This window comes from Choloepus didactylus, chromosome 6 (genome assembly GCF_015220235.1).
Source record: "Choloepus didactylus isolate mChoDid1 chromosome 6, mChoDid1.pri, whole genome shotgun sequence".
Lineage (NCBI taxonomy): Eukaryota > Metazoa > Chordata > Mammalia > Pilosa > Megalonychidae > Choloepus > Choloepus didactylus.
The window spans coordinates 127,331,602-127,392,934 of record NC_051312.1 but is presented as its reverse complement, the minus strand read 5'-3'; the positions used below and the strand labels follow the sequence as shown (position 1 = coordinate 127,392,934).

General features: G+C 43.5%; 1 protein-coding gene and 1 pseudogene across 1 annotated transcript; both read left to right on the top strand.

Moving 5' to 3' along the window:
* Positions 1–23,566: 23,566 nt before the first annotated feature.
* On the top strand, positions 23,567–48,053 carry POU2AF1 (POU class 2 homeobox associating factor 1). Its single transcript, XM_037841384.1, has 5 exons — positions 23,567–23,716; positions 43,359–43,489; positions 43,997–44,039; positions 44,125–44,390; positions 47,090–48,053. Exons 1-5 carry the CDS (start codon positions 23,701–23,703, stop codon positions 47,402–47,404), a joined length of 771 nt encoding a protein of 256 aa, XP_037697312.1. The 5' UTR covers positions 23,567–23,700; the 3' UTR covers positions 47,405–48,053.
* An 8,464-nt stretch (positions 48,054–56,517) lies between these two features.
* LOC119537300 overlaps positions 56,518–61,333 on the top strand; it is a 4,843-nt pseudogene continuing 27 nt past the window's right edge.

Genomic DNA, 61,333 nt, shown 5'->3' with positions numbered 1-61,333 from the left:
GTCAAGGTAATTGGTATCTCACCAACCCAGCGACAGAAGGAAGTGGAAGAGTGTAAGGGAGTCAGATAAGAAGAGCGGGGACTGCTGTTCCCAGCTGCGATGACTCAGAACAACAATTTGCATTTGTCTGCTGGGCCTCCCATCTGGTCTACAGCAAGAGCCTGGAGGCTAGGACAGGGGAAGCTAAGTATTACATGGCCTGGTGATAATCCTAGGGAATACTGTGCAGTGTGGAGGAGGTCTTTAGCGTTCTTACATAGATCCCCTTCACCCCCGTGCCGTTCCTGACTATAAAGACCTCGGTGCCCTTCCCATCCTAATTCCCACACGCTACACTTTTCATACACTCCTGATTCACATTGACAGTCACATCCTGAGGTTAAGGTCTTGCACTCTGGAGACAGTTTGGCTTGTTGCAAATTCTGGCTCTACGTTGTACCGCTGCGCAGGTTACTTAACCTTTCATTATTTACCCAGTTTTTGGATTATTCTCATCCCAAAAATGCGGCAACTGTGTTCTCATGGGTTTTTGTGGGAATTGTATTAGATAAGGCTTACAAAGGGCTTAGCATATTTTGAGCCCTCAACAATTAGGGACTATTATACTGTTTTTAAATTACATCTTTCTCCAACCCATCTTGTCAGAAATAATCACTCTTTCCTTGGTGCCACTATAGAATATTGTGATAGTAGTATATAATAAAAATACTCTCTCTATATATGTTATGTATACTATATACTATGTGTAAGATAGTATTTGTACTATAGCATACTATATTATATACTATACATGTACTATATAGAGTCACTTAAGTCTTCTGACTTTAAATTCCCTCTTCTTAAAAGTGAGCATGATAATAAAACCCATCTCATGGGTGTATTGGGAAAAAGCGAAGCATCATATATTGTGAAGAGTGGTAAAGATACCTATATCTGCAGAATGCTTTAATAATACAATAATAATAGGTTATAGTAATAATAATATCTAACCTATATACAGCACTTGCCAGATGCTAGCAACTCACTGAGTGCTTTTTATGTATTTAATCCTCATAACAATCTTATGAGGTAAGAAGTATTATTATACCCGTTTCACAGATGAAAGAAACCTGAAGCACACAGAGGTTAAGTGAACTGTCCAAAGTCACACAGCTAGCAAGTAGCACAGGTGGCATTCAAACCCAGGCAGTCTGCCTCTGAGTTTGTGCTCTTCGCCATCACGCTACGCTCCCTCTCTATGATGAATGTGAGCAAGTACATTTATAAACCATGCCTACAACCATCAACTCAGGTAACCCTCTCTACTCCCCAAACAGGAGAACTCCTGGGTACAGGGGAAATTGGTTCATTTTTCACACCATGAAAAATCTACCTCTTGGAGAAGTGTCTTGATCCTACTACAGATCCCAAGCCTTGGGAAAGCTTGCCAGGTGCTTACAGAAAAATATCGAGGGTCAGCTTTGTTCTCATAGGGGAGGCTCTCCCAAACTCTCTGGGTTCTAATGATTCTGACATCATAGTGTCCACCAGAGACCCATCAGCTGACCCTGACTGCAGTGGAGATGACCCAACAAAGCAGACAACACATACCATTCTACACTGACATCATGCCCAGCATGGTGCAGGGGCTTGGGGATGATGCATCAAAGAAGCAGGATTGTGGACCCAGCCACAAAGAGTTAGAGACCTACTGGGACAGGTCCAACAGATGAAACAATGGAATAATAGGATAATAACATTAGGTAATGATGTGATAACGATGAAATTGTTCAGTATTGACACCGAGATGGTAGGAGATGAGTGGAACATGTCGTTAATTGTGCCCTGTTCAACTCCTCATCTTTTTTTCCTCAAAGCTCTAGGTATTCTTAGGGACCCTGTGCCCTAACTTGCATGGCCTGTCCTTCCTTCCTAGAGAAGAAAAGAAAATCCCATGTGAAAGAACATTCTCCACTCAGCATCTCTTGCCCTGTCCATAACGTGTCTCTTTGTCTTCTCCTATGTATTTCTTCATTTGAGATGCCAGAGAAGTCAGTTTGTGGCCTAGAACCCTTTGGTAAGAACTGTAATAAAGAGGTGAGCAGAGAGGACTTGGAGCCAGTTACTAAGTCAGAAGATGCTCTGCCTCTACTGCATTCGTGGTGTGCTCCTACTTCCCGGGAGACCTAGAGACTGCATTCTAGTTCTGGAAGCCAGGCTGCCTTAGTGAGGGGTCATCTCAATTCTTTCCTGGGCTTCAGCTCTTTTTCTCCTAGTGGGTGACTTCGGGTGAGAGGCTTAATATCTTTGAGGTTTAGTTTTTCTCATCTATAAAATGGATGTATAAAAGTGGATGTGAGGAATGCTTAGCATAGTGACTGGTGCACAGTGCATTTTTTAAAATGGAATTTTTCTGTTATTATTACCTCTGCTACCAATATCTTCCCTATCACTGCCACCACCATCATCATCATCTCCACTATGAACACACCAATACCATCACCATCATCATTAAAACACCATCCTCACCATCCTCACCAGCACCATCAACGTTGTCATCTAACCAATCTATCCCATGCCTCATTCCTTTAGGATCTTCCTAAATGACTGAAGGGTTAATCTGATAAATACCAAGCTCTCCTTGTGTGACCATGGTGCAATTTGTCACCCCACCCAGATAATGTCTTTATCAACATTTTAGGCCCTGTGGTGGGGAGAAGGGAAGCCTGTTTTGGTTGGATAGACCTTTGTCTGCCTCTCAAATCTCCTATGTGCCCATTGAGTCTGTCCCAGAGATAAACGCTGCTTTCTCTGAGTTTTCTCCATTCCCCGCCCCACCCCCTCCCCGTGAGTAACCATAGTAACAGGGAGCCCTTAATCCACTAAAACTACCTCCCTTTTTCCTGCTAATTAGCATCACGGTGAAGAGAAGACTCTGCATTTCAATTTTAGTCACTGATAATGGGAGTGCCTGGAGGAGAACAACAAAAATGTGTTGAGGTTGTGATTCTGAAGCATAAAAAGCACAGAGTTAATTACCTTTGGCTTCCCAGACAGATTTCTATGTACACAATTGTGTTTCATCTTTGTAACCTGCGGCCATACTTTGAGGGTTTCTGAAGTAGAGAAATTACCGTTGCTCTGTCCGGAGTCACTCTAGTTATGAGCTCCTAGGAACCTGGGAAGAAATACCACTTGAGCAGATCTCTTCTCTAGAGAGATCTTTCTTTGGTAATTAAAAAAAAACAAAGGGAAGGGATTCATTCTGAAATTTTTGCTTGGGGGCTTTCATTTAAAGTTCCACTCCGCAAAGGAGAGTGTAGTTCCGTTGGATTTCTTCACCAAGTAAACAAAAATCACAATCTGGAAATGAGCCTGTGACAAATTTCCGATGCAGTATTGATTTTTTTGCCTTTGGATAAAAACACAGTCAGGCCTTTGTACCTTATGTGGATTCTGAAAGGCCATTGAAGGCAGAGTGGGGGAATCTTTAAGGCATCTCAGGGGAATATTTAGCAAAACACAGCACATGCCAGCTTGCCTCAAGGCTGGGCAAGACAGAGGGATCCTCTGCAGCAACCCCGCTCTTCCTACACCCTAACCCTGAAAGGTACTGGAAGGCACATCCCCTTGGCCTGCATATGAGGCTCGATCCATTCATTCATTGAACAAATACTTACTGAGTGTCTGTTAGTGCCAGGCCTCTTGTAGGTGCCAAGGATACAGCAGTGGATAAAAACTGGCAACAATCCCTAATAACATAGAACTCTCATCTCATATTGGTTTTAATATTGCTATATTCTGCTCTCTCTGATACACACACGTCTCATCTTCTAGAGCATATGCTTTTAATAAGGCCAGGGGTTATGTTTATATTTGCAATTTTCTTTGTACAAGCCCGCGATAGCATCATCCTTTCATTCACTCACTCACTCACATACTTCTGAGTGCCTACTTGGAATTAGGTGATGGGGATACAGTGGATAAATGAGACAGAAAATCTCTCATACAGATTATAGTCTAGCTAAATAAACACGGAAACAAGGATGGTGATGCCACGGTTTTTGTTGGCATTTAAATCTTAGGTTTAAAGATGTACAAATCTCAAATCTTACACTTGAAAAAATACAGCTTACGTCCAAAGAGTAACATTCATTCATTGCTAGCTGACGCATTTCAACATCAGTGATTTGCCCATCCTATGTACAGTCATTATTTAAAGTTTTTATTTTGAAGTAGCATTAGGTTTTTAGAAAAGTTACAAAAATAAAGTACAGAAAATTCCTATATACCCTTCACCCAGGTTCCAGGTTCCTCTAATTTTAACATCTTATATTATCATGAAACATTAATGAAAACTAAGAACTTAACTAGAATATGGACTATTTTGTTTGGATTTTACTAGTTTTTTTTATTAATGTGCTTTTTCTGTTCCAGGATTGAATCCAGGACACCCTGTTGCTTAGTCATCATCTCTCTTTCTTCTGCTCTGAACTGTGACAGTTTTGCAGTCTTGTTTTTTGACCTTGGAGTTTTGAAGATACTGGTCAGGTACTTTGCAGAATGTTCCTCAATTTGATTTTTCTGATGTTTTCTCATGATTAGATTGGGGCTCTGGGTTTTTAGGGAGAACAGAGAGGTGAAGTGGCCTTGTCATCACATCATATTGAGGTACCTGCCATCAACATGACTAATCATTGACGAGTGGACCTTGATCACTTGATTAAGGTGTTATCTGCCAGGTTTTTCCACTGTAAAGTTACTCTTTCCCTTTCTGAACTCTATTTGTTAGAAACTAGTTACTAAGTCCCACACACTCAAGGGGAAGGGATTAAAATCTACCTCCTGAGGGAGGTTTCCCTTTTTCTTGGGTTTTCCTCACGTCTATGTCCTGTCTTTGGGAATAAGGGCTTTAGGGATCACAGTATTCTTTCCTTGTTAAGTTATGTTATATTAAAGTTCATGAATCTAATTTATTTATATAGCATATTTTTTTTTTTTTTAGAAAATCCTTCATCATTTAATAAGAGCTTTTATCAGAGAGAGTTTTCATCTGGAGGGTTCTGAAATTCTTGTTACTTATAGATCAGCTCCAGTGTTACAGATGAAATATTTCTCCCCCTTAGTTGAATGCAATTTTAACAACTTATTTTATTTTAAGGCAAGTGACTCAATAATAGTTTGATTCACGTAACTTTGGCATCATGTGACATTGGGTGTGGGGCAGATTGAAGGATCATTTGGCCCAGCCTCCCCACTCTACAGATGAGGAAACTGAGGCCTATAAAGGAGGCACCTCTCCAAGGTCCCTCAGCTGGTCTGTGGAGGCCTGGGCCTCCTGCTTCCTGGGGTGCTTTTCCTGTAAACTCCTCTGACTTCCTCAGCTACAACCCATATCCAGCCCTCCCCACAGGCAGGCCGACCCAATCCTTTCTGCAGGTCAGGAATGAGGCTTGCATCCAGGCCATACTTAGGACAACCCCTGATTATGGGAAACACCATTCACAGACCCCCTCAGGCACTGCTCCCAAACGGGTTACAGACGCTGCCCTGGGGCTGGGGGACCTCACAGTCTCCAGCCACGGCCCTCCTTCCCAACCCCTCCCACCTCACATTTAGCCTGGATCTGTCCTGGGCTGGAGATGCAATACTTTGGAAGTGGAAGCTCCTTATTAAGTTTGGAATTTACTTTCAGAGACTGCTTTCCAGGAACAATCGAGTGATTCCCTTAGAAGACTGAGCCAGCCTAAAACCAGGAAAGGACTGAACTAACAGCTTCTACCTTCTAAGAGGCAGTAAGAATTCCCTTCTGGAAAGCTTGCATTTGGAGAAGAAGCTGGAGAAACTGCCCCCTCCTGGCTACCATCCCCCTTCAACTGGGGTTAAAAAAGCAACAGGGTAAATCCCTGACTGAATATGTTTAGCTTATAGGGTAGGTCATGTCTCCTAGTCCAATGAATGAAGCTTCAAGTCCTTCTCAACTCATATGCTCAAGGGGAGAAACAATGATCAAATTCATAGGAGAGTGGTCTCGAGTATCTTCCTGGGCAGCAACATGCACGAGAGGTCGGGGGCCAGGCCCCCACAGCCAGAGAGGAAGCAGAGACACAATATCTGACCGGTCGGATTTTTCGTGTTTCCCATTTTGGTTGCCTTGCCCCTAAGGTGAGCCTCCGAGTCAGAGCCAAAGGTAGTGGGAGCCTCCAAGGAAGTGGCTGCAACTGTAGCTTCAAGGACACCTCCTACAAAGAGCTTTGGTGAAAGGATGGCTTTCGACTTTCTCAGTTTCTCTGACCAGAATAATTTTCCTCCCCTTTGGTTTGCTCGTTCCACACTTGTCTCACGGTCTAGGGTCCTCAGTACTCCCTCCCTTTCCTTCCATTACAATCTATCAGGGAAGCTCAGGAACTCATTCATACTAGAATGTAAACCACTGATTCCATGTGAAGGCTTTAGTCCTTTATATGATAAATATAATAGAGATAAACATTTAAACGTGCTTCTCAACCTTGGCCATGCATCAATATCACCTGGGGTACATTTATAAAATACAGAAGCCCTGGCCCTACTCAAGCTGTGTAATTGTTACAAAAGCTCCACAGGTCATTCTCAAGCATAACCAAGGTTGAAAACCCTTCCTAAGACGTCCTGAATCAGAAATTGGAGGGGTGAGGCCCGGATATTTGTGTTTTAACAAGTACTCCAGGTGATTCTGATGCATGCTCCTTTAAGCTAAGGGACCGAAGTCTACCTGGGGCATTCCAGCTAGGAGCAGGGGAAATGTGGGTGGAGGGCAGGGGTGCCCTTGAAACCACACTCCATAAACAGTGGCTAATCTGTGTATGCACAGTCTCCACTTACTTGTCTATCTACTGCTTTACCTCAGATATGCAGACAATCATCAGAGTCTGAACACTGTCTTCCAGCAGGAAGGATGGTGATGTTTTACCTACGAGGGCAGCAACATAATGGATAATAGTCGTAATTGTTTGTTGGTTATGTTGATGCACATGGCTGCCCCTTCCTTCCTCATGTCCCAAAAGCCACAGACACAAGTGCGAGTGGCCGACAGGGCCAGAGGCAGGGATCAGGCTGTGGTGGGGGAAGTAAATTATTTTATTTGTTAAGCTAAATTGTACTGATTTAGAGGCCATGGACCTCTTGTTTACATTAAGTGTTTCTTTAATTGTAAATTTTACCTAAAAATAGTGATAGCAAAGCATTCAAAGGGTCATTTCATTATGGCCTGAAAAAACTGTGAGCAGAAAAGATTTCCAAAACATTTGCTGAAATGTGGTGAAATTTCAGTTCTATTTAAGTAGCACTATTCTCGGTACAGGGGATATGTTGACAAATAAGAGAGATGCTATACTTAACCTCAGGATCTAGAAGGAAAAACAAACAAGTGAGAAGTGATATGGGCATCTAGTAATTGGCTTGATCTTAGTTCTGGGGCTCAGCTAAGACCTCTCTGGGTAAATGCTGCTGAATCTGAAAACTGAAAGTTGAACAGAAATCCACCAGGTGAAGGAATGCTGGGGAGGGAAGGGAAAGCTGGTGAGAAGATTCTAGACAGAGGGAAGAGCTGAGTGAGGAGAGCCTGGCATGGGAGTTTTGAGAACTGCAGGTAGTTTGTAGAACTGCTACCATCTGGACAGAGGATGAGGTTAGAAAGGCAGCGAGTCCAGATCCTGGAGGGCTGAGGGAGTTAGATGAAGGATTTGGAGTTTAGAGCCTAAGGGCAAGTGGAAGCCACTGAGGGTTTAAAGCAGTGGAAGACGATGACAGATTTGCATGAAAAATAAATCTGTTGGCTACATTTTAGAAAATGGATTGTAGAGGGGGGGAAGAGTGTGTATTTGGACACAGTTAGGAGGTGTGTGTAATAAGGAACAAACTTATGAATGCTGGCTTAGGGAAAATATGAAACAAACAAAGAAATTAGGCAATTAAAATGTATGATCTTAAGTTCTGTCCCCCTCACCGGCCCGGTTTTGCTTCTTTGGAAGAAACAGGTCTATGACAGCTATCTCAAAAGAGCTGAGCACTTGTATGTACTTGACATATGGAGCACTCAGCCAGGGGCATGAGTAAATCAACCAATACTAACTGAACACTGTCTGTGTTAAAGTCACAAGACAGAGCATGGGACTGGATACCTTGGGGGGAGTCCAGGAAGGGATTGCTCTAGGAAGGCCCACAAGCAATTAGCAATTAAGTTATGGAAATAAACAAGGGTACTTAAATCTTAATTGAAGATTCAAGGCAGTAAGTGATTATCAAAAAGTGAGGACAGAATCATAAACACTCTGAAAGAAAGGAGGACTCACTGTGGGCTGGCATGTTGGGAATAGTTCCTAGAAGATGTATGTCTTGGGCTAGGCTGGGAAGTAAATAGATGAACAAACATGAGAACACACTGCAGGGGGAAGAGTGGTGTGAGCAGAGGGCCTTGTGGTTGGATGCACATTTGTAATTTCAATTTGTCAGGATTTCCAGGGAAAGTCATCTGAACCCCAGACATAAGAGAGGCACACTAGCTTTCGACAAAGAATAAGGGAGCAGTGAATGTCCCCTTCATTTCAAAGATCACTTTTCTACTGCACCTGCTGGAACTGTAGCAGAGTAGGAGCCTGTGGAGGGACATGGCTGGAAAGGCATGTGGGATTGACTCGGAAGAAGCCTGAGAAGAGCGGATGGGGCTGAGGCATGACTGCAGAAATCAGGTGTTCTGACTTTCAGGCCATTCCCCTGTGCAGTTTAGAAAAGGTCACTTTTAGTGTCCCATCCCCAGAAGCCCCAACCCTTTGCCCCTGGGAACTGGAACAATCTATCTGCTTTTATGCAGAAGTTCACCTATTCTGAAGGGTAGATTTGGCTCTGAAATGCTCCCAGTCAACTCTCAAGTGCAAATTAGCCCCTCGATGGCCACCTGCTACCATCTGGACAGGAGTGGGGAGGAAGCTGAAGGGCAGAGGGCCCAAAACTGGACCCCACAACAGCAGGGTCAGGTTCAGGCCAGGCCCGAGAGAAGACAAGCATGTGTCTGAGGTGGCTTCTTGGAGATGGCCGTACTGGCCAGTGGACCCAGATGGAGGGCTGAGGAGCTAGTGATGTGGGGAGTTTATTTCAAAGACCTGCTGGAAGATATTAGTCAGCCAGATAGGTCTAAAGGGTAGAGAATTTACAATTGTGTGTTCTCTGGAAATGTGTGTGGGCTGCTTGGACTGAGGGCCGGGAAAGCCAAAAGAAGGGGGGACCCCAAAGACAGCCTACAGACCCTCCTTAACACAGGAGTTGGTTGGTCCTCTTCCATCTGTTTTATATTTTGGGGGCTGCTTAATAATTCATTAAAAAAAAAAAAAAACACTTCTAATGATACGAATCCCATGTTTATCTTTGCCAATTGAATGGCCTTTCCAGAGCATGCTGCTTTGTCCTTGCTACCGGGCTTAAAGATCATGTCCCCGAAACAGGGAAGGGCGTTGTCAAGCAACCCACCTCGGCAGTGCCCACGGGCATGGCAGAGCCCCAGTGCCGCTCGGCGTGCACAGACCAGGTGAGGCTCTGCCGGGGTCGCTGGGGGCAGGGCTGAGGAGCAAGAGCCGAGAGAGTTGCCAGCCGGGGGAAGAACAATGGGCTAGTGTGAGCGCGGCCCGAGGGCCTTGGCAGAGGTGACAGTCCACCCGGGCTGCGGAGGCGTGTTTGTCCAGGCAGGAAGCCACGTGGGACCCTGTGCCAGCCTCCCCTGGCACCTCTCCCTCCTGCACTTGCAGCAGAGCCCCTGGGCACCTCGAGATGGCAGGCGCTGGGGCTGGGAAGCCCACCTGGCTCCATCCCTTATTTCCTAGTTACGGTTGAGCACTGCCCTCTCTGCTCAAGGTAAAAAAAAATAATTCTCCACTGTGTCCAGGCTGCTCAGTCTTCTTCCTGACTCACTTCCAGATGCCAGATCCCCTGAGCCAGGGGGACTGAGTTCTAATGAAACGGTCTCTGTGGGGGAAAGACCTGATGGGAACGGGACACACAATAGGCTCTCCATCTACATAGGTGCAATGAATGAGTTTAGGAATGTGCTGGGGCTTTTCCACTGTGTTGAGACCATTGGGTCAGAAAATGTATAACCATACCTTGGGGGGTGGGAGGAATTTCATCACAAGACCACGGCATCCCTGGTGTCAGTCACTTGGGGAAAGGTCCCACCTGTCAGACCCAGCGTGTGCCGGGCGTAAGTGTCCAAGGAGGGTGTCAGGGTGGGCCTGGGTGGAGAGGGATGCTTGGAAAGAGGAGCCAGTGGAGGTGGGCCAGAGTGTCAACATTAATTTTAACACTGCGCATGGAAAAGACAGGATCTGCAAGCTATGGGAATGAGCTGGTTCCAGCAAATCAGAAGGCCAAACTCTGTAGGCTTGACTTCTTCACCAAGCCTGGCGATCTCCAGGCCAATTCCCAGTGTAGTCTCACTCACCATTTAGTAATATGATCGCCAGCATTTATTTCATGCATTATTTGATTTGATCTTCATGGAAACCTTGGGAAGAATTATTATTTGTATTTTACAGCTGGGGAAATTGAGGCATAGAGTATTAAATGACTTGTCTATGTAACCCAGCTTTAATCCAAATTCTTAACTGCTCTTTGCTATGAAGTCTTTTAGAAGGTGGAGGGTTTGTGTCCAAGGCTGGATCAAGTTTTTCAAGGGGTGGTAGAACTCCCTGGGAGAACAGAGCTGCAGCATGAGGTGAAATTTGGGGATAGGCTGTGTCACTTGTTTAGTCATTTTCCCCTCCTGGAGCACCTCCTTCCCAGTCTAGACCTTAGACACTCTGGTCATGGCTTCTCTCTGCACCTTCTGCCCAGCTGTCCCCCAAAGCTGGGAGTGTCTAATGAGGATGTTGTTTAAGGAGTCGGATGGTGCATCTGAACCTTCAAGACTGAAGCAGAAGATCTCCAAATAGCCAGGTCTCTGGGTGCCTAGCGTTCTGGGATCACCATTCAGCTATAGCCTGGTTTCAATTTGCACATCTCAAGCATCCATGGAGACTGTGCTTCACGGTCACCCACTGGTGCCCCTGAGGGTGTTTGAAGAGCTGGACAGGAATATGTGTTCGAATGTCTGCTACTAGCTCTGGTTGATCTAATCAGCTTAAGCTGACATCACAGCCTCTGTCAGATGGAAGCATTTGACTTCCTGGACTAGAGGATGTGACATCATAATTTATAAACAGTGATTTAGTAACCCAGTTCCTTGACCCAAATAAATAACCAGAGAGTTCCATGATAGCAGTGGACTTGGACTTGGAGGAGGCCTGGGGGAAACACAGATAGCCCACTGCACTCTTTTCCAGCAATCTTTGTACTTATTGCTGGTGTATATGTTTATATATGTGTGTTTCTAAGTCTATGTGATTATACCATATGTGTTGGTTTGGCTATATTATGTCCTTCAGAAAAAGCCATGTTCTTTGATGCAGTCCTGTGAGGGCAGACATATTAGTGTTGATTGGGTTGGAACCTTTGGATTAGGCTGTTTCCATGAGATGTGACCCACCCAACTGTGAGTGACACCTTTGGTTAGGGTGTGACCTCTGATTGAATGTTTCCACGGAGGTGTGGCCCCACCCATTCAGCATGGGCCTTGATTAGTTCACTGGAGCCCTATCAAAGCTCAGTTAGAAGGAGCTCCTAGCTAGCTGCAGCTGAGAGACACATTTTGAAGATGGCCGTTGGAAGCTGACACTGACATTTTGGAGAACACCATTTTGAAATGCAACCTGGGAGCAAGCAGACACCAGCCACATGCCTTCCCAGCTAACAGAGGTTTTCTGGATGCCAATGGCCTTTCTCCAGTGAAGGTACCCGATTGTTGATGTGTTACCTTGGGCATTTTATGGCCTTAACACTGTAACTTTGTAACCAAATAAATCCCCTTTATAAAAGCCAATCCATTTCTGATGTTTTGCAAAATGGCAGCATTAGCAAACCGGAACACCATATAACCCATCACTCTGTAAAATATTTTCCTATTTCTCTGTGGTCCAGGCAGTACCACAGGACTTACCTCAGGACACAGGCTCAAGCCTGTCCAAAGTTTTATAACAATAATTACTAGCACTTGTATATGCTTACTATTTGCCAGGCACTGTTGTAGTGTGTAACACGTATTAACTAATTTAATCCTTACAACATTTTATAATATATGTACCCAGAGAAGATACAGAACTTGCCCAAGTTCACAGAGTTAGTGAACTGGGAGAGCCAGGATCAAGCCCAGTCATTTGGAGATGAAAATGGGCTCTCAACCACTGTGCTACACCACTGTAGATGCTGGAATGCACATTTTCCTGGAAGCTCAGGGCCAAGCAATGAGGGATGAAAGAGCCAAGCTAGGCCCTATTTCCCCCAAAAGACAGCTAGGTGCTTGTGATGGTTAGGTTCATGTGTTACCTTGACCAGGTAATGGTGCCCAGTTGTTTGGTCAAGCAAGCACTGGCCTAATTATTACTGTAAGGATGTTTCATGTACTTCAATCATCATTAAGTTGATTGCGTCTATGGCTGATTACATCTACGATCAACTGAGGAGACTGCCTTCAACACTGAGAAACATCTCATCCAATCAGTTGAAGGCTTTAAAAGAAGAAGTGGTGATTTCAGCAGTCAGAAGAGAGAGAGAGAATTTCCATCTCCCCTTCAGCCGTCTAGCTTCTCTTGGGGAATTCATCAAAAACCTTTATCAGAGTTCCCAACTTGCAGCATGCCATATGGAATTTGGACTTGTTTGTTGCCACACCCGTTTGAGACAATTCTTATAAAATCTCATAATATTTACAGCTATCTCCTGTTGGTTTTGTTTCCCTAGAGAACTCTGACTAATACAGTGCTGTATCTTCATGCTGTTGCCAAAGTAACTTTTTTTTTCCAAAGAGAGAAAGTTTTATTGCTAGGTGCAAAGCAGGAGAACAAAGGGTCTATTGGCCCCAAATTTGTCTCCCTGAACTGCAGTAATCTGATAGTTTTATAGTATCAAAAGATGGGCAGCTTTTAGAATACTGAGCATAATGGCCCCAGATGATGTAATTAAAGTGATCTAATTATTGAGCATGTGCAGATTGATTACAGCTTAGGCACAGAAATTATGTAAGAAAATGGCAGCCTTAATATGATGATGGGTGTGAATTTTAGTATTATAATGAGGGATAGGTGACTTGTAGGTTAAAGTCTAAGCTACTGTGCATGTCAGGTGGGCCCATTTTGGTTAGACACAGCTTCCGTTATCAAGATAACTTGGTACTTGTAGCTCAATGAAGTCAGGGACTTGACTTTTCTTGTTTACTGCTCTATCCACCATGCCAAATACAGACTGGATAGCAGTAAGTGGTCAGCAAATATTTGCTGAATGAATGAATGAATGACCATCTGGAGTTGAACTCTCTTGTAGGGAGGTAATATAAAGTGGTGATTAAGAATTCTGAAGTCAGATTGCCCAGTTTGATCCCTGGCTTTTCTTGGGAGCTGTGTGTTTTAGCCAAATTTCTTAATCTTAAACTGTCTATTTCCTCATCTGTAAAATGAGGCTAATACTTCAAAGCATTTCTGTGAGGATTAAATGAAATTATATGTGCAAAGTATTTGGAACAGTTCCTAGAATATAGTAAATGCTCCAGAAATCTTAGATATTATTGGTTTTATGAGGGGGGAGGTACATATAAAGCTCCTGGACTTGTTTTATCTCTGCCCCCCTACCCCCTTTTTTTTCATAGTATGACTGTGTCTATTTATGAGGACACATTAACTAAGGGAGTTTTTTTTTTAATAAAGTGCCCACGCTGATCAATTTTTATTTATTGTGTGCCTGTTATATTTCTTACCCTGAATTCTAGCTTTTTTGGTATCTACCCCCATAGATAGTGGTGGAGACACTAGGCTCAAGTCAAAACTTCCATATTTAGTAATAATAATAATAGCTACCATTTATAGATTCTTTACTGTGTGCTGGCTGTATTGTTTTCTTTGGAGACTAAGTAATTTCCTGGACTAGGAGATCATAAGGCATTGATCAGCCATCAATGTCTGACTTCTTGTTTGGGTTCACTGAGGACTTTGTTCCTGAGTCTCACTGTGCTGTTGCTATGGCCAACACATACTTCACATGCAGTTCCTGTGTAGTTGAATCAGCTGCTTGTCTTTGGAGAAAGATTATTTTCCTCCTTGGTCCTTTAAGATGTCCAGAGTTTTGTGTGATCTTTTTCCTTTTCTCCCCTCTTTCCTCTTTTATGCCTTCCTTCACTTACATTTCTATCTCTATCCCCTCTTCATCTTCTCCATTCTTCATTCATTCGTTCAATCTGTTCTTCCACCAAATTAGAGAAGTGGTAGTTCAAAAAAAGCAGCACAGCTGTCAGCCCTGAAGCTCCACCCATGGCCAAAAGTTGCCCAGGAGCATGGCATGCATGCAAATAGCCTTGCCTTCACATGTTGGAGCCTTTTTCTTTTTTGTAGTAAACCTTTGATTCACAAGAAAATGGATTTTGGCTTTTTTTTCATTCCTATTTCCATAGCATTTGGGCAGAAATCATGAACTATACCTGGTGAAAATCCTGAGTCACTGGAAGGCTTGGTGTTTCAGGAAGAGGACAAGGAGGAGGTTCTCTTTTTTGCTTTCAGAAGGATGATTAACAGGCGTCACCTGGATCATTGAAGCAACTCCCTTCACTTTACTCCTTCGAGCTTCCACCTCCAGGGCAACAGGGCATTGGCCAGCAGCTGGTCAGGCCAACAGCATCCCTGATGGCTGTATTCTGGGGGACTCTGGTTACTTGGGGGACTTTTAAAACCAGACAGTAAAGCAGTGAGGTTGAGGGGTCTGTGTCCTGGGCATGCAGAGTGGGTGCCAGGTCACTGGGCCACCCGATCGCTATTCTTGGGGAGGGAGGCTACAGGGAAGGGACTGTGTCTGTATACAGTGAGATCCTGGTGCCAAGCTCCTTCCCGTGTGTGAGAAATGATGGTTATGTGTTAAGCGAGACAAAGGATGTTCCACGCTACACTTAAGCTGGAGGTTTTTGTTTTTCTTCTGAATCAGGGTTTTCTAGGGGCATTCCAGGGAAGAGTTGAAAAGGGATAGATAGGAAAAAGGATCTTGAGAAAAAAAAGAAAGACTAGTTTTTGGTTGCCTAGGTCAGTGCTTCCTAAATCCCAAAGCACTGTCACCTGAAATGTTTACCTATAAAACAAAACAACAACAACAAAAAAATAAAACAAAAACCAGACACAGAGTCCTGGAGCTACTGAGTCAGCTTCTCTGGGGCTGGGGCCCAGGAATATCTCTTTACAGCAAGCATCCCATGTAATTTGGACAGGAGCCACTCTCTAAGAATTCTTATGGGACTTTCCTCTGTAAAAAAAAAAAAAATCATTTTTTCCCCACCAGTGGTAACTTGTTTGAGCACAGGGATGATGCCTTCCTGACCTCAGTATACCTAATGTCTACCGTAATTCCCAGCACAGAGTTAGTACTCAGTAAGTGTTTGTAGAGTGAATGACTGGAAAATATCATGGAAGTTATTTCTCAAAGGTTGCTATCAACTGTGCAAGCTGTGAGGGAATGTTTTGCTAGTGATATGGAGGTGAAATTATCAAATAAAGCCTATTATTCAGCATTTGGCACCAAGGCTTGGTAAAGCAAAAATAATAACAACAAAAATAATACAATAAAATTGAAAAGTCCCCCTGTCTTGGAAGACTCATATACAGGGTGGGGGAAATAACAGCTTGCAGAAGTTTTTCTGTGCAAAGGATGTTTTCCAAAGCTCCGTGATATCCTTGGCATCAAAGATAATAACCGCTAGCCTTCTCAACTATTTCCAGGATCATCTATGGCAGTCTTGGGTCATAGATAATAATTAAAGCTACCAGGTCTTTGGTTTTCTTGTCTGCAAAATGGGAGCGTGGGATACTTGCCAGCTGCCTGTGTGGAGGAGAAGTTGTCAGTGTGTCTAGAGGCCATCTGTCTAGCACCAGAGGACATTCAAGAATGGCCATAAAGAGAGTTGAGCATCCTCTAGCCTGCCATGGAGACCAAGCTGTTATATGCAATAAAGCTTTGGCTTCCAAACACTGGCACCCATCCAGCCACCCCAGCTTGGGTTTGTGCAATCTCTATTTGATTAGAATGAATGAGATTTCCCTTTAATTGTTCCTAGTCATAATTTCTAATTATTTAAGGCATGATAAAGCTGGAAATTACCAACCACTAAGGTTATTCCTAGATAAGGACCCGCCATGCAGCTGTCAGCCATATTTGCAGATGGTGGTTTGGAAGCTGGGAAGATGAGATGTGGTCTGAATCCCGCCACTCCTTTGGCTGGGGTGGCAGCACCTGCTCTTTTCTTGAAATTGACAAAGCTTGATGGGCTCCCTCTTGTGCATGATTTCTGAGCACATCAAAAATGTGAAAGGGAATTCAGTTGTGTAGTGTCATGGTCTGAATGAAACAATGAAAATTAGTGTATGTAGAACATTTTATACTAGGCTATTGCATTTAATCATTGCAACAATGATGATGATGATTTCAATTTGAAAGATGAGGAAACTGAGGCTGCAAGAGACTCAACAACTTATCTAAGACCACACTGTTTGTATTGCAGTCAGATTCCAGACCAGGGTCTCTGACTCTAAATTGGCTTATGTGAAGAATGAAATGATATTTGTTGCAGGAGAAATGGGTCTAGTGACTTAGTGGGTGAAGAAAATGTGGGAGATCGCTTGCAGGCAGCAATGGAATTTGATATTTTACCTGTGGATTACATATTTAACCTGGGGGCACATTATTGTTCTAGCTGGACTTAGGCAATTTCTCTCTCTTATATTCAAAATTTGGATGTCATAGTAGTTCTGTAAAATAAACAGTGATTCTTAACCTTGGGAATCTCAAGAACATTGTGTGTAACATCACTGCAGATTTTTGGTATATAAACTTTACCATGCTAAGGAAGTTCCCATCTAGTCCTAATTATCTAAGAGTTTTTTTTTTTTTTAAAGGACAAATAAATGTGTGATTTTATCAAATGTTTCTACACGACTGAGATAATCTCATAATTTTCTCCTTATTTTTATTAATGTGGTGAATTACATTGATATATTTTCTTAAGATAAACTATCCTTGCATTCCTGGGGAAAATTCTACTTTCCCTTAATGCATATTTTCTTCATACACTATTGTATTCAGCACACTAATATTTTATTTAGGAGTTTTGAGTCTACATTCACAAATCAAATGAACATATAGTTTTCTTTTCTTGTATTGACTTTAGTTTTAGAATCAAGATTACACGTCTATTATTTGCAAAATCCCTGCATTTTTTTGTATTTTAACCATATCTAAGAGACAACATATTGTTGTACCTTTTTAATTTTTCATAAAAAAATTCATTGTGGTAAATAAATATAATATAAAATTTTTCATTTTAACCAATTTAAGTGTACAATTCAGTGGCATTTATAACATTAACAATGTTGTGCAACCAATATCACTACCTATTTCCAAGTTTTTCATCACCCCCAAACAGAAACTCTGTTAATTAAGCAGTAACTCCCCATTCCCCTGCCCCAAGCCCTTGTGTATATATTAATTAGGGAAGTTGTAGGCTTACAGAAAAAATATACCATATACCACCCTATTATTAACATCTTGCATTAGTGTGGTACATTTGTTGTAACTGATAAAAGAAAATTTTTATAATTGTATCTGTGTTTTTTAATTGGTGAATTTAACCTTTTCATATTTAGATAGTATTATACTAGTAGATCTTATCTTCTCAATTTATTTCTATTTTTTTTAGAGTGTATTTTTTAAAATCCCCCTTCCAGTTCTCCATTGGAAAGATCTAGTTTTCTTCAGCTCATTTTAAAATTAAGCATTCTACTTTTGTTCTTATGGTAGTTTCCCCTTCAGATCCATGCTAATGGATTTATTTTTATTATTTTTCCTATTGATTTCTTAAATTTATCAATAGCTGTATTTTCCTCTTATAAAACAAAAACATGAGTACATTTTTCCTTCCTTTTTCTCTCCCCTAGGGTCACATTACCCACCTCCACAAATTAATTAGAATATAATGTAAATGGTGTTCCAGTACTTGTGGAATCATGTTGATATTTTCTAGATATTTAATTATAGATTGTTCTGAGTATATTTTTTCTTTTTTCCCAGTTTTAAGAAAAAATTCCTATAATTACTTTACCTAGCTATTTGATCACTTTTTGTTCCCATATTTCTTGTACCACCTTCCTGGTTTGCTCTTCTTATTTGAATGCTTCCTCCAAAAACAATTTTAACATGAGGCTTGTATGTCTGCAGATGTTTTTCTCATGCTATAATATTGAATCACAGTTTGGCTGTATTTGAAATTATAGGTTTATCAGTCTTTTCCTTCCATATTAAAAAAAAAAATTCTTCATTGTCTTCTTGCATCCAGTATTCCTGTTGAGAGGTGTAACGTCAATATGATTCTTCTTCCTTAGTTGTTAGTATATTATTCCTCTCAGTAAGCTTTTAGAATTTCTGCTTTGTCTCAGTTGTTTTTGAATTCTACTACATACAATGTGACTGCAGGTTAGTTTTTCCTTATCTCTCCTGTTTGTCCTTGAACCCTTTCCAATGTGAATCCTTCATCATTTTTTTTTTAATTCTCAGAATTTATCTTCCTCATGTTTTCCAGACAAGGACAAGACAAGAATAATCGCTATCACCATTGCTGTTAAGCATAACAGTGTCCAGAACTAACAGGAAAGGAAAGAAATAAGAGATGTAAGACTGGAAGGGAAAAAATAAAATGACCATTATCTTCAGAAGAAATGATCATCTACCTAGAAAGACCAATCAGAATTAACAGGCAAACCATGAGAATTAATAAGCGAGTTCAGCAAGCTTGTTAGAAATAAGATCAACTCACAAATATAATCTGTTTTCTTAGCATCAATAATTGGCTAGAAAGTATAAAAAGTGACAGACCATTCACAATGCCAACACAGACCATAAAATAATTAGGAATTAACTTATGTAAACTAAATTTCCATGGAGAAAAACTTAAAACTCCAGTAATAATGAACATGGAATGTGATCGGATTAGATGGAGAGCTCTCCCACCCACTTAGCTGGGCCACATTAATGTTATGAAGGTATCGATTCTCCCTAAATCTATCAACTCATTGAAATCCCAGTCAAAGTTCCAGTTGGATTTTTTTTTGAGGGACTAGATAAACTTATCCTAAAATTTTAAGATGTACTACAGTAAATAATAGTGAAAATTAATGAGACCAATGAGACAGGCACATGTATAGATAAAAGCAGCCCTGCAAATCAATGGGGGAAAAGAAGGTTTGTTGAAGGGATGATATGAAGAAAATTAGCCCACTACATGGAGAAAAATAACACTGGATCCTCGGACTCCACCAATGAGAAACTCCACAAGAGGTCTACTTCTGAAAGGCAAAACTCCAAGATCAACAGAAGAAAATGTAGGAGATTATCCTTATTATCTTGGGATGGAGGGAAAAAAACACTTAAACAAAATCCCCAAAATACTAACATTGAAATTAAATATTTGTATTCAAAAAAGGACACCATGAATAAGGTTAACAGATGACAGATCAGGAGAAGATATTTGTAATCAGCACAAATGACAATATATAGAACTGTACACCTAGAATGTACAAAGAGATCCTGCTAATCAACAAATAAAAGGCAGCAACCCCAATAGAGAAATTGACAAATGATACGAAAAGGAATTTTACAGAAGAGGAAACCCAAAAGGTTAATAAGCATATGAAGAGATACTCAAATTTATTAGTATTAGCATTATAAAATAAAACTGCAATGAACTATCACTTTACATCTATTTTATTGGTAAAAATTAGAAAGCTGGACAATGCCAAGTGTAAGTTGTGAAATGGTGACTTGTGAAGCCTTATGAACTTCTGGTAAGGGTCCTAGAGAGCATTCTGGTTGTGTTTAATCAAATTAAATATGTGCATCTTCTGTGACCCAATGATTTCCCAAGGAAAATTTCACATGTTTCTGTTAAAGGATGCATATGGGAATGTTCATTGCTGCTTTGTTGGTGTAGAGGGGATGTTGGAGACAATCTGATTAAATGAAACATAGTGCTTGCACACCATGGAATACTTTGCAGCCATTAGAAGTAACAGATTGAATGTATACATAGCCATGTGAATGAATCTTATAGTGTTAAATTAAAAATAAGAACCAGTACAAGCTCTATAAAAAGTTTACATGAATTAAACACATTTGCATGAATTAAAAATACAAGTGTGCAAAACAAAATACATTTTATAGATGTGTACAAATGTCTACACACAAAAGGATCAACATCAACCAGATGAAAGTAGTAGTTTTGATTGGGATGGTGAGTGTCTGATGGGGGTGATGGGGGACAGGATATAGACTAGGCATGGAAAATGGGGAGGACAATGAATGAATGAATGAATAACTGAGAGGGGCCCTTCATGGACCAATAAGGATAAAGGGCCACGGAGAATGAATAAAGTCCAAATGAAAAGAAAATACAAGGCCTAGCAGAGGCAATGGCCCATAATCAACATTCAATAAATATTTATTGAATGAAGGAAGAAATGAAGTCTGTGGTGCATCTTTTTGAAAAGCTGAGTGCTTTTGCAATATGGATCAGTGCTCTTTAATGACTTATTTTAGGAGCTGTGATTTTGGTATATCCAATTTTTCTAAAGTTGGAGTATACCTGTATTTGAAGACATTGGGGTGGGGTTAGAGGAATATTTTTCTTTTCCTGTACATCTTGAGGTATGGTTTAAAAATGGCCACTGTGTACTTTGTTTCTTGATTCTGAGTCACTGAAAATGTCGGCCCAGCAAATGTTTGCCATTTTGATCAAGTCTTGGTTTCAAAATCCTTGATCTCCAGGGTCTTTGCTGGAAACACTGAGCTGGAATGTGCTTCCTGAGTCTGGAGGCTGTCAGAGGTGCCAGGTTTAAGGCGGCCATGATGGGGAACTTGCCTTCTGAACCTCGTTTCATTCTGCCACCACAAGAGATCTGATCTGTGGGAGCACCTCTGGGTTTCTCCTCTTGATCCCTTCTTTCCAGAGGACAGGGATTCCTCCAAGGAGATACTAGTTTCTACTTATCTGCTCTGGGTTCTAAGAACAATGATCCTATATTACTAACAATTTATTTGGCTGAGATTTGCCTTTCACTGATTTCAACTTAATGAATATCTGTTGTGAAATTATTTTGAGATTAGGCTCTGGTCAGATGAACTTGGGTCTAAAACCCAGCCGATCGCCTAATAGCCCTGTGACACTGGGCGAATTAAACGACCTAAGCATTTGTTTGTTTCTTTGGAAACCAGATAAAAATAGAAATTTCCTTACAGAGCTGTAGGGGTGACTAAATTAGATAAAGTATGTAAATGTAACACAGGGCTTGGTGCATAGAGAGCATTTTTGAAATCGTAGTTACTGTATTATTATTATTTCTCTGTGTAAATGATTATGCTTGGTCTGTGGGGAGAAATAAAGCTGAATAAGAAAATGTTCTTAATTTCATGGAACTTGGAGAGAGTAACACAGATAATCACAGTGCAAAGCAATGTGAGAGAGGGAGCACTGAGGTCACGTATCCTCCTAAGAACCCGGTGAGGGATTCAGAGAACTGCTTCCTCGTTTTATAAACAAGGAAACCGAGACTCGGGGGTTACGTGACTTGTTCGAGGGGCATGGCCAGTACGTAGCAGCGCCTTGATGGGAACTCACGTGTCCCGTGACTGAGCTGGGCCTGACGGATGGGCTGCCGTTTCCAGTGGAAACTCCTAAGTGTGGCCCAAGGCCTTGTGACGCTGCCACCGCGAGCCCGCGGTACTGTCAGCTGCTGGCAGCCCGGACCCACCACAGCCGAGGCTCAAGGGCTCTGGGCTGAGGCCTCCTAGCTCAGCCGCCGCCCAGTCCTCTCAGTCTTCTGACTGGGTCGTGTGGGTGGACAGCCTGCCCTGAAACCAGCAACCCCTTAGAGACAGTAATTCATGACTTTGTTACATGAACTTGTACCGAGGGCCAATTACAGTTCAGGTCCTGGGGGAGGCACTGGGGAAACCAAGATGAAACCTCCTAGAGAAACCTATAGTCACGTAGCAACTCACCGTGATAGAATGAACAAAGTGCTTCAAGAACTGATCAAGATGGACTAATTGTCTCTGGGCCGGGAGGGTTGGTGGGTCAGAAAGTTTTTTCACCAAGAAGGTGCCATTTGAGCTGCATCTTGAAAAATGAAGGGGAGATTTTCATACGGGGAAATGGGGAAGAGGAACCCAGCGAGAGAGGACGGCAAGATCAAAGGCAGGATTTGCATGGGTGTTTAGAAGGTGGCTTAGAAGGCACTGGGGACCCTGAGGGAGAAGGGGCTGGGAAAGGGAGGTGAGGGCTAGATTTTGAGGGGCTTTCTATGTCTCCAGCCCTGTGACTGAAGGGGAAAAGATGGAGGCTTTTTAACTGGGGAACGAATGGCATCATCAGATGTGGGTTGTACGAGATCGCTCTGAGGCAGTGTGTTCCTCGGGTCATCTGCAAAGCCAGGTCCCAGACCTGCCTGAGGCGCCCCAGTCAGGTAGTCTTGACCCCAAACTGATTGAGACACTGGGACCTAAGAATGTGGACTCCAGATAACACACAGGCAGAAGTTTCCAAACCGGGAAGGAGCCCTGTGGCCTTACACCTATACGCTCCAAACTCCTGACATTTCCTTTGAGAAATTCTAGCTGACCAGGCTGGTGGGCCCTAAGAGAGAGCCCCTGCCCTCTGGTGCCCGCAAGTCCCCTTGGAGTGACCAGCTCTGGTAAGAAAGCACGGGCATCTGCCTTCTCTTCTCTTCCTTGAGTGAGCTGGCCTCTTTCTCTGTGCACCTATTGGCCATCAGAACTAGTGTCCCCCATGTTTAAGGGCAATCAAGTCTTGCCATTTTGGGGGTGGCAAGGGGCTGTGGGGGTAGTGGTGGTGGGTAGTTATTGTGTTTCAAAGTGGAATAAACAGAAAAGCAATATTAAAAGAATGAGGAGGTTGTTCAGTGAAGCTTGAAGAGACTACAGGTGTTTCCTCCTGTGCTGAGAATCAGTGACCCTTGGGAATCGCATTTCCCGTTGAGTAGGAGCCCATGGCGGGCGGGCTCTGCTGACCCCCGGGTGGTGTGTTTGCCAGAGCAGGCACCAGGGAAAAATCAGCGATTTTCAGGAGGTCTTTTGGGCTCATTGTTGGTGCGAGGAGGTACCAGACTTGACACACGCACCCCCATGGTTCACGCTCACACACGCTGTCACACTCGCGCACGTATCCCGTCAGATTCTGGCCATGTCCCAGTGTCCATGGCCTTTGGGGCTCAGGCCTGGCTGGCCAGCTGGCTCCATGCATGACGCAGTCTGCAGCCAGCGGGCCCCCAAGGGAGCTCACAGTGGGGTGACAGGCCGCACTGCTGAAGAAAGAGTGCACCCGTGCCTGTGGTGGGAGGATGTGATGACGCTGTGCCCCCGCGCAGCGGGAACTCAGGCTTTTAAAAAGCCGAGGAAACATCCTCTGAGCAAGCAGTGGCTGCACTGGAGGAAAGCACACCCAGGTCTCACATTAAAGAAGCCAAACTGTCTGCTTCAAAGAGAAGAGGCAACATCCTGTCACAGAGCATGCTGTGGCAAAAATGTAAGTGGTTGGGCCGTGGCCGCTCAGAGCCCAGCAAGCTCAGATAAGGGCCGGGGTTCACCGCTGGCTTGTTATGGAGGAGATGGTGGTGGTGATGGGGGCGGCATGGGTTGTGAGTTCCAAGTCAGGAGAGCAGTGAGGTGGGACGTGGGTAAGATGGAGCCCAGTGGAGAAACCAGCCTGTCAGAGGTGATGCTGATTTTCCAGGCTGGAGGGGAACGAACTAGTGTTCCAAGGTGGGACAGCTCATTGTACCTCCACTTCTGTGCATGAATCACCGTGGTGAAGAAAGGGCAGTTTATGATTCACAGAACAAAAGCCAAATGTGATACTGGTTTGGGGCTGGGAGGGGGTAGCCACGGACTTATTTACAAGAGTGGCTTTATTTTGATTAGCAGCCACTCTTCAGCCTGTGTTTTCAATTCCGTGGGCCTGTTTCTAGCTGAGTTACTTAGCTTTCCGCCAAAGGCATGATTTATGTCTGTGAATAAGTGGGGACAATGTGGAACTTGGTTTTTGAAGCATGTCTTCACTTGCCTCTTGTCATTCTTGTCCCATTCGGTGTAAGGGGGCAGTGGATTTATCTTTGACCTTAATTTTTTTATTAACATTTTAAAAAAAATTGTGGAATATAACATATTTACATAGAAGTAATAACTTTCTAAGTGCAATTTAACAAGTAGTTAGAGAGCACATTTCAAAGAATGTTATGGGGTATAGTTCCACAGTTGCAGTTATTTCCTTATTGTAAAATATATCATATATGCAAAAAGGTGCTAACTTTCAAAGTACAATTTAACAAGTCATTATATAATGTAGGACATTTCCAAGAATGGTTTGGGTTACAGTACCATAGTTTCAGTTATTTTCTTATTGTGGAATATATATACAAAAAGGTGACAACTTCAAATTACAATTTAACAAGTAGCTATAAAGCAAATTTCCAAGAATGTTACGGGTTACAGTTCCACCATTTCAGGTCTTTCCTTCTAGCTATTCTAATACCCTAGCAACTAAGAAAAAAAATTATATAGAGATTCAGTATTCATAATCCTTTGTTAAATCTCATCTTGTCCATTGCAACCCCTTCCTCTAGTTTCATCACTTTTCCTATCTTCAGGGATGTCTTTTTTATCCCTGAAGTTAGATGGACCAGATGTGAACTTTATTTTCCATTATGGGGAATGGAACAGAGATCTAGTGAGACCTGTGTTATTAATAATTGAAATCACACCAAGATTATTGACAACATTCCTTTTGTGAGGTCTCAAAGTCAACTCATGGGCACCAACCTTAGCAGGGCTTGGTTCTGAACTTCCTCAAGGAAGAAGCGTTACCAAACAATTGTTCTCTGTCTCTCTGTTTTTCAAAAGTGCTTAGTTCTTTAAAATTCCTTTTAATTAATTCAGGTACTCCCTAACCTCAAGCAAACTTAACATATGAGAATCTAGATTTATTAAAAAAGATAGGTTAGGGAGCATTTACTTATTTTACAAAGAGCTATTCCATTGGATCCCTTTAAGTTCTGAAAAAATAACTTCACTGATTAAAATGTGACTTAGAGTCACTCTATCAGAATTCATTGTTTCCTTTCTTGTGTCAAATTCTCTAGACTTGAGCTTGTTAATGTATAATATAGAGGTATGATTTCAAGATTTCTCAGATTGTAAAGCCTCATTATTGTTTGATATCATCCAGATGCAATACTTTTTAAAAATAAAAAAGAAATTAATTTGGATTTGAGAGTTATCCTTCCAGATAATTTGGAATATTCTAGTCTGGGTAGCATGTACTGTTACAGGAGGGAAGGATGGGGCAAGACCTTACCCTGCTGGAACAAGGACAGCCAACCCCAAGGGAGTGCTGTGTGGATGAGGGCTGGTGGGACAAGGGCAGGTGTCTTTGGTTTTCTGGGAACTCCTGAGCATCCAAACGCCCTTACTCTTAGAGCTGAGTTATTTGGGTTTTGCATGAGCTCCTGGAGCAAGTTCTGTTTTAGCTCCTTACCTACTCTGAATAAGTCTCTTTCCTTTTTTTCTTAATCCTTAGGTTTCTTATATGTACAATAGGGGTAAAAATAACAGCTATTGCACAGTTGCTCTTGGTAAGCTAAGGCGCTGCAGAAGTGATGTTGATTGTTCTGGTTCTGCTTCAGTATCTGAGAAATGCGTGGCTTCCTTGAATTTATGAGATGCCATAGTCTCCTGTCGAGGTCATGCAATACACGTTTACTTCTTCAATTCCTCCTCAGAGATTAGCGATGTTTTTTAAAGGGGATGTTGGAGGGCATGTTTCGTGGTCTCACCCTGGAGGCCAGTCAGGTCCAGCAGCATGCCATCTGTCAGGGAGACCGCAGTCCCAAGTTCATCACTGGCACAGCCGGAGCGAACGTGCCTACATCTTCAGATGAGCAAAAAATCGAAATTCTCTTCAATTGTCCTCTGGAGGCTAAAAGGAAATTAGGGAAGGCCCTTGGGCACTGGTCCCCGCCCCTTAAACCTGGACCCAAGTGTACTGCAGCAAGGGCACCTGGATGACTAAACCCTGTGGGAAAACCAGTAAGAACAGGGCAGTCTCACCGGCCCACTTAGAACCACCCGATGGAAGGGCAGGGTTTGAAATCAGACACCAAGAGTGCTGAAAAGGCACTTTCTTTTTTCAGAAAACACCCTCGAGGCATGAGCTGAAATGACTGTACCATGGGCTTCTGGAAAGGGTTAAGAAAACATTCACTCTGTAAATCTGTTGCTTCCTCCTTCCCTTGCCCATGACCCCTGTTTGTAGAGTAGATGTGAACATGGGCTTTGGTTAAGATCAGAGATTAGCGTGACAGAGCTCAGAACTGCTGGCACCCAGAAGTGGAAATCTTAAGCCCCAACTAAGGATTGGAGATGTGCCTGACTGGCTGACTGGACAAAGAAGTAACTCCAGCTACAGATTGGCCCCCGCCTTGGTGCCGCATTGGCCCTGCAGGCCCCACGTAGAGGTGAAGAACTAACCTCCCATGATGACAAGAAGGCCCTATTAGGGCCCAGGGGTAGCCGTGCAGTAGCAACAGAATAAGCATTGGAGTGAGACAGCTCTGGACTTGAAAGCTGGCTCTGCCATTTAATCATGTAACCTTCTCACATTCTTAAAAATCTGAAAAACGGGTTTTCTAATGCCTGCCTCCCAAGGCTTTTGTCAGAACTGAAGTAGAGAATGCAGTAAGTGTGGTCAAGCTTCCTGATAAGTAATGAGCGTGGCGAGTGAGCACCTTCCCTTTTGTTAACCTTTCTCATGGACCCATCTTAAATGATCAAGCTTGTAAGTTCTTTCCTCTGTTCCCCTTTCCACATTTTCATTAGAATAGGTAAAAAGGCACAATAAAAACATCTTGAGCGATAGGATGATGCAAACAGTATTTCAGGGACCTGAAACAGGGGCCTGCCCCTTGTTTTTGTAAATAAAGTTTTATCAGAATGCAGTCATGTCTATCATTTACATATTATTTACAGCTGCTTTGCTGCAACGGCAGAGTTGAGTGGGCACAACAGAGACTATGCAGCTTGCAAAGCCTAAGATACTTACTATCTGATCTTTACAGAAAAGGTTTACTGACCTCTGGTCTAAAATGATTTGGGTACTACTTTAAGGACTACTGAGTAGTCCTTAGGCTATTCAGTCTCCTGGGGTCACATAATGCCAACACCAATGGTGGACAAAGCTTGCAGTCGATTGATTAAATGATTTGCTCAATGCCATACATGGAATTGATTGACCTCATTCTTCGAAGTGAGGAAACTGTGTATAACAAACTCGATGCCACTTGTTAGAAAATGAACAAATTGAAAAACTGCCTTTTATCATTGTTGGTTGCATTAGGGAAAGATCTACTTGATATTAGAGGGAGGTATGACTGATTTTGTTTGGATTTGCTGGTTGTCTTGGTGTCCCATAGACTTGGCCTTGGTGTGTCCTTGCTATAGTGCCCAACTAGCACCTTAAGAACAGGAAATAGTTATCAAATTATTGTAATAGAACGGTGCCTTTCCTTTCAGATCACTAGAACAGAACGGAGGTTCACCAAACAAATGAATATGGGTCTTAAAATTCTCATTAGCATCAACATAGCACTTTGTTCTTAGAATTTACTCCAGGGTTTCACTAAATAGCCAACTTTTAAAGGATAGTTAAAGTTGCACTTAGATTAGGAAAAACATGTTAGTTATATATATATATTTATATATAATTATTGGAACCTGATCTTCTGTGTAACCGTTACTCATAACAAGAAGTAATTTAGGTCTGTGGAAAGCCTCTAATATTCCTATTCTGTATAAAAACCATGGCTTATTTAATGAGCCTAAGATGAACTTTTGCTTCTTATCGAGTTTATCCATCGATGCAGTGATTGCTGCAGATAAGGATAAATAGGCTCCAAAAGGGAGAAAGAAATTGACACGCACAGAAGGATGTGAAATAAGTCACACATATCTACCAAGAACACAGGGATAAAATTGTCAAAAGAGCAGATGATTCTCAAGGCAAATTCTTTAGTTCCTTTTCCCTGAACTAAAGAAATTCCCAACTTTGTCCCACTCCATGCCCCCAAAATTAACTAAGTAGAGGTTTTGAAAGCTTTTTTTCAGTTCAAACCTGCAAAGCTGTACTGTTATGACATAAAAGAAAGAATCAAAGTTTCTTACACTTGTTAGCTAAATATCTGGACATTTAATTCACCAAGAAATCCTGTAAATTTTGTGTGTTTGACTTCCCCATCACAAAGTTGAATGTATCAGGTTTGTTTTTTTTCCTCTGACTTCTTTCTAAAGCAGTTTATTTCCCCACTAAATGAAGATGTCTACTAATTTCTCACATTGAGCCAACTAAACCAAAGTTGTCTGATTACATCAGCAACCTAATTTTCATCTTTATGACATATTTAGCAACACCCCAGTTTTCTTATTTTTTTTTTTTTTTAGAACAACTCCCGAATAAGGATGGGCCTGCCTGGAGTGGGGAGGCCTTCTTTGAAACCCTCTTGTCCTGGCTGTGCGATCCTGTGGACAAAGAGTTGTTTTTGCAGGCAGGAGACATGGATTCTACTTGCCAATCCATGGCTGCTTAGCTGTGGAACCTTAGGCAAGTCACTTCACCACTCCAGGTCTTAAATGTTACAGCTGTAAAATGGGACATGCCTTTTCCTGGCTAAGGGCAAGGAGACTGAACTTGATCGAGGTTCTTTTCCAGCTCTAATTTCTGAGTTTTCATGAGTGCTTATAAAAAATAAATACATGTTTTCAACCACAAGTCCTTAATTTGATACAAAGAATTCTTGCATCTGCTTTGAGAAATGATTTTCAACTTTGGTTACATATTCAAATACCCCGGAAAGATGTGAGAAATTCTGATGCCAGCAGACATTCTGATTTAACTGTCCTTGGCACTGGGATTTTCAAATGCTTCCCAGATGATTCTAATGTGATTTTAACCTGGAGCTTAAAATCAGTGGCTTCCAACATGCCTTTGGGCATTGCACAACTATCGGCAGAACATGCTAGATCCTTCTTATAGTGATAAATAACAGCCATGGGGTATTGAACGCCTATTTTGTGCCATGCAGTGTACCAAATTTTCTGTGGATCAATTTGGATTATATTTGGTTGCTTGGGAAGAGACCTGAAATAAGAGATTTAAGTAAGTCAGAGGTGTATTTTCTCTCACATAAAAGAAGTCCAGAATAGGCTGTGCAGGACTGTGTGGTGGCTTCTTAGTGCCAACAGTATCCCGGGCTCCTTCTGTCTTTCTGGTCTGCTGTCCTTGGTGTGTGGCTTCTGTCATCAAGGTTGTTTCATGGTTGCATATTGGCTACTGCAGCTCCAGCCATCATATCTGTGTTTCAGACCAGGAAGGAGGAGAAAAGGGAAGGGCAAAATGATCATGCCTCCCTGTTGGGTGCCCCTCCCCACCAACACACAACTGCTGCTGACATCTGATGGCCGTTCCTAGCTGCAAGGGAGAATAACATAAATTGTTTAGCTGGGCACATTGCCATTCTCCACAATATAAGGGTTAGTAAGGAAGGAAAGTGCAGATGTTGGGCTTGGCAACTGCCAGCCTTTGCCATGTTTTGAGTGAATTATCTCATTTAATCCTCAGAAAAACTCTATGAGGTAGGCTGTGTTGTAAGCTCCATTTCATAGCTGAGGAAACTGAAGTTAGATTAGTATCTCACCCGCACAGCTAAATCCATCTGAACCAGACCCTGAGAATTGACTTGCTAAGCTGTCCTGTTTCCCTGCCATGCTGCAGGTCTCACTCACAGGGCTTAGGAAGATGCTTTGGGTAAAAGTACAGTCCTTCCATGTTAGATAAAGGACTAATAGCAAAGTGAAGTGCAACCAGCTGGCAGATGGCTGTTAATACTTTGAAAATTCATTTCTGATGCATCTAACTTGTGTTTCAGCCTGTTTATGGAAGAAAGGAAGGCCTGTGCTTTGCTGCTGCACCTCTCCCCCGGGCCCTTTGCAGACATTTAAGCTGCAATGGAGGTCTCAAAGGGGAGAGAGGGGCTAGAACTTTCCTAAAATGACCCAGCCCATCTGTTCCCTGGGCAGCACTAATGGAGAGTTCCGTGTGGCAGCCTGTGCTGGGAGCCAAGGCTTCTGCCTCCTTGGCATTTCCTCCAGTTGGAACTTCCTAGACTTTGGAAGAGTCAGGTGTCCCCTCACATCTGCCTGCATGTGTGCATGCACATAAGTGTGTGTGTGTGTGTAGGAGGCAGGGTGTGGAAGGCAAAGTATGGAGAGTAGTGTTTATTTTGAGTTAGAATGCTCTCTGTTCTTTCATGGCCTCTGGGATAGGTAGATCTGAGTTTGAATCTCAGATTTATGCCTTACTAGCTGCGCAACCCTGACACATCACTTTTCCTCGCTCTGCTGTCATTTCTTTTCGTATATCACAGGGACGTGGTTCTTAGTTCATACGGTTGAGGTAGATGATTATTACCGTGCTTAGTGTTAAGTGAATACTCACTTAATATTAGTTAGTACTATTATTTCTCCACCCTCTCTCACTCTGCCTCTGCAGGCAGAGGATATGCAGGCTGATACTAGGTCACAATCTGTATGGCCTCTGAACCCTGCATTCCCTGTGAGATGGCAGGACACAAATTCCCAGTCTTACAACTTGTAGTGGAGTTAGGGATCAGAGCGAAAGCTGATGGTTACACTGGCCATTCTGTGACCAAACTTGGAACTTGGGTCACGATTTCCCTACGAACCTGTGAAGTGGGATGCAGCAAGGCTTGTAATTACTGACAGTGGCAAACTTGTTTTTGTTTTTGATTCATGAGATTAGAATGAGGTGTTTGTGATCTAGCTGTGAGGAGATTGACACTTGAAATAAGCAAGAAATAGCACTAACAATACCGAAAACTGAAACAGCAATGTGTGTGGCCTCCTATTTTCAGTAATGATTTCATTAGTTCCACTTTCTGGGAAGAGCAGACAGCCAAAGAATTATAAACCAGAATTATTCTCAGACCAGGTGTTGGGACCAAAAAGGATCTGACCACTCTTAAGAAAAGTTGATTTACTTTTTAATCATCTAGAAAGAAACATAAATTTAATTAGAAGAGGGGAAGAGTACAAAGATTGCTATAGCTTTCCAGGACTGAAAAATGCTGGAGAAATAGAAAAGAAAGGAAAGAGAGACAAGAGAGTTGAAAATAGGAGCAAATCTTAATCTTGGATGAAAGCAACACTGATACAGGAAAGTGAAGAAGGAAGATCAGCTGTCCATTCATCACCACAGGCATGCATGCATCTATCCAATACAGAATTATCTGTGGCTAGGGAAATCAGCAAGTGAAATAAATGACCTTCAGCAGGAGGGAGGAGACAATGGAATCAGGGAGGGTATCACGGAACTTATGATGCTGAATGTGGCTCTTGAAGAATGAATGATCATCAGACTTCTTGCTTTGATCCTGGTCATGGAAAGTGAATCTGAGGACACAAAATATTAATATTGGGAAGGAAATCCAAGCACATCTAGGCCAGTGTCTACAATGTTTTTGTCATGAACCCCTTTATTAAAACCAAATCTTGTGCAGAACCCCAATATGAAAAATAAAAATGGAGCAGCTTTTGGGGGATTCCTGTGGCTCTCATGGCTCATCTACCACCCTCGGTTCCCTGCCTCCCTTCCCCTCATGGTCACCTAGAGGCTCCTTTGCTGTACTCTGGGGACACTTGGATCACAGTTTGACAACCCTGATCTGAACCAATCCTGGAGACAAGTGCATCACTGTGAAAAATGTTTCTCTGGTCTCCAAGAAGCTTTGAAACTATGAAGGTCATGTTTTCAGTCTTCCTGAATCTCTTTGAATAAAGAGGGATGCAAATCCCACAAAAACTGACAAAGTGACTTCTGGAATCTGACTTTCTTTCTGAGGCTTGATATTCTAACAACCACTTTCCTTCTTCAGTGACCTTTGCAAGAGAATCCCCAGAATATTATAAAGACTGTTGATTAGAAAATCAAAATTAGCAACAAAGCTCCTCCTTCCTGTCTATTGTGTTTCTCATCATGAATCCATTATCAGGGCTCCTTTCACTCCTGCAGGTTGTACTCCAGGCCACCACCAGTCCTGGGGCTTGGGCTGTTGTGTCCAACCCCCAAACGCATAAACTGCTGGGGTGTGAAGGGTCCTTCCTAAAAGGAAGTGGTCCTTACCCGAGGGTCTCAGGAAGAGTTTCTTTCTTTCTTAAAACTCTCATTGGTCTTGGAAATCTAAAGTGAAATATTGCTTATATCAATGAATGAACAACTGGATTTTCTCTCTTCCAGCTTCCTAACTGTAGGTTGTTCCTTTCTTGGATCAGGCTGGCACAACTCGATTCAGACTATGGCCCTAGATCTAATAAGGAAAGTTGTATCATTTGCTCTGCTCCATCCCCTCATGTGGTGCTACCTTACTATGGAATAAGTGGGCCCCTGGGGTGGGCAGACCTCCTTGTTCGCCTCTGATATGGGACTGCTGGCCTTAGGCTCTCAGTTTATGTCCTTTCTCCTCCTCTCTTGACACCTGCTGCTCTCAATAAAGTTGAGGCTTTGGCCCTCAGGCAATGTCCAACATATCACCCCAGCGTCTGTCTTTCTGTAACAGGCGACTAGGTCCTCTCACTGACCACCAAAAGAGCCCTTCCCTGTGCAATGCCAAGTTTTCATCCCATATATGATATGAGCTCCTCAGTTTCTAGCCTCCTAGTGGGAGGAGTATCCACTACTCTGGCCTTACCATGGCTGTGCCCCCTTCCTTTTGGAGACACACAGCTTCCTCAAGGAGCTGTCTCTGAGGTCAGGACAAGGGCATGCCATCTTACCCTGTCAACCTCCTAATTGCTGCCACTCAGAAATCCCCAGGTGCCCCTTCCTGGAGTCCTCCTTTGGAACTCAAATCTGCTCCAAACCTGATCATCTGGTGGCTTCTGGAGAAAGAAGTCCTGCTCAGCAGTTGGCATCCTTACAAGAGCCCAGTGACGGGGTTTCTGTCTATTGTCCAGGCCTGTCTGCCTGCACATGAGGTCTCTGACCATGCTTTCTGCAGCATCACTGGCCTCCCCATCTCTAAACAGGGCTGTCCTGCTGCTTGGGGACACCAGTCCCAGGTGCCTCAGGGATGATGTTGAGGGCATGATGAAGGCAGTATGTGACAGGCTGGAGCTGTGCTTGCAGTCAGCAGAAGGCCCTGGGTGTGCAGAGGATGGAGACATTCAGTATCAAGATGTAGCTGCACAGGGGAGAGGTAGGATCACTGTACCAAGGCTACTTTGCTGATGAGAGATGGGCCATAGATTGTTGGCTGAGGACAGAGGAGAAACAGCCATTTGTTGAGCACCCTGTGTACCAGGTATTTAACTGTATCATCTCATACAATCCTCATGATAACCCTACAAGATGGGTTATTCTCATTTTGCAGATGGGGAAACATGTGAAGTGATTTGCCAAGGGTCATGTAGGTGATAAGTCACGTAGCAGGCTTTCCAAACTGGGTTTACTTGACTCCCCTACTACTCCACACCACTTTTCAATGCCAAGGGGTTGCATTGGTTACTTTTTGGATGCTTTCCCCTCTCTCAGTTGAAATAGGTCCACCCTTAGATGGAAGTGGGTTCTGACTTCACTGAGGGAAGCGCTACCCTGATTCAAAAGGCCTTGCAAATTTGAATCTCAGAAAGTTAGACTTGAGACTCAGTATAGAAGACCCTGAAACCAGCTGATATCCATCCTTTAAGTGTCTTGGGCAAGTCTCACACTCAGGGACGAGCTGAGCCTCTGACCCAGGAGCAATCTCTTCAGCACTGAAGGCAGAATCAATGTGCCTTTTCTTGCTCCCCACTTCACACAGCTTCTGTAGGCTGGGGCCCCCCAGCTTGCGGATCACTGAAGCTCTACTGAACCAGGTGGAGGTGGAAACCAGTCAAACAAGCAAGAGACACTTCAATAAAGGGGCAAATGCAGCTCTGTCACAGTTTGTAACTCTGGTTGCTTGTGCAAATATTTGGTTAATGTCTATGTACCCCACTAAAGAGATCTGATCTATTCTGCTCAACAACAAGTATTCCAAGTCAGAATGCTCTGTCCTGGCATTTCCTGGTCTTGTCCTTGACCCCAGGACAGACTGTATCTGAGATGGGAGCCCTTTCTGCTCTGGTGACCTCAGTTTCTGTAAAAGGCAGGCCGGTGCAGCTGGTTTCTCAGGTGGACCTATCTGTTGTCATTTCAGTCGAAAAATACCAAAAATAAAACCTTGAGGGGAATTGTCCGGGTCTTTCAGTTCTCGTCACTCCTCGTGTGAGAGGACTGCTGGTAAGCTTCTCAAGACTTCTCTCTCCTCCTCCACTGGGAAACAGCAGTTCTTGGGGGAACTGGCAATTGAGGGAATCTGACCAATGGTCAGTTGGCTCAGGGTGGTCCAGCTGGAGAAAGGAGAGTTAGAACTGGGCAGGGAACCCTTTGATGACTGAATTCCAACATCATCCAGAGAAATAAACGGGAGTTGCCTGGGCAGGGAGGGGGCAGTTTGGTGAGGCTAAATGGACTGCACTTGAAATCCGAGATACGGGGTATGATTCGTAACACTACTACAAGAGTAGTCTGTGGGCAGATCACTCAACATCTCTGAGCATTGTTTTCCTCATCAGTAAACAGTAGGGGGAGAATACCTGCCCTGCCTATTTCAGAGGTTGTGGGGGGATCTCACATGAAATAATTTGTGTTGAAGTCTTTGTGAGCCACAGAACATCATGCAAATGTGAGCATGGTTATTACTGGGTTCCTGGAGCTAAGACCGTGTCCGGGAAAACACGGACCTTTGCCATGCGTTCATCCACTGTGCTTGGGTCCACATACAGACGGGGCATACCACTGATCCTCTCTAGGAGGAGAGTATGGAATCATGCAGCCTCCTGTGGTCTGCTTGTTTTGAAGGAGGGTTGGAAGGAGGATAGATTAGTGGTATGGAAGATATTGAGAGTGTCTGGGGCAGGAAAGGGGGGTGGGAATGATTCCTCAGCAGCAGTTCTTGTAAGGAAAGCGTCTGAGGGATGCTTCCAAACAGAAGGCTCTCATAATGGAGAATTTGGCTGCCCCTGCCCAAGGTCGTGGGGTGGGATGTCCAGAGCTTTGGGAACCCAGAGGCTGCAGTGTGGGGACACCTTGGATGGGAGATGGATAGGTGGCGTGGGCTGTCTGCTCAAGCCTGACATAACAGAGGGGAGTCCCTTTGTGATCATTCTGGGTTCCAATTCCAGGCTCGTTGTGATCACTCTCCCAGACTCCTTTGGTCTGGGGCTTGGTGGTTCTAAGGAAACAATCCTCTGCAATCACCCCAAACTTGCTTTAGGAGCTTCCCTTGGCTCCTCTTTAACGGACTGTTCCCTCCAGTTCCTCTCGGCCTGCCTAGGCAACTGTAGACCTCATTCAGCCGTTCCCAGCTGATTTGCCTGTGGTCGATGTGAGTTTGCTGTGGGCTGATGGGGATAAGTCTCTAAGAATGAGGATGGGGAGGGGAAATGCCACCAACTGCTCCCTTCTGCTCCCTGACCAGACCAAAGAACATGGGGCCAGCCACCATCTTTGAGGTCTCCTGATGGAGACACCCACGTCTGCAGAACAAGACACCATGGCTTATTCTCTTCAGAGTGCCCCAGCAGTCAAACAAGCAGCTTCAAGTCATAATTCACTTGAGGCTCCATTTTGTTATATTTTCTGAACACCCTCTATAAAGCCTCTATTTTATTGCCTATCTTTTCTCCTCTGCCCTGGATGTTATGCAAATTACTACAATATATGAGTGATATCTTTATTTTCTGGCTCAGGGTCCTCTCAACTCCACATTAGTGAATGGAAAGCCCACATTTACATGCATATGGGATCTCTTTCTTAGCCTCTATATTAAAAAAAAAAAAAAAAGGAAATTACAGTCTAGTGTAAATTGGGCAGGGAAAGCCTTTCTATAGCGTGTCAAGTCCAGCCTTTGGCCAAAGCCCAAGTTCTTTCTTCCTGTTTGGAAAAAATCAGCCATTGTCCATGAATGGAAAGAGCAAATTAGAAAACTTGGACTCAGAGCTTCAGTGTAAGAAGAGCGCTGGCATTAGTGTTAAGAATGTAAATAATCCTTTAGCTGAACCGAGCTAGTTTCCCAGGAGTTCTCTGCTATCACAGCCTGCAAACACAAACACGATTCTTTACATTAAAGTAAAAAGTGTCAGCAACTTTTATGACTTTGTTTTCAGTCAGAAACTAGGGCAAGTCTGTTAGTCCTAGGCTTGAATTCTTATTGTTCAGCTATTTATTTAGGGGTTTGCTATAAATAGAAAATTATTTGTATTTCTCCTTTTGTGGGTCTTCTTTTAAAAATAAAACTGAAGCTTCAGCAGCAAAAGAGAATAATTTACTGTAGTTAGTTGGAACAGTTAATGGTGGATAGCATATCATGTGTCCTTCAGGCCTAGGAAGGTTTTATCTTTCCAAATGGCCTCGTGTGCCTGCAGCGTATGGATTCAACCAGTCAGTTGTGAGTGGAAAAGGCTCTCAGCAGCCTGATTGTCGAGATGGACCTGATGGGGTTCTCTTCCCTGGTCCCTTGGTACTAGCAATTTCCATTTACCCTGAGCCCCTCCTGGCCCTTAGAGCAGCTCTCTTATCTGTTGCCCATGGTGGGCATGGGAGACCTGGGAGAAGGGCCTTTCTGGAAGAGCGTCTCGGACAGAGCCTGCTCTGGAGCATGCATGTCTGAAGAGGACTCTTAAAGACACTGTGAAGGAGAAGTTACATGACCTGTGTGTCTGCTCTTCTTGAGTCATCAGGAGGAACCCACCTCCTTAGCTGAGCACCTTCCACAGTTCAGTGTGAAAGCGGTTTGCATGGGGTCATTAAATAATCAAGAGCTGACAATTTTGCATATTTCCTCTGTGATACTTTATTATACCTTCCTCAAGGACCTGGTGAGCCACGTTTATTTAAATCAGTGGAATCCATGTGTTCCCATAGGTTGGTGCTAGAGCAAGTGCAAACACGGCAGATGCTGACTGGGGCGATGGTTGGCTTCTGTCTGTCATGGTCTGCTGTCTCCAGCAGAACAGCAGCTGCAGGATTCTTATTTTTGTGAGGCGGAGCATGTCCATGTGTGTGGCAGGGGGAACTGAAATGGCCACTGTTGGCTTTTTTATACCTTCAGATTTTTTGTTGCTCTTTTTCAAAAAGGGAAGCCCTCTCTGGAGCCAAATTCATGGTTTTTTCTGTAAATGGGTTTCGTTATCTTCTCAAATCTGATTGGTGACATTGGTGACTGATTCTCAGTGGTGTGGAGGGGCGAGATGGCTGAGCTGCTCAGCCTGAAAGAGGAGCTCCTCAACAATATGCCTATGTGGAAAGATTTTCTTCAGTGTCTGGCACTTGGATGTCCACGGGAGACTTACAGGGCCCTTAGAACTCAGGATAAATGGTGAGAAAGCTTCAGGCTTTGAGGACATGGTATCTGGCGCTGCAATTTGATCAGCAGGTTATTAAAAACTCTCTGGTCAACTTTCTTGGGAAATTGGGCTGTCATCTTCTCTGCCTGTGTTTTGTTATTTTGAGCTCCTGTTTTATTTTCTTTGAATGCTTTCATTTTTATTATTATCTTAAGAAATTATTTTAATAATTTCTTTTAAGTATTCTAGTGTGGTTGTTTAAAGTTAGCTAAGTTCAGTGACCCAGAAGCCTGAAAGTGAGACAATCATGATTTCAGACAAACTTCTTTTCTTCTTCAAAATTTGTATTTGTGGACTCTGATCTCATGATGGTGGCCGTAGGGAGTACAGTGTTTACTGTGAAATTAGGAATGTTTGCTATTGCTTTGCACAGGTTGGTGTGAAACGCACCAACCGCAAGTTTTCACCTTGCAAATATACTTGGCTGTCGGGCTCCCTTGGGAATTTACCTGAGGCTTCGGATTCTGACATTTCACAGACACTTTGCAAAGACACTCTCAGAAGCACCTTCTGTCTTGCCTGCTCTCTTGGAGTCAGTTACACTATTCCTGGGAGCTGGCTGTGGACACATGGGTGGGCAGCCAGGAGGTCCTCAGGAACAAAGGGAACTTGTGCAGGAGTAATGCACGTGGATGGAAGGTTAGGGGGATTAAAAATATGTCATTGAGAAATAGCTGAAGGAATGGGGTGTTCATTCAGACTCTGCAGGGAGATCTGGTAGCTGTCTTCAAATACTGGAAAAGGAGTTTTGCACCTGCAGTAGGAAGAGGTGGGGACTTAGAAACTGCTCCCCATATGGTAGGCTGCGCTAGGGCACACCTGTTGACACTGGGTTCCAAGGTAGTCCAGACATCACAACACCTCCCCCAAGCCTGCTTTGTTCATTGATTTAAAAACAACAGGAGGCAGGAAGCCATTGCTTGACAAGATCCTGGAAGTGTCCCACTGGCTGCTTTCCAGCCAGGTGGGTGGCTGTGTCCACTTCCTGGGAGACTGGTATCAGGGCATCCTTAAGGCTTTCCCCAGAAGCACATATGCAAATCAGGGTTGGGGGCTGGGTGGTTAGCCATATACCAGTCTTTTATCTGGTAGGAGATGTGTGCCTGTGGGATTGTTCCAGTTTTGCTAATGCTGCCTTTTCTGAAAACACCAGAAAGGGCGGCTTTTATAACGGGGTTTTATTTAGTTACAAAGTTACAGTCTTAAGGCCATAAAGTGTCCAAGATAAGGTGTCAATAATCAGGTACCTTCACTGGAGGATGGCCGATGGCATCTGGAAAACCTCTGTTAGCTGGGAAGGCACATGGCTGGCATCTGCTCTAGAGTTCTGATTTCAAAATGGCTTTCTCCCAGGACATTCCTCTCTAGGCTGCAGCTCCCCAAAAATGTCACTCTTGGTTGCTCTTGGGGAGTTTGTCCTCTTAGCTTCTCTGGAGCAAAAGTCTGCTTTCAAAGGCTATCTCCAAAATGTCTCTGTAAGCTGCAGCTCCTCTCTCAGCTCCTGTGTGTTCTTTGAAGTGTCCCTCTTGGCTGTAGCAAGCTTGCTTCTTCTGTCTGAGCTTATATAGTGCTCTAGTAAACTAATCAAGGCCCACGCTGAGTGGGCAGGGCCACACGTCCGTGGAAATTTTCTAATCAGAGTTACCACCTACAGTTGTGTGGGTTACATCTCCATGGAAACACTCGAAGAATTACAATCTAATCAACACTAATACATCCATCCACCCACGCAAGACTGCATCAAAGATAATGGCGTTTTGGGGGACACAAGTCATTCAAACTGGCACAGGGATCAAGCCTTTCTTGTCCCCCACCTGAATTAAGAAGGTGACCACAATAATACCCAGGATCCCAAATAACCACCCCCCTCCCCAAGTTTCCCCCATGCCTCAAGCTACACTTCGTGCCTAAAGGGTAGCTGGAAACCAAGTGGAGAAAAGTGTAGGTTGAGTGACATGACTGTGGAAAAAGCTGATGTGGCTGTGCGTGACCCTAAGAATGAGTGAGCAGATGTGGGAGGGGTGGGTGCCCTGTTTCTGTGCCACGCCAGGCCATCCTTGGGGTCAGCACTGGGCATTGCCCAGCAGAATCGGCAAATGGAACTTGTGCAGGAATAATGCACCTGGATGGAAGGTTAGGGGGTTTAAAAATAAGTCATTGAGAAATAGCTGAAGGAATGGGGTGTTCATTCAGACTCTGCAGGGGGCCCTGGTAGCTGCCTTCAAATACTGGAAAAGGGGTGCTGCCCTTTTCAAATGGACCCCACTAGTACTAATGATAACATTAGCTAATGATTATTGAGTACTGATCTTTGACAAGCTCCAGTCTGAGCACTTTACATGTAATTCTCAAATTACCCTGTGAGCTGGGTACCATTATAATCATCATTCTATAGATGAGAGAACTGTAAAGGGATATGAATTGTGAGTTTCCTTAGAAGGTAATGCAAGGAAAATGGTGCTTGTTACTATGAGGCAGTCCTCATAGGGTGAAGATCTTTCTGACATTACAGCTCTCCAAAGGAAGAGGAGGTAGGTAGAGCGAAGGGAAGAAAAACAAAATGTATTGAGCATCTGCCATATGTCAGAAATGGCCTTGGGAACTTTCCATGTATTATTTCAGTTAATCCTCACAACTGTGCATGTCAAGAATTATCCCATTTGGTGGATGAGAAAATTGATGCACAGAGACATGACATAAATCCTCTGATGCCTTCCCACCAGTAGGTAATGGAGCCCAGGGTTGAAGACAGGTGTTTTGGGCTCTCAAGTCCATTCTCATTGCTGCTTTGAACAAAGCCAGATAGGAGGTCCCGGGCACAGACCCCAGGCTAACCCCTCTGTTATATGCTCTCCTCGCAGCTGAGTTTCACAGGTTATGGCATTCACCCCACTTGTAAACTGTCTGTTTTAGTGCTTAAAGTCTTCCCCACTGGACTGTAATATCCATACGTGCAGGGGCCGTTTCTCTCTTGCTTAGTGCTGTAGACCTAGTGCCTACGAGTATCTGAAAGAATGAACGCATACCAATAGAGATTCCTCATTATCACGGAAGTTAAAAAGAGGATTAATTAATCTCCTTTGGAGGTGTTAGAGAGAGACCCTCACCTTAGGTCAAGATTATCAGTGGTTCTAATCCCAGCAGATCAACAGAATCACCCAGAGATTTTATATAGATTCCTTGGCCAACATCAGACTCCCAGAATAAGAATCTCCAGGGACAAGGCTGGGAATCTATATCTTGCATCCCTCCTTGGGTGATTCTGCTACATGGCCAGGTCAGGAAGCCCCAGCCTAGCCTGAGATGCCAGCTTCCCTGACTCCACATCAATTATTCCCAGGGCTCTTGGACATCCCCAGACATCCCTTCCCTCTTGCTGCCATCTGTGCCCAAGTCTCTCCGCCAGGCCCTATGTGTGTGCCTGGAGCATGGAGGGCAGTCATTCTGCTGCCGAGTCAGGCCTGGGGTCTTATCAGAGGGTATTTACCGGGCAAAGTGCAGCCAGGGCAGTGCCGCAGATCCGAGTTCACAAATGCTCAAGCTTCCGGACCTTTGATTCGGAGCTCTTATCGGTGGATGATAACAGGCTCCCCATGTGAGTCTGAGGGCCAGTGTTTATGGCCACTCCTGGCAGATGCAGGCCTGCTCTCCAGGGGCTCAGGGCCCGTAGGTGGGGTCTGTCTGGGTGGGTAGCTCGTCACTGCCCAGCCAGGCTGCTTTAGGCTTGCTCTCCCAGGCTGGGAAGGGCCCTGTGCTCAGGTTTGTATTTTGCTCAATGCTTTGGTTTCCTGGCCTTGATGGCAAAAGGCAGAGGGAAGCTCCTCTCAGCAGCAAAGCTCCTGGGCACATGGATCACCATCGGGGATTTGGCCTTTGTGCTGGGAGCCACAGAGAACCTGAGTGCCACTTGCTTCAGCCCTGCCTAAAGGTCCAGGGGAAGCGAAGGGAAGGCATATTTTATTTTATTTTATTTTAAAATGTTTTTTTTCTTGTATTGATTTTCCATTGCTACTGTAACAAATTACCACAATTAAAACAATACAAATTTATTATCTTACAGTACTGTAGGCTGTATGTCTAATAGGAGTTTCACTGAGCTAAAATCAAGGTGTTGGTAGGCTCTGGAGGCTTTAGGGAAGAATCTCCTTCCTCATCCTTCCTTTTTTTTTTAAAATTTTTTAACTTTATCGAAACATTAAAACAAACAAACAAACAACAACAACAAAAAGCTCCACAACATTTCAAATAAAACAAAGTAAAGAACTAAGAAGAACAAATAACCTAAAATAACTACTTTGGGAAGGCGTATTTTAAATAATCAGCCCATTGATTAATCAGCAAATAACTTACTGAGCTGATTACAGACACGCCGCTTAGGAAGATATAGAGAAATAAGGTGCAATATCCCACCTTGAGAAATTTATAAGCTAGTTGGGGCATAAGAAATTTACACTAAACAGGATAGCTAACTGTTACAGAGCAGACTATGATAAATAACAAGATTTTATTCAGAGCTGAGGCTTAAAATGTACAGTTTCTATTTGGGACAATAGGAACGTTTTGGTAATAGATGGTTTTAGTAACAGAACACTGTGAACGTCATTAACAGCACGGAATTCTATATTTGAATATGGTTAAAAGGGGGAATTTTAGGTTGCATATAAGTTACTATGATAAAAATTTTTAAAAATATCTGTGGAACTGCACAACACTGTGAACCTTAATTTAAACCATGGATTATAGTTAATAATACAACCATAAGAAAGTACTATAAATAGTAAAACTTTCATCTGTTGTAACAAATGTACCACACCAATGCAAGGTGTTAATAACAGGATGGTATATGGGAATTCTCTATTTTATGCAGGATTGTTCTGTAAATCCACAACTTTTCTAATAAAAAAATATTATTGAAAAATTGAATTTGCACCCAATTTTTTACTAAGCATATATTTCACATTTAGGATATCAGTGACTTCTTACAACTTTCCTTTGACAAAGAAATTTCAGATAAAGAGGCACAGAGAGGCCAAGTAACTTGCCCAGGATCAGACAGCTAGAATGTGGCAGGATTTGAGCCTGGCTCAGAGTCCCGGCTCTTGCCACCGTCCGCTACTGCCACCTGTGACGAGTTCTGCCCAGGTCTGGAAGGGTTTGAAAGGTTGCAGGATGAAGTAATTTCTATGGGTGGCAGCAGTCGGCTAGGAGGGTTGCGCTGACTTTGGACCAGGAGGAATCGAGAGGCTGAGAAACGTGAGAGGGAATTCTGATCATGGGAAATCCCAGGCAAAGATGAGGCGGTGGGAGGCTGCCAGGCGGTGGATAGATTTCCTGGCTGGGGTCAGCAGTTATGTAGTGGTTAGTATGCAAGATAATCAGAAAAGCGGGTCAAGACCAAATCGTGGTGGGCTTTCTAGTCTCGAGTGGGGAGCCCTCCGTCCTGTGTGGAGAGGAGCCATGGAAGGTTTAGGGGTCGGAGGAGAGGCGTATTTTGGGAAGTCTCTCCCGCCTCCCCATGCAGTCCTCCAGGTTCAGGCACAGCTTAGATGAGCAGGCACGCTGGGGTAGGGTCTTGTCTGAGAAGGGAGATTAGCACCAGTGCCCTTTGCTTTTCGCAGCCACAGCTCCAGAGCAAGCCCCGGCCCCACCCCGGCCGTACCAGGGTGTCCGCGTGAAGGAGCCGGTGAAGGAGCTGCTGAGGAGGAAACGCGGGCACGTCAGCAGCGGGGCGGCGGTGGCGCCCACTGCGGTGAGGAGGGCCTCGTGGCCATGAGGGCGAGGGCGAGACCTAAGGGGTCAGGCAGGATGTACCTCCTCGCTCCCTGGGGACTCATGGGGGGCACAGAAGGCAGCCAGTTGCCATGGTGATGGCTGCTGGGGAATGGATGAGCCCGTGGTTCCCTGCAGGGGGCTGAGGGATGTGGCCTGGCTGGCTTGGTCCACTGACGGCCTGAACACAGCTATGGCACAGCCTGAGTGAGCGAACGACTCACACTTCCTCGTGCCCTCATCGGGGTGCTCCCAGGGAAGACGAAGATGCCAGCACTCAAGTGCACGGCCTTCTTGCTAAGTGGAGGCACAAATCCCTCAAAAGTGTAGGTGGTGATGGTTGGGATATGGGGTGGGGTGTCCTGTTCTAACAAAGGAGATTCTCACCCTGTGCTCTCCTGCCTGGGGGCCCTGTGGGAATGTTCCCTGCACAAGGCTAGCTGGAGATGCCAGAACAATGATCCTGGTCCTCTCTTCTCCCCTCTAGGTGGTGCTGCCCCATCAGCCCCTGGCGACCTACACCACCGTGGGTAAGAGCTCCTCACTGCCCGGGTCTCCTCCAGGCACCTCCTCTGGGGAGGCACTTGCAGCTCTGTAATATCCTTCTTCCCACAGGTCCTTCCTGCCTTGACATGGAGGTCTCTGCTTCCACGGTGACTGAGGAGGGGGCCCTATGTGCCGGCTGGCTCTCCCAGCCTGCCCCAGCCACCCTACAACCCCTGGCCCCATGGACACCCTACACTGAGTATGTGTCCCATGAAGCTGTCAGCTGCCCCTACTCAACTGACATGTATGTGCAGCCCATGTGCCCCAGCTACACAGTTGTGGGGCCCTCCTCCGTGCTGACCTACGCCTCCCAGCCACTCATCACCAACGTAACGGTATGTCACATAAGGTGAAGTGCAGCTACCCGTGCAAGGGCACTCTTAAATAACCAGGGATGAACTTCCTGACTCCTGATCTTCCTTGTTACTGACTCCCATATTCCAGGAGATTCAGGTCATCCCAGCCCACCCTGTCCTCAAGGGAGGTCTGTTCCTATTCCCTCTGACCTAAACTATCTTCCACAAAGAAGGTTTATGGCCTCCCTTCCATGTCCTGTGCTCCTTGGGGTTGGGACATTCTCCTGACTGTCCTGAATTTCCTCTGCAGTGAGTCTCACTTACGAATGTAGCATTTCTAGTGGGTGGGGTACAGGTGAGATCAGAGTCTGCCTTTCCTTTCTGTTCAGGTAACTAAGAGTTACCACTTAGCAGTAGGATTTACCAGAAGATATCTAGGCTGAGCAATAGGTCACTCCTACACAACTGTTCAGAAAACTGTACCTGTGACAGTCAGACCCACCAGTAGGGGTTTTTTTTTTGAGTTCTGCCTCTAGAGTCACAGTGCCTGGGTTCAAATCCCCAGCCCTTCACTTATTGGCTATGTGACTCTGGGCTAACTACTTAACTTCCATGAGCTTCAGTGTCCTCATCTATAAAAGGGGAATACTAATAAGTGGGTGGTTGTTGGGATCAAAGGAGATAATGCATGTGGAGGGGTTAGCACAGTTCCTGGCACACAGAAAACACTCAATAAATGTTAGCTATTATGATTGTCTCAAAGCCTGCGAGCAACAATATCCAATGGCCACCTTCAAGTGCCAGACAGACAGATAAGGAAGGACCTGAGCCCCCAGGATTGGAGGATGAGAAACCATTTGATGTGAATGGTGCTTGTTTTAACCAAAGGAATGGGGATCCCCTAAGTGTTCAGAGGAGAAATGACCCATGATTACAGCTGCATCCAGCTCCACTCCTAGGAAAACTGTGGGAGCTGGAGCTGGAGCCTCCTGGGCAGTGGCAGAGCCCCTTCTTGATGGGGGAGCTTGCTTTGGTTCTCCTCGAGGGTCATCCAGATGAACCTGCCGCCTGCATCCCGACACCATCCAGACAAGCCTGCAGGAGCCCTCCTAACTCATGATCACCTGGCTCCCCAGCAAACAGAGTGTGGGGCCCGGATGATGGTGGGTAGGAAGGAGACAATACATTTGCATATCAGGGGGCTGGGTGGAGGATATAATTGTTCCCAACCACTTCATTACTCAAGGTTGCTTTCACTATTTATCCTTTCATCACCCCATCCCAGATTTGAAAGGTTTTGTGTATCAAACAAATTGTATTTATTAAGAAGTAATTTATTTGTTTTGCCATTTTGTAAATTAATTTATCAAAGACGGCTAGAGCTACCCCTCAGAACTCCAGATCGGCAGGAGATAAGACCTGTTTTGGTGCTGGGTTGATGTAATTCTATCCCTGAGCAAAGCAGTTCAGGGTTTCAGTTGACCTGTGGTGGCTTATGATTAGAAAATTTAGGATTTCCATTAGAATTTTTGAAATTCTGGAAGCAATAAGACTTTCCCAGATTCTCTCTGATTTCAGGACACTGGCTTAAGTCAAGGAGTGGGGAGTGGGGTGGGGAGAGCAATGTACACCAGCCTGGAAGTCAAGAGCCTGAAGGCCTCTGAGGCCCCCTTCACCTTCATCATTCTGTGGCTAAACACCCAATGCCTTGCAACTCAAAGAGTGGTCCTTGCACCAGCCACTTTCGCATCACCTGGGACCTTAGACCTGCAGAATCTCAGGCTCCACCCTGGACCCCCTGTTAAGAATCTGCTCTGTAACAAGACGCTTAAGAGATTTAAATAAGCTCTGCCCTAAAGGACCTAATAGTTTACTCTCAAGACACATTGGGCAGGAATAGGGCCAGTAGGGGAAGACTTGGGCCTCCCTCACATCATTCTTTGCAGAGAACTTCCTCTTCCACCTACTTGCTTTAACTGTGAAGGAGTGGTGAGAATCCAGGCCCTGCCTCTCTCATGGGCTTGACACTGAGGTTTGGAAGATAGTTGCTGTGCAGGTGAGGGGTGAGGTTCCTAGAGCACCTTAGAGAACAGCCCTGATCCCTGGAGACCCCTAGGATGGCTCTGGGGGGCTCCAGCTCAGAGACAGAGGAGGCCAAGGCTGTAGAAAGCACTGGGCAGCAGGAAGGAGGCCAAGTTTGCTAGCAAAGCAGGGCCTCCCCTGTGCTGCTCACTCCCCAAGGGCATGGGAGGTGGGCAGTGGGGCTGTGTGGAGCCCGGCCGTCCTTGTGTCTGGGCAGGACAGGGACCCCCTGAGACACAGCAACTACTGTAGGGGACAGGCTAGTGGTTTAATCATTGATTTTAAGCTGCACATTTTTTCACATTTTATTATCTTTGAAAGTTTGTTGTATTTTACATTCAATGAAATAAGGAAAATCATCTCTAATTCTCTCAGTCCTATGACTTTGGTACTATTCATATCCTATTTTATAGATGAGGAAACTGAAGCTTGAGAGTGGAGAAGTAGCCTGAGCTAGTAAGGGACAAAGTCAGGGACAGGGCTGAAGTTGGTTGGCTTCTCCCTTTGAGACTTGGAGCAGGTGGAGGTGGAGCCCCCTGGAGTGAGAGAGCAGGAAAGCGCCGAGTTGAGAGGGCAAGTGGAGATCCCCAGGAGATCCAGGATGGGTGGTGCTATCCCAGGCTGCTAACCCTTGGTCCTGTGCTCCCCCATCACAGACGAGAAGCGCTGCCACGCCCACAGTGGGGCCCCAGCTGGAGAGCCCAGAGCACCAGACACCCCTCACCTACTTCCCGTGGCCCCAGCCCCTGCCCACGCTGCCCACCTCCACCCTGCAGTACCAGCCTCCGGCCCCAGCCCTGCCTGGGCCCCAGTTTGTCCAGCTCCCCATCTCGATCCCGGAGCCTGTTCTGCAGGACATGGAAGATCCCAGGAGAGCCATCGGTGCCCTGACCATCGACAAGCTGCTTTTGGAAGAAGAAGATAGTGAGGCCTACGCGCTCAACCACACTCTCTCCGTGGAGGGCTTCTAGGGCTGGCTCTCTCCTGAGTGTCCCGCTCCCTGAAACTGGGGTTTTAAAATGAGCCTGGACTGAGCCTCAGATACACACTTGTTTGGAGTAGTCATTTTATAACTACACTTTCAACCCAAAAACTAAAATTGTAGATTGACCTTCCTTCCTTCCTCCCTCCGTCCCTCCCTCCCTCCCTTCCCTCTCTCCCACCCTCTTTCCATCCTTTCCTTCTTCTTTCCTTTTCTCTTTTCTTATTTCTTTTTCCGTTTCTTTTCCTTTTAGGGGAGGGGATGATTACAGGGATTTTGGAGATCGTATTTTATGCTGAGTTTTGCTGGCTCTGTGATGCAGGTGCTTTTATTTCTGCCACTTTTCATTCTTTAGAGAAGAGCCTTCTCTCAAGTGCTCAGTGCTTCATGGAGCAGCAGCACGGCTGAGCAGTCTTAGCGCCAGCTCCGCTCTCTGTCATTTTGAGATGTTTAGGGTGCCCTGCGGGGAGACGGGCTCTGCCAGCACCTCTTGGGAGAGGCAGCCAAGAACAGACTCAATGCCAGAGAGTCTTCGAGCTGCCAGTTCCCACACTTGCTCCTTTGTTTGTTATTCTCAGCATCAGCCAGATTTACAGTCCAAGTGGCAACGTCTCAAGGCCTGGGCTCAGAGTAGTGATGGGTGGGGAGTGTGTGTATGGGGGGGAAGAACATTGTGGGGGGGGAGATAGGGACAGGGTCAGTGACATGAGAGAGGGACAGAAGTGGGATGGGAAAGAGGGTGTGTCTACATGGCATGAGAGGGAGATGTGGGGCAAGGGGAAAGGTTGGATTTTACAGAGAGAAGGGCTGAACGGTTTAGCTCTGGATTATTGAGCTTACAATAAACTTAAGAAACACATTGCTTTAATAGGTATTTTTGCTACTCTCCCTAGAGATGCCTGCAAGGAAAGCAGAGCCCTTCTAACCAGGATGAATGACGTGGTTTCCTGGGCACTCTGTCCCATCTCCAGACTTTCTGCTGGTGCTGTATGTAGGTCAAGACCCGCTGATGCCTAATAGTGACCAGGTCTTTGCTTAGTGCTGTAACACTTCTTTGGTGTCTGAAAAACACCCACAAGTCACACTTGTGTGAAGCCAACTCCTCCATGCAAGCAACATCCTTCCTGGTGGCTCCTAGAGCCTCAACCAGAAGTCCCACTAGGTTTCATTTCAATATTTACTTTTTTTTTGCTGGAGAACCATCACATTTGCAGGGGACTGAGCATGGTTGCCACTGGAGGTGCTTAGCTCCTGATAGAGGATGTGTCATTTAGGAACTGGTCCATCTGTATGCTAATGACGCCACTTCCACTTTAGGCAGAAACATTGGTTGGTGGAATCTGTGTAGAAGTAATGGGATTCCTGGGATATGACAGTTTCTTTGACACATTTGCTTCACCATTTTTAACCAAAACTTCTGGTTTAAGTTGTCTTTTTTGGATTTTTCCTGCTTTGGGTTTATTTTGACCCAAATTTCACATTATCTGCCTAAAAAATCCCAATACACATATTTTGGATAATTTTATTCAAACTTAATTTTTAGATTTAAAATCTCAAGATCACATTTTTTAATGCAATTTTATTGAGATATGTGGACATACCAAACAATCCATCCAACATATACCATCAATGGCTCCCAGTATTATCACATAGTTGTGCAGTCATCACCACAATCAATTTTAGAACATTTTCATTACTCAAGACAGCATTTTAGAAGACAAGTTTATATTTCTGTTGGTAGTGATGGTGAGGAGGCAAGATAGAGTGGTGATTAAAAGCCCTGGTTTCCTATAAAAAACACTATGCAAGACTTTTGAGCTGTACTATTTGAAGATTTGAGAGGATGTAGAAGGATATGGGAGTGTAAGTTGGCAGAAACTAGCAAAGAAATAAAGTACTTTATGTATTTGCTGAGATTTAAGTAATATCTTTTTCCTTTTTATCTTGAGGTCAATGTCCTGATTGTAGTAGTTTATCTGGATTTCTTCCTGGGTTATTTTGCTAAGATAGAAACATTTTCAATAAAGATTTGCAGAGACTTTTTTTGTGCCAAAGTCTTTTATGTCTTATCAAATTAATCCCAAAGCATTTTAATTTTTATCAAATTAATCCTCCGTAGCTTTCAGTTCCATGTTAGGCAGTGCCATTATAGGAAGAGTTTGCACCAGTCTTGTTGATTTTGCAACTGGATCTGCTGCAGGAGCAGATAAAACCAGCAGTACGGTTCTCCCCAGCAGCACCTGTGAGGCAGATGGGCTTGGCTCCCAGGAGAGAGGGAGTCTGAGGGGAGGAGGACAATCTCTTTAGCACTATGGCTCTTCCTGCTATTCCTGTTACATGAGCAACTTCTCATGTTGTTGGGTGTCCAGGGATAAGCTCCATCACTGGCATTTCCACATCTGTAACGCTCTGGTCTGTGTACCTGAGGCAACGAGGCATGGAAGGAGCAAAGCTGAAAGGCTTGTGACCTGACCTCTAGCTCACTGCGGTGACTCCGCAGTAACACGTAGTTCAGACCATTACACACACACTGCTGGGTTCTGCGTCACAGTCTTGATTAAATGCACTTCTGAAATGGAATAACAGGTAGAGAAGCATAGAAAGAAGGACAGTTTGGAGCAGACAAAACAAGGTTTGAATGGTGATAAAACACGTGATAATATATACAAAGCGCTTGCTGTTCTGTTGCACATGTCATCAGCCCTCCATAATATTTAGTTCCTCTCACATAGAAGGTTAGAAAGTCTTTTTACCTCTTCAATTTTCAACTTTTAGATTTTTAACATAGCGCATGGGTATGATAAAAACACTCTATACAAAAAAATCTAAAGGTAAATTCCTTTTCTTATAACTGATCTGGAAATAGAATCTCCTTGCTGGAAAATAATTTACTTCCCTGGTTATAGCCATCATTTTTCACCAGTGTAAGTGTGAAATAAGAGTACATTTTATATACTTAAATAAGGTAATTGTTCCAGTTTTCCAGTGCTACCTGAATGCAAAATACCAGAAATGGATTGGCTTTGATAAAGGGAGTTTATCTGATTACAGAGTTACAGTCTTAAGGCCATAAAAGTGTCCAAGCTAAGGCATCAGCAATAGGGTACCTTCACTGGAGAATGGCCAATAGCGTCTGGAACATCTCTGTTGTCTGGGAAGGTACGTGGCTGGTGTCTGCTTACTTTGTTCCCAGGTTGTGTTTCAAATTGGCGTTCTCCAAAGTGTTGCTCTTGGGGCATTTTCTCTTCTCTTAGCTGCAGCTCCTCTTCAAAATGTCACGCTCAGTTGCTCTGAGGTCCTCTGTCTGTGAACTCCTTTATATGACTCCAGTGAGCCAATTAATACCCACCCTGAATGGGCGGGGTAACACCTCCATGGAAATTACCCAAGCGTTTCACTCTAAGTTGATTGAGTCACATCTCCGTCGAAACGCTCAAAGAATTCCAACCTAATCAATACTAATACACCTGCCCCCACAAGATTGCATCAAAGAACATGGCATTTGGGGGAACAAAATACATCCAAACTGGCACAATATTTATCCTAAATTTTGTCATATTAGATAACTGAGGTTTTTGAAATTTAGATGTACATACAGACTTACTGCAAACCCTGTATATTCTTCTGCTGGCAAAGTTACCTGCATTAACCTGGGCTTACCTGCAGCCTGGGTGTTGGACAGCCCAGCCACAGCACAGGTAGGCTGGGAAGCAGCAGGGAGAGGCTGAATTCCTTGGGGTTCTGTTCCGAGATTATCAGTGTTTCTATAGTTTACATCAATGTTACTTTTTCTCTACCCAATATTTTATTATGAAAAATGTCAAACAACGGAAATGTTTAAAGAATTCTGTAGTGAACAGCATACACCCACCACCTAGATTCTGCAGTTAACAGTTATCTCTAGATGTATTATCATGCATCTCTCAATCTATTCGCCCTCTATTCCTCCACTAATCTATGTTATATTTTGATGCCTTTCAAAGTGAATTGCAGACATCAGTGTATTCACTTTAGTATGCATATTGTTAAACTACTATTAGCTTGAGGTTCTTTTTTTTTCTGTTGTGAGGTAAATTTTACATACTGTAAAACATGCAGTTCTTAAGTGTACCATTCAATGAGCTTTGAAAAAATGCATACACCTGTGTAACCCCAAACTCTATCAAGATATAAAACATGACTGTCAACCCCAAAGTTTCCTTATTCCAGTCAATCCCCACCTCTGCCTCCTCAGAGGCAACCACTGATTTTTTGCACCATAAAACAATTTGCCTATTCTGGAATTTAACATGAATGGAAACATGCACTATGTACTCTTTTGTGAGATGTTTCCTGCACTCATCACGATGTTTTTATATTCTTCCAAATTGTGGCCTGTGTGGGTATGGGTAGTTTCTTCCTTTTATTGCTGGGTAGTATTCTGTTGCATGAATATACAATTTATTTATCTGTTCACTTGTTGATGGACACCTGAGCTGTTTCCACTTTGGGGCTATTACAAATAGAGCTGCTATGAACATTCTTATAGAAGCTGTTTTTTGGTGAAAGTATGTTTTTTATTGGGTAATACCCAAGAAAGACTGAGTCATACAGTGGCTTACGTTTAGTTTTATAAGAAAATTGCCGGCTCTTTTTCCAAAGTGGTTATATCATTTTACACACCCACCAATATCTGAGATTTCCAGTTATTCCACATCCTCATCCACATTTGGTCTGTCTCAGTTTGTTTTTAAATTGCATTTCTTTGATGACTAATGATGTTGGACACTTTTTCATGTACTTATTTGCTGTTTATTTTTCTTTCTTTGTGAAACATCTACTCACATCAATTGACCATTTTTTAGGGCAGATTGTCATCTTGCTATTGACTTATAGGAGGTCTTCATATATTCTGAATACAAATCCTTTGTCAGATATATGTTTTGTGAATCTTTTTTCCCAGACCATGGTTTGCCTATTCATTATTCTAATGGTGTCTTTTGATGAGGATAAGTTTTTAAATTTGGTGCAGAACAATTTATCATTTTTTTTTCTTTTATGGGTATTTAGATCTGGGTCATATCTAAGAAATCTCTGCTTGTCCCACAAGTTGTGAAGATATTCTCTTATTTTCTTCTAGATACTTGGTCATTTTACTTTTACCTTTAAATCTATTTTTGTGTGTATGTGTGTGGTATAAGGTAAGAGTCAGGGTTCATTTTGTTTTCCCATGTGGATATTCAGTTTTTCAGACACCATTTGTTGAAAAGCCTTTCCTTTCCCCATTGGGTTGCTCTGATGCTTTTGTTTGAAAATTAAATGTGATTCTATTTCTGTACTCTATTTTCAGATCTATTGAGTTATTTGTCTAACCTTATGCTGATGCCATACTGTCTTAATTACTGTAGCTTTATCGTAAGTCTTGATTAGGTAGTGTAAGTCCTCCAACTTTATGCTTTCTTTTCAAGATTGCCTTGAATATTTCAGGTCCTTCCTATTGCCATTTAAATTTTAGAATCAGTTTGTCAATTCCTACAAAAAAAAAATGCCTGGCAAGATTATGATTTGGATTGCAATAAATCTATAGATCAATTTGTAGAAAATTGCCATCTTAAAACATTGCATATTTCAATTTACGAACATGATAAATCTCTCCATTTATTTAGTACTTAAAATTTTTTCTCATTAGGGTTTTGAAAACATTAGTTTTCAGTGTGCAAGCCCTGCACATGTTTGTTTAATTTATTCCTAAGTATTTTTTTTTCAATTGCAAATCTTTAAGGCTTGCCCATTATTGCAAAATAAAACACCAAAGCAATCAAAGATTATTAACAATATTTTCCACAAGTAATTTAAAAGAAAAGCTTTAAATTTCATTTTCTAATTGTTTGCAGATAGTACATAAAAACACAATTTTTGTGCATTGACCTTGCATCCTGGGATCTTGCTAACTCACTTATTAGTTCTAGCAGCTTTCTTTTTATAGATTCTTTAGGATTTTATATGTAAGCAATCATGTCATTTGTGAACAAAGAAGGCGTTATTTATTTCTGTCCTATCTGTGGGCCTTTTATTTTTTTCTCTTGCCTTTTTACATCCAGTAGGTCTACTACAATGTTGAATAGAAGTGATGAGAGGCAACTGTTTTTGCTTTGTTTGTAGTTTCTAGGGAGATAGCGTTCAATATTTCACCATTCCATATGATGTAAGGAGTACACTTTTTCATAGATGCCCTTTATTAGATTGAAGAAGTGCTCTTTTACTCCTACTTTACTGTGTTTTAAAAAAAGAAACCATAAAGAGTGTAGAATTTTGCCATATGCTTTTTTTTTTGATCATTGAGATGATCATGTGGTTTTTCTCCTTCATCCTGTTAATATGGTGAATTACATTGCTAGATTTCTGAAAAATTAAACCCATCTCACATTCCTGGGATAAATCTCATTTGGCCATGATGTATTATTCTTTTGTTAAAGATTTTTCATCTATGTTCATGAGCGTATTGGTCTGTAATTTTCTTTTCTCATAATCTATTTATCAGATTTTAGCATCAAGGTTATGTTGGCCTCATAAAACAATTTAGGATGTTTTCACTCTCCTCTAGTTTATGAAAAAGTCTAAAGATTTGTGTTATTTTTCTCCCCTCAAATTTTTGATGTAATTCACCAGTGAAATCATCTGGGTTTGTGACTTTCTTTGTGGGAATATTTTTGATGACAAAATCAATTTCTTTAATAGATATATATGATTACTCAGATTTTAAATTTCATTTTGTATCAGTTTTGGCAAACTGCATTTTTCAAGGACTTTGTCCATTTCATCTAAGTTGTCAAATTTATCGGCATGAAGTTGTTCACGATTTGCTCTTATTATTCTTCTAATGATTGTGGTATCTGTAGTGATATCTCTTCTTTTACATTGGTCATTTGTGTTTTATCTCTCTCTTTCTCCCTTGATTTATCTAGCTAGGCTTTTAAAATTTTCTCAGTCTTTTCAAAGAAACAACCTGGGTCCTGTAAATATTGTCTTTGTAAATTTTGCCTATAATTTTTCAATTTTCTATTCCATTGAATTTTGTTCCTATCTTTATTAATTTCCTTTCCTCTACTAAAGTTGGTTTTACTTTACTCTTCTTTATCTAGATGATGGTTTCTCAACCTTGGCACCATTGATTGACGTTTTGAACCAGGTGATTCTTTGCTGGTAGACGTAGGCTGTTTGGCAGCATTCTTGCCCTCTGCATACCAGATGTCAGCCACACTTCCCAACAAAAATCTCCAGACATTGCCAAATTTCTCCTGGGAAACAAAATCCTTCTTAGTTGAGAATCACTGATCTGTATTTTAAAGATATGTTCTTAGGTCATTGATTTTTATTGCAATATCTTTTGTTTTTCTTTTATATTATACACATTTAAACCTATAAATTTCCCTTTAACATGGCCTTAGCTGCCTTCCACCAATTTTGATATACAGTATTTTCATTACCATTTAGTCAGAAATATTTTCTAAATTCCCCTGTGATCTCTTCTTGGACCCATTGGTTATTTAGATATGTATTGATTAATTTCCAAATAATTTGATATTTTTCTACCAATCTCAGTGTTATTGATTTGTAATTTAATTCTATTATGATTGATTATATACTGTAAAATTTCAATATTTTGAAATATATTGAGCCTTGTTTTATGGCTCAACATTTGGTCTTTCTTGGTGAATGTACCATGCACTCTTTAAAAAAACAACAGAAAATTCAGTAAATGTTGGGTGTAGAGTTCAATCAATGTCAATTCGATTAAAGAGAACTGATAGTGTTGCTCAGGTCTATGTATTACTGATTGGTTTCATAGAGTTATTTTATCCATCTCCAAGAGAGTGGTGTTAAAATCTCTGATTGTGGTTTTGTTTATTTCTTCATTTAATTATGTCAATTTTTGCTTCATATATTTTGAATTTCTATTATTAGGTACACGTACATTTATGATTGTTACCCAATTCTTACGGATTGATCCTTTATCATTATGGAGTGTCCCTCTTTTTCTCTGGTTATACTCTTTGTCCGGAAGCCTAATTTATCTGATATCAATATAGCTACTTTAGCTTCCTTATACTCACTATTTGCTGGAGGATATGGATGTCACTTTGTAAGTAGAAATAATACACTAACATATCATATTTATATAGTGTGTTATTTATGAAGAGATTTAGCTTCTTTGCTCTCCTTTGATCTTCGCAGCAATCTGACAGGTAAATGAGATTGCCATTTCCATTTTGCAGACTTGAAACTGAGTCCACAGGATCTAAGTGACTTTCCCAAGATGGCAGTGGTTCAAGCATGCCAGAGCCTGGCTCCGTCTCATTCCAGTACCCCAGCTCGTGGCCATTATGCTATGTTTTCCTTCATGGATTCACAGAGAGAGAATTGGGGAGACCCAGTGTGGCATATCAAATGGCAGGTGAGGGCAAATATAGGGAGCACGTGTGGAGAAAGCAGTTCATTTTCTGTCATCTAAAGACATGGAGGCTCACAGCCCCTCTCTAGGGTGTAAAGTTGCCTCCATAGAAGAAGCCTTTGGTTACAAAGGTGGTGAGATATTGTCAGAGTAATTGGGGTGAATGAAATCTTCAAGATCTCTGAGTATCAGAGGAGGGGCTGGGCTGTGAGCATCATTGTCACAACACATGTTTAATGAGCATCGCCTTTTTCTCTTCGTTATGTTGTATATGGTACAGTTCTGCCTCGGGACAGAGGGGGGATAAAACGATCTTTGTTTGGCCGCCTGCCCTAGCATTCCATGACTCTCTGTTATGGAAGCCACGAGAGAAGCTGATGGGGAAACTGACTTTCCCTGAAGGAGCCCTTCCTAGTCACTCACCTGACAGTCTAAGCCCCAGGTGGCCAAGCTGCTGGACCCTCGGAGGCTTGGCTGCCCCAGCTGGACCCAGGAGCTCAGTTATGCAAATACCAATTACGAGTATGTGTTTGTGCTGATCTGATGTCCCCTCTTGCTTTTAAACCTCGAATGCCCACCAGAAGGGAATCATTCTGGGGAATCTGAACAATAGTTTTGTTTGTTTATTTGTTTGTTTGTTTTTCAAGTGTTGAGATTTATAACTTGTAGACATGGACGTATGATTTTACAAATATCCCTAGCTTTGTTATGGTGATATTTTGAATTTAAAAAATGCAATTTTCCCTCACTTCTATCCAATCCAACCTTATAAGCTACATTTGAATCACTTGGCATTCCTAAAATAAGCTGTGGACCTTCTTGCCACTGGGTCTTTGACTTGCCCTCTCTCTCCTTGTTCAATGTCAGAAGGTTCAAATACCACCTTCTTCCTGAGAACCGCCCCCCACCCCCACCATCTGGCCAGTCAGAGTAAGTGACTCTGAGCTCCAAGGTCCAATGCAGGAATCCTCCCACCTCTAGTGAACCCTAAGGATCCCCTGGAGGAAACTCATACCCCTTGAAAGGCTATAGGGAGGCAGGGATTGGGCTTTAGCCCCCAGAGGTGAGCACAAGCTTGCAGGATGGGTTGGGTTGTCACGCCATGCTCTGTTCATCAGGTGGTTGTCCTGGGATAGTCTTTGCATTGAGCAGAGGTCTACTTTTGTTCTATAGCAGGATGGAAAGGGTTAAGCAGTTAGGCAATTCCCCTGTGGCTTGGTATTTTCTGGAGAATCCTGGCAGAAATAATTTGCATAATGCAGAATTATCTACTGGATGATGCAGTTGCCCTGCAATCCGAACGCAAACGAACTACAGCTGTATTACCCCCCTGAGGCTTAGGGTGCCGGGCTTGGGCAGTCCCTGGGAGACTTTCCAGGAGATCGACACCCCTACTCTCCACCCTCAGCAGGGACAGCAAAAGTATAGACAGGACTTTCTATATCTGGGGTAGGAATTAGGCTGTAGGTGTCTTTCAAATCCTTCTCACTGGATGTGGTTAGGAGTAAGATCAGGAGTTTAAAAGGAGCAGAGAAGGGTGAGGCAGCCTTTCAGTTTAGCTTCATTCCACTCTTCATTTGTAGACCTCATTCTGGCCACCCAGATGATCAAGGTTATCTTCTCCTGTTGCCCTACAAGGCTCGTTATTATCTAATAAACATCTGCAGCATTACATGTGCTAGGCGCTGTTCTAAGAACTTTACAAATATCAACTCATTCCCTCTCCTGATGACCTCAGCAGTCTGGCTTGGAGTCTGTGACTGGTGAGATTCCATTTCAAATCCTGTTTCTATCACTTAGTAACCATGTGGCCAAGGGCAAGCTGCTTAGCGCCTCTGTGTCCCTGTTTCTCCATCTATAGGTTGGGTGCTCAGAGGGTGACCATGAAATGAGAGACGTTTGCACAGCACTGGGCCTAGGCTAGCCTGATTGATTGGTGGTTGTGATGAGGAGGAATAAAACTTGCCTCCTCGGGCACTCCTCTCTAAAGCCCATGAGACCTGACTCCCTGTGGCTAAACAAGGTCTTTTCCCCAGAACAGAAAACCCCTCCGTAGTATTCTATAGAGACACGGCCCTTCTCACTCAACTCCGCTGGGTGGAGACCAGGGGATTCTGATCCCGTCAGGTGATCTGCTGCCTGTTGAGGGGTGAAAGGGACAGAGAGTGGACATTGAATCAGAGATCCTCCCCCAGGGTTAGGACACTGTCCAAAGAGAAACTCAGTCCCATGCATTCCTGCTTCTGATCAGATTCTCCTCTCGGCCTGGGGGAGCTGAAGCCCCCGGCTCACACCTGCAGAGCAGGGCCCCTATTTGAGACGGTTAAAAGGCTGAGGCTCCCCGTCCTTCTGAATATCCACCCTCCCTATCTGTGGCAATCCCTCCCAGGAGAAGCCCTCCTTGTGGGGAAGACCCTGACAGCATCTGTTAACAAGGAGACCTGGGATATGGTATCAGCCTTTCTCATCTCCAGGGAGATAATCATATTCTAATCCCACCCCTTTAGAGGGGGAGAAGGACAGGGGTCTTGAGCCATGATGTTTCCAGGGAAACACACTGGAGAGGCAAGGATCCTGGAAGGCAGGGAAGATTCTAAAGGGCCTGTGTGATGTAGAGAACAGGCAAGCTGAAACCTGAGGGGAAACTTTGCCCCTTCATAATGTCACTCTGGGCTGCTCTCCTCCCTGAGGCCTGGGGCCCTGAGACTCCCGTAGGCCTAGGCAGCCCCTCGGAGCCTTGGCCTGGAAGGGTGTGAATTTGATCAGTGGCCTCAGGCTCTGAGAAGTCTCTGATGATCAGCTCCTGCCCTACTCCCCACCTCTCCCCTCCCCTCTCCAAGTTCACCTGCTGGTAGAAAGTTAATGGGTGATTTATTAAGTTTCACAGGTGACATTCCTGCTCTTCTCCTCCTAAACCCAGACGACTGAAGGAAGGTTTTATTTTGGGGGTCAAAGGTCACAAAACTTATTTAGCCTGGAGTATGGATTTGGATTTCATGTGTTTTAGAGCAGTGTCTTTGCTGAGATGGCTGGTGGGAGAGTCTTTGGTGTGTGGCACGTGAGGTAAATTTCCCCTTGCGCGGCTCCTCAGCCCAGTTTTCTCTGAATCAAGATAAGGCTGGTAGAGGGATGGTCAATATTTAATCAGGAGAGTGGTATTCAGGTATTCGGCTCTGTAAAGGCAACGTTCAGAACCTGTGTTTGCAGACTCTGGCTAAACCCCAAGGGAAGTATTTGTCCCCTGCCCATGCTTTATTGCTCCTCAAAGTGGGGCACAGAATTCGATGAACATTCTGTGCTTTACAGCACACCCAGACGCCTGTGCCCTGCGCCTTGAATAGCAATGCTGGGTTTGATGTCTGGACCGGGTGGGGGGACTCGGCCTGCCTCTAGCTTGGGGCCGATGGTCCTTACTCTCTGGGCAGCTGGACCTGCCAGCCTTCCAGACCCCCCAGTTGCTCCCCTGCCCCCCCTCACTGCCTCCCCTTCCCGCTCTGGCCACCTTTCCTGCTCAGCCAATGCTCAGCAGGGCAAATTGAGCTGTGGCCTTACAGGAGGGAGAAAATGGTCCCTTCAAGTTCTTACATTTGTCCCTTTCTGTCTCCAAATGATTCTTTGGATTTGGTCTCCCTGGGGTGATACATGACCTCAGAGCAAAGGGGATTCCCAGGCTTCAATCACGTTGGAGACAGCAGTTTGGATGCTCTGAGGATTCCCAGGCCCTGCTCCATAAACACCCTCTGATCTTAGCAGAGACATGCTATCACTCTTGCTTTCCACCCAACTTTCCTGTTGGAAATCATTGCCCTGCCATTTCCTCTCCCACCCCTTTTGTTGGTATGAGTGTGGCTGTGTGCTGGGGGAGGGGGTTTGTGTAGGGGGTGGTGATGACAGAGCTGAGTTCTCCATATCCCTGATAGAACTCCTGGGGCTTGTGATGGGATATGCAGCACTCCCCGACAGAGCTCTGCAAGCTCCATGACTCAAATCACAGTTCCTTGTAGGGTTTTAGGAGCAATAACAGCTGCCGATAATTATTCATCACTTACTATAGTCTAGATACAGGATTAAATGCTTTATCCGTTACTTCATTTAATTCTTCACTACACCTTCTGAGGTAATCATAATTATCAGCTTCATTTTATAGATGAGGCTATAGAGACACAGAGAGGTTAAGTATCTTATTTAAGCTCACACAGCTATTGAAATTTAAGCCCAAATCTGTTTGAGTCCACACTGCATCCTTGACTACCACGTGCTACAGTTTCTCTAAACAATTATTAACAACTTTATTTTAAATTTATTATAGTTGCTCAAGTAACAAATGAATACATTTCTCTTGTGAAAAAAATTAAAACTACTGCAAGGGCCTTTGCTAGGGAAAGGAGACAAAAACTAGCTACTGTTGCACACAAGAAAGGAATTTTCTATAGATTAAATAGGCAAAAATTGAATAAGAGAGCAGGAGTTTTCTCCAAACCAACAAAAAAGAAAATTTATGAATTTTTGAGAAGTTTTACTTTTCATCCTGGAAAACTATTTCTTCATAAACTGGTTTTGGGAATTGAAACCAGTTGAGATAGTACAGCAGATGCTGTAGTGGATGAAACTGGAAATGTGTTGGGAGAAGCAATACATTCCCAAACTGAAGTTCATTTAAAAACAGGTGGGATTATTCCTCCAGTAGCTCAACGGCTCACAGAGAAAATAGTCAACGAATAGTTCAAGAATCTCTTTCTCTGAGTGAACTCACAGCAATTGAACTATCATAAAACCAGGACTTGCTTTAAGCTTGGGAGTAGGTTTATCGTTTAGCTTATAGCTGGTAGACCAGTTAAAAAAGCTCTTCATTCCCATCCATCATATGGACGCCCATGCATTGATCATTAGATTGACCAATAAAATAGAATTTCCTTTTTTAGTTCTTTTGATTTCTGGAGGACACTGTCTATTGGCATCAGTTCAAGAAGTTTCAGGTTTTCTACTTCTTGGAAAGTCTTTGGATATAGCACCAGGTGACATTCTTGACAAGGTAGCAAGAAGACTTTCTTTAATAAAACAACCAGAGTGCTCCACCATGAGTGGAAGGAAGGCTATAGAGCATTTAGTCAAACAAGGAAATAAATTGCATTTGGAAATTAAACCTCCCAGGCAGCATGGTAAAAATTGTGATTTTTCTTTTTTCTGGATTTCAAAGCATTACTGATAGAATAATAATGCAAAAGGAAAAAGAGGAAGGTACTGAGAAGGGGCAAGTCCTCTCTTCAGCTGCAGACATTGCTGCTGCAGTACAGCATGCAACAGCAAGCACATGGTGACGAGAACACATTGTGTTATTCTGTTTTGCAAGCAGAGAGGCTTGTTGTCTCAGCCTGATGCAGTACGGGTTGTCTCTGGAGGTGTTGCAAGTAATCTCTGTATCCGAAAAGTTCTGCAAATTGTAACATGCAACACCATGCACTTTATTGTGTCCTCCTCCCAGACTGC

What these genes read in the sequence shown, in the direction of transcription:
- POU2AF1 (XM_037841384.1), top strand. An exon ending in CGGCGGTGGCGCCCACTGCG is followed by an intron (nt 43,490 to 43,996) that starts GTGAGGAGGGCC and finishes TCTCCCCTCTAG; the next exon opens with GTGGTGCTGCCCCATCAGCC. An exon ending in CACTCATCACCAACGTAACG is followed by an intron (nt 44,391 to 47,089) that starts GTATGTCACATA and finishes CCCCCATCACAG; the next exon opens with ACGAGAAGCGCTGCCACGCC.